Raw genomic sequence first — 60,036 nt, 5'->3', positions numbered from 1 at the left:
TTGGTAATGACAAACTTTATAAGTACATAATTGCTTCTCAAACTAATTACAAAGCAGTTTCTGAAGCAGACTGTGACAAATTGTATATTACATATGACTAGTTTTGTGTCTAACAAAGTTTCAACTTTGTAATATTACATTACGCAGATGTTATGTAATCAGATTTACGAAATATAAGGTCAAACTAAAATAATAGTCATAATTTTTTATATGTTCACAATATATCTATACTATGTAATAGTATAAAACAAAGCTCCAAATGTCTGTTCGCTTAGATCTTTTAAACTACGCAATGGATTTTAATACACTTTTCAGAAATAGAGTGATTCAAGAGCAAGGTTTATCTTTTAACTTACGCAACGGATTTTAATGCAGTTTTCAGAAATAGATAGAGATATTCAAGAACATGGATTATAGCTAAATATAGCACAGTACACCCCCATGCGAGGCCGGGCGGGCGGCTAGTTAATAATAAATAATATCTCAGGACCACCTAGTCCCAAGCAGAGCAGAGCAGAGCTTCTGTAATGGGTACAAGATAGGTGATATACATACATACATTTTATTTCTAAATACATACATAGAAAAATATCTAGACCATTTCAAACAAGCGTGCTCATGAATACAAATGTTGTACCGTGCGACGAATCGAACCTGCGACCAGCAAAAGTAAAGTGTTCTAAACCGATAAACCACCGAGGCCGTTATATAGTATATAGCAAATCGCCTCGGCTTCACAGGGACAGGTGCACATATATTATACATATAAATCTTCTTGAATCATTATCTGGAATGAACTACCTGCCGAGGTTTTCTCGAGAGACTACGGGGGTTTTTTCAAGAAGGGTATATTAAGGTTTCTTAAGGGTCGCGCATGTGACACCCCTGGTGTTTCAGGCGTCCATAGGCTACGGTAACCGTTTACCATCAGATGGGCCTGCACTATAATCCGTTGTGTTTTAGATTTAACCCAGCCGGCGGAAGCGACTCCATTTTATACTATGTACAGATATATCGTCGGTTAAATAGAAAAATGGCACTATTCAATATGTACATTTTTTACAATACAAGCATTTATAGTTTTTTTAATTTATTTAAATTATTTTTTCTTTATGAAAGGTGACTGACGTAGTGATCTATCAATGCACAGCCCTAACCACTGGACGAATCGGGCTGAAATTTGGCGTGCAGGTTGATGTTATGACGTAGGCATTCGCTAAGAAAGGATTTTGATTAATTCTATCCCCAAAGGGATAAAATAGGGGATGAAAGTTTATACGAAACTGTTAATTTTAAACCGATCGGGCTGATACTTTGCATGCATAAAGCTACTATGACTTAGGCATCCCCTAAGAAAGGATTTTGACAAATTCTACTCCTAAGGGGATAAATTAACGCGAGCGAAGCCGCGGGCAAAAGCTAGTAGGCTATAAATTTCACGCGGGTGAAATCGCGATCATAGCTAATTCATTCATATATTTGAACGTTACATTACTTGTGTAGTTTGAAAGAATTGTGTGTAACATACAATGAAAAACAATCGTAACTATGAATTATTCGGCAACAAAAATAATCTCTTTTATTGCCAAATTATTCAGTTATTTGTAATATATTTCCTCTTGCTTTTCGCAACCTATGGGACTAATTTCGTAGGAAACCGGAAATAATTGTGCTGTTTGATTTGACCAATAAGATTGGATGTACAGATGCTACCAACCTATTTTTTGAGATTGTAGTAGTCAGTTGTCAGATTTTTATTTCTAAAAAAGACTTTATTTCTAAGAGTTCAATTGCTTATTATTTGTGCTTTAAAAATGCGTATTATTTTGGTTGGACTTTATATTGTTATAATATCAAAATATTATGAAATAAATGTATGTATTCTATTGATATTAATGAATGTTGGATATAAACAGGTACAGTCAGCTTCATATAAATCATAGAGGATACCTAAAATTATCATAATATGTAGGTAGTTAGTTAAAATACTTATATTATTATTGTATAATCCAAAATGATCAAATGCATCTTAGCAACAAATAATTCAAATTATATTATGATTCAAATTATTTTATATTAAATCCATCTGTTGCCCTGTGGTTGTATACTTAATTGGTGAGTTTTAATTACAACGAGTATATTATTGGTTACTTGTTTATTAATAATATGATAATTATGTATGGTAAGGTACTGTGAAATATGAACTGCTTCCTACAATGTTATCACGACTCTTAATTTTTTGTTTATATGAAGCTAACTGTACATAACCTTTAATTTGGGAACCACTCGATGTAAAATAATTGTGCATAATTCGTTCGACGATAATAAAATCGTTTGCAATACTGTGTTGTTTATTTGAGCTATTTTTCAATACTGCTTTTAACTAACTCTTGAAGAGCGAATTGGCCTTATAGTTACAGCGACTTCTGCTTAATAAATAAATTAGATTGAATATAGGTACTTTATTTGAAGCGAAAATCTACATCCTTTATTCAAATAAAATTAAATAAGCACTTTTGAATAATCACAATTATTATTTTTAATTTACCGCTTATTCGACAAGCTGTATCATCACATAAAGGACGAGGAAGAATTTGTATGTTGCTCTTTTAAATAATTGTTGTAGCTTTATTGTTTTAAGTTGAAATGTGTGTATACATACCACCAAGTAGCACTAATTTATTAGAGTCAAAATATTAAACACACAATAAGATTAAATCAGTCGACATTTGAGTAGACCAGTTCCTCCAAGCAGCACTCGCTCACGAGTATGACAGAGCCAGCCATCACTGCGTTCGACTATATTTTAGGGAGCCCAATGACGCGGCCCACCACGCCGCCACATGTCTGGACATTTTCGTAAGCATGACTACTTAAGACTGGACCACGTCATTCATTCATAATTTAAGAGCGAGGCTGTTGTCGGCTAAACCTTCATACGACATGACTCCAATTCTGTATTTAATTTGTTTGATGTAGCTGTACCTTGGTCTTCCTCTTGCCCTCTTTTCTTCTATCCTTCCCAAGATAATAACTTTCATAAATACATCGTGCCGTATCAAGTGTCCTAACATTTTTCCACGTTGTTTTCTATAGTATAACACGTCATAGCTATTTAAAATTATATATATAGTATATTTATTATATTTCAAACCGAATGTATATACAAATTTATAAAAAGCTTTAAAGAATTTTCGTTGTCAAATTATTATTATTAAGCCAACGAAACGTTGCGTTAATTAGAATTTTAACAGGCGCTGCTGATGTTGTATAAAGCTTGCCTTTTTAGTACTAATTAGTACGCATGGTTTTTTATCCCGTAGCCTTATTTTTTTTAATTAACACTTTTTTGGGTGTATGACATAACGGTCAACCTGATTTATCACGGAAACCAGGACAATTCACAAAGCGCCAGTCCCAAGTCTAGCAAAGCTTGTATATGGCTAAACAACTTATATAAATACATAACTACATTTTTTTGTAAATACATGTTATACATAGAAAACACCCAGATCGATACAATCATACTCATGAATACAAATTTTTATACCGTGCGAGGAATCGAACCTGCCACTATCGGAAGTAAAGCGGTGTGCTAAACTGATAGACCACCGAGGCCAAGTAAAAGCTGTAAGTTGTGTAGAGAAGTCAATAAAACAAATATTATTTTAATACTATTATTATTATATAGGGACAAAGGCCGCAAAACAGGCTTATAACAATAGAAATAAATTCGTATATACAAAGCCCCTGGTTAACTTATAAGTAGAAATATCTGTGTTTTTCAACCTTTTGATTTCGTTACTATCCCCCTTATAGTAAGACAATTTTCTAGCAAAAAATAATCAGATTTAAAAAACTTATCAGGAGTAAATCGTTGTTTTTATTGTAATATACTACAGATAAAACGAACAAATGCCTGTTTTTATTATTCACGACCCTAAGAAAGCCTTCGGAACGATAAGAATGATCGCGCCCGTGTAATAAGTATCTACTTAAATAAACAAATTAAACAAATTAATTTTAAGTACAGTATTATTATTCATAGATTATTACATTCTTAGAAATTACGACTAGACAATGAAACAAAAACATACGATTTAATAGTTAAGGTAACAATATATGATATCCAACCAATACTAGTTTACGAATACTAAAAACATAGTTGTACGGAATAACATCTGGGTTATCTGTAATTTCTTTATTTTAATTATAATGGCAAAAGAGCTGATGGTCTACCCTTGGTAACCGGTAACAATCACCTATATATGTACATCAACAATATGGGCATTACATTATCATGTGAGATCCTTTTTCTAGACTGCTCTGATGCTGTTGGTCGCAGCTGGCCTTTACAGCTTCACCGGACGATAGGGGGCGAGTGCAGATAGCACTACAAACCTGCAGAAGGGCTTATGGAAAGGCGGCTGAAGGCCTCCCGCCCGATGGATACGACTTTAGTCACTAGGATTTCGAACCTAGGCTCAGGTCGTTGTAATTTCGATCCCCGTTTGAATTAGACAAGAAATTGATCGGTGTTGTGACATCCGTGATACCTTATGACTTACAATTCTAGAGGACTATTAAGATATGCCTTTTATCCAGTAATTTCTTGTGATTTCGTCATACTTATGAATGGATATTTGTAACTGGTCCATTGTAATTACGCCCAATTTATTATATTACTTACGTCTATTATAGAAACATTTACTTTATTATATAATACATAAATTTATAATTATAAATCTCATTAAAAGCTAAGTACAAATTCAAAGTTTCACCACAATAGTTTCAGAAAATTTTAACTTATGTACATATATGTATGTGTTAACTGACAAACTTGTAATAATATAAACATACAACTATATATCTAGGAGCATAACGCTTTACCTACACTCAGAGTCGACGTAATTCATATGTAGAGTTTCTCTAAATTTGCCAGAGCAAGTATTAGAACTATCAAACTTGGGGGTCTACCAAGCAATCACAAATGAAAAGATTTCTAACGTTTCGAATTCGAATTACATATTTATTTGTTATGTTCCTTCTTATCGACGTTTTAATTTGTTTGACCCAATTATGTATCGAGTTTATTATTCAAAAGCATTCATAACAAGGCATAGAAACATCGATATTATTTGTTAATTGTTCACGAAGTAATATTCAATATTTCAATTTGTCTTGTTCTGATATTTTGTCTGTAAAACTTCCTATAAGGTTCAAACTATTGGCGGCGTGGCCTGGGGTCTATGAGATGTTTTTCTCCTAATATTATTGAATGTAATGACGGCTGGCTCATCCGTCATACTCGTGAACAAATACAGCTAGTGGGGGACTGGTCTGTTACACAGGTTACGGTTACTTATGAAATTATTTCCGTTTGTCAAAAATGCAATAGTCAGTGGGCACTACGTTCTCTCTAATTTAATTCTGTAATCATAATATTTGTAATCATATATAAATTCATTCAATTAATATAATTTTTGTAATCATATATAAATTCATTTGAAAACAACAAGAGCTGAGTTTGTTGATTGATTTGGAACTGACGGTAGATTGGACTTACCAGAAGATTGTATTTGATTAAATACAGTCGCAGTGGATTTGATTAAATTTCCATATATATATATATATATATATCACAAATAATTTTACCAACAAAATTAAATAAGTTACGTTACGTACTTAAGTTTTAGTATAACGAGTATCTTACTGCATGACTGCGTTCCATTTCGCTATAACAAAACTTTGAAATAACCATTAGAAATATTGAAAGATGTGTAAATTATTGTTGAGAAATTTCGGTGTGAATGCTGTGAAACAATATGGATTTTACTTATAATTTGAGTTTAACAATGGAGTTTAATTTCAGTTGAGTATCATTTGAATAAAGAGAGTATTGTTAGTAACTGGACCAGTGGTTCAATCGTAATGTAGCAGTTCATAAACTTAGATCGACTTCCAAGCGTGCTTCATATAAACTCATGATTCCATTGAAATCGTGGTTAAGTGGACACCTGGTACAACAAACTAATAAAATACACAAGTATAAGAAACTGACAAATTTTTGATAATTGATTTCACTCTATTCTCATCCTATTAACTTCCAATGGTGCAGTTGCTGCTAACATAGTTGGGAGACAATACCGTTATTTTTCATAAAAAATTAAAGTTTGTATGAATACAATAGATTTGTATCTAATACACATAACAATAGATCATATTTTAACAAAGCAGGATATTTTACAATTACACATTAAAATTCGTGATATATTCTACTTTTCTATCATTGCACTAATAGATGAATAACATCCAGATATTAAAACTATTAAGTAAAGAATTAACACTACTAAATTCTTCCACAATATATAAGAATAGGCTCCCAGTCCTCGCTCCCATCTATGCACCGTTTCAACAAGTATTGGTATCAGTAGACCTAAGGTAGAGAAGAAAATGGCGCCAACCAGTCCTATTAGGAGTTCCAGGTCTGGAATTGCTACAGCAAGTATAACTGTAAAGAAAAACATATATTTATTGATTTATAACATAGTTGTACTACTGTTATTCTAGTTGTGGAAGTCAAGGGCTTGATTTGTGAATGTGTGTCGGGCTATATTTCACGGGAAATATGGTATCTAATATGACAGACAGCGAATCTACGACCTGTCCATCTAATAACCTTCTCTTTGATTAATTAGTTTTGTTGGTTTGGTAATTATTCCAAGCGACATTACCATCACTGAAGAGTAAGTTAAAAATATAAATTGACAGAATTCTGGCTCGTATCACATTAGTTGATTATTTGTTCTTTGTTATTTATTATAGGTACGATGGGATTATCATTTTGTGTATAAAACTCCCAAAAAAAGGGGTTTTTCCCCTTTTTTTGGGAAGGACTAGCTTTATTGGGGTCGTTGTAATTTTTAAGACAATCTTTAAACGAAAATAACACTTAACACATCTTTTATAACTAATAATTTGCAGTACTTTGTATTTTATAGTATTTCTTTTCGCTATTTGGTAATTAGCATATGGATTTAGCACACGCACTTGTCTTGTCAATTACGTTTACTTAAATAAAGACTATTATTATTAATAACTAGCCATTCGTCCCGGCTTTGCACGGATACATTACTAATTCTTGAACTTCTCGGCATGTTCTATATTATAACACGCATGTATTGTATATTTAATTATTCTTCTTGAAGCACTCTGTCTATTACTAAAACTGCATTGAAATTTATTACGTAATTTAAAAGATATAAGTAATTTTAAAACTATTTAAAGATTATATTATTTAAAGATTATGGCTCTAATAGTAGTAACGAGTTTGATCGCGTAATTTTTAGATTGATTACTGATTTAGAAATAATAATATAACAATAATAATAATCTCAGGACAATTCACACAGCGCCACCCAGACCCAAGTTAAGCTAGCTAAAGCTTGTGTTATGGGTACTAGATAACTGGTACAAATACATAGAATTTTATTTCGTAAATACATATATAATATGCATAGAAAACACCCAGACCGATACAAACGATCATACTCATGAATACAAATGTTTGTGCCGTGCGAGAAATCGAACCTGCGATGATTGGACGTAAAGCATTAAGAATTTGTTAATAGTTAAAAGATATAAGCGAACAGACAGCGTTGGCGACTTTGTTTTATACTATGTAAAGATTATGTACAATATTTGTAACTCGTCTTGACTCAACATTGAAAGCTTATGAATAATTGAAGCCAGATTATACCTACGCAGAAAATCTGTGAGGTTTGTCGTTTATCACAATAAATAAATGGAAAATACTCTAAAGTACTTTCCCCACGCTGATTACTAATTAATACGTAGGTAGGTCAAAAATAAAATCATAATGTTTATACATTTATCTCATTAATGAAATACTATCTTGTTTAGTTTATAAATAGCGTAATATTTCAAGAGGTTCGTATCTTTTGATCAATTTTTTATAGCATAGGGTCAAATGAGCTTGCGACATAATAATGGTAAGTTAAAAAAAAAAAGAAACAAAAAAAATATAAATATTTGAAAAACCTGATTAAAGTGGTTCCACGTGATCTAGTGATTTATAACACTGCTTTACTTGATACCGATGGTCGCGGGTTCCTCGCTCGGTACAAACATTTGTATTAATAAAATTATTGCTTGTATTCGTCTGCGTCATTTCTATATACATATATTATGTTTGTATTTAGAATATAAAACTACGTATGTCTATCAGTTGTCTAGTACCCATAATACAATCCCTGCTTAACTTGCAGATAGATGGCGCTGTGTGAATTGTCCAGAGTTATTATTATTATTACAGTATCGGTTAATAATATAGCTTATATAATATAGCCTGTACAATTACAGGCAGATTCACAGGAATTAGATTTTGGTTCGCAGTAACACACAATACATTGAAACAAGAAAACAATATTCATAGTTAGATATTACTCTCCTAGACTCTAATTAAATTTCATGTTAAACTTACTACGTCACCGAAGATTGCTGGTATAGAACTTTCACTGTATATATGTATGTATATATATAGTACCTGTTATTACTATATGTGATAAGTATGCTACTAGGAAAGTTTTGCGTCCAATACAAACCTCAGAGATTGGTAAAGTATGAATATTATGTTATCTGTGATACAAGGATGCTGTAGTTCCTACTATACTGTACAATGTAGTAGAGGGAACTGATAGAACAAGAGCGCTCCGGGCCAGCGGCATGTCACTCCGTGGATTGAGATACCTACAAAGAATTTACAACTCTAGTGATATTACGTCGTCGTATAAATCCTAGCTGCATTTATTACTTTATGACGCTATTCATTTTTATTATGCTAAGGCTCGAAAGACGAAATAGTGAGAAAGATTAGGAATGTAATGCTGGTTTGTATATTTAGAAGGAGAATGGAGATTCAATGACAGTAGAAATACGTAGAGGTAAGTGACGTATTGTAAAAGAGCTAAATAAAATGTAACTACGACGTACAAAAACTGACGAACTTTTACGAATAATAATAATAATTACCGTGGACAATTTACACAGCGCCATCTAGTCCGAAGCTAAGCAGAACTTGTGTTATGTGTAGTAGACAACTGATGTAAATACTTGGATTTATTATTAAAGATATACATAGAAAACACCAAGATACCAACAAACATATTCATGAATACAAATGTTTGCATTGTGCGAGGAATCGAAACCGCGACCATAGGAAGTAGAACGGTGTGCTATAAACCCCTAGTTCACCGAGGCCGTCAAATGAAAGATAAATCAAAAGAGATAGTATACGGTTACATAAAAAAATTTGCCGATTTGGCGGGAATCGCCAGATCCATACTTAGAGCGGGCTTACACAGTCATCCGTGTAATACGAGTGTTTCCGAATAAACTGAATGTAGTGACAAGCATTCAGTCACCCTTAATACTCCTCCAACGTTGCTATTTCGGAGGATTAACATGACATGCCTCTGTACTACGTAATTTTACTGACGCATTTCCCCTTCCAACTGAAACACAGCTTGCAAAGTTGTTTGGCGGTTGATAGACTTTTGTTCCTTGCAATTTATGTTTACTATAAACGGATTGGTGCGAGTGCACAAATTCTTATTTAATGAGGTCCTCTGGTGTAAATTTAGGGATTAAGAACTAGAGTGCTCGTTTCCGTCTCCAGTAAATGTGTTATTTTTAGGAATTGTCAGGGATTGTTACCGCGAAAATTCAAGAAGTGATGGATTTCCGAGTTATAAATAATTGAAGAATGGTCTTCAAGATTTTGGAACGTTGAAAAATCTCAATTGAGCTACTAGCACTTTCCCACACTTATATACTACATGTCCAAATTAGCTTGATGGTCACCTTATAAATAAGTAACTTGAAATAGATAAACGAGGATTTAGACCCACGCGTATGACATAGTACAAAGTTTAACTCTGGTGATGGTTTGTTGCAATGAACTCCAATTGGCTGCTTCATTGCCCGGAAATTGACAAAGTGGATAGAGTGTACCAACCAAATGCAATCTGACGGCTATCAGAGTACCTGTAACCTTTTTTATTTCCAGTGTAAATGTTCATATAGAATCGCCCTACAATATGATGGGGTGTGAGAGGATACTGTGGGATTCTAATATTAAAATCCCTTGGTAGTCCTCGTTCTTGCGATTAGAATCGGCTCTAGAATCGTCGGTAACTTTTGTAACCAACCTAATACTGTATCGAATCATCTCGTACTTCGACCTTTTTATACGACTACAAACTTTTTGTTTGTCCATAGCAACAGAGAAGGGGAATTATGCAAATAATGGTATACGCTGTTAAAGTTCCTGTGTGTATTTGTTTACTAGGGTTCATCTCTGTCAACAAGCAACTTTGGAATTCGTTCTGTACGGATAATAAATCGTTTTTATATCCCCATTTTACTTTCACTCGTATTCAATGTTGACTTTTAACTGACGGCCGTAGAAGTGAGAATCTAATTGTATTTTAGTGATATGGTTGCGAATATTTTCAAACTTCATGACTGTTATCCCAATTGGAATAGCCAGAGGAATTCCCATCCCATCTGTCAATGTAATAGTTGACATGTACGTATTTCTCTGTGTAGATATACCTAATTGAATTTAAATCAGGAGGCGAATTAATCACAGATTTGTTTTCGGTGTATCCATTGCCGGCGAATCAGACAGAAAATTCATTGACACTAAACATTTTTGCGATCATATTCGAACTCGCGACCTTTGTAGTAGTAAACTACTATGCTATCACATGTGTGTACGTTCAATAAATTTTGTTTATATCCAATTTCGCTTCGTTTTCTTTCGATATTGATGTTACCTGACAGTCGAAGAAGGCAGAGGATACGGAACTTTCATCCACTATAAATATACTATATAATATATATATAAATTGCATGTAACATTTACAATATTACTATGTCTATAACAGTAGAATATACAAAAAATGGTCGAGTTATTTTAGGTAGGTACGTAAGATATTAATAGTATATGAAACATAATATAAAATTAATTATTTTAAAAGAGTCTCTTCAATAAATTTATAATCGTGCTACAACTTTTTTATAATCTTATATATATAAAATGCTCGTGTCACAATTTTAGTTACCATACTCCTCCGAAACGGCTTCAACGATTTTTATGAAATTTTATATGCATATTTTGAGAATCGGCTACTGTCTATTTTTCATACCCTAAGTGATAAGTATTGTCTATCCCTAATATATATTTTTTGTAATGTGGCATAAAAAACTCTAAATATTCACCCTTCTCTCACCAACCCCTAGTTTTAATAGTGATTTTAATTTATATGGCAATCCAACGTTTATGAGGTCTGCTAGTTTTATTATTAGATAATCGGGTTATTTATTACCATTTATTAAAAAAAACAAGAATGAACGACAGATTTTAAGATATTTATAGGTAACTAGCGTAGTAAATAAAAGAGGAAAGAGATATAAAGCTACATTTACATATGTAAACTACATCCACGTTAGTAACTTAGGTTTGGTTTGCGATAAATTTACAAATTTATTTATATTTGTCTTAAGTTTGTAATATCTACAAACGTCTGTTTGTAATCTAAAATATTTTTTTTGCATAAAATATTATCGTTATCGTAACTACGCTAAGATGTAATAAGACGAAATAAGATAAAGATGCATATCTCGTCTCCACACAACTTTGTCTGTATTATATTTCCCTGTTTCTCAGACATTTTTCATGCAGCTCCGCTCCTATTAATAATAGCGTGAAGTTATATAGCCTATAGAGTTTCTCGATAAATATGCTATCCAATACTGAAAGAATTCTCCAAATCGAATCATTAGTACCGCAGTTTTCTCTGTACATCCAAACTCACACTCTTTAGCTCTTTATAATAATAGTATAGATGTAAAATGAAATCGAATTTGAGCGAGAGCATTACTTCACTGACACAATATTAGATCGGTACTTGGAATCAATCAAATCCAAGTCGTAACAGGTCGATATTCTCATCAATCTTCCTGAACGTGCTTACATATAACTCTGTCATCATAACGGATTTTCATGTATAGAGTATGTCTACAACATATACCTATAAAGTATGTCATATCTACTTTATACTGCTATCTTGTAATACTCCGTTCAGTGATGGATTTTCAGAGGCTCATCGTGTAATTTTTTACAATTTTTTGTTATATATAATGATTTCGTATCTAATTCGATGCATTGTTTTCATTTACGTTTATTTTGTATAATAATTTATATGCTGCTGTCAGAACTGTTATTGTTGTATTGTGATGTGTGAGGTAATAAATGTTATTCTATTCTAAATTAAAATTTAAATTTTAAAAAATTAATTAGTATAATTTTATATGTATAATTAGTAAAAATCACGGGATCTTACCACGTTTTATTTTTATGGAGTTTCCTCAATAAAAATAATGTAGTAAAAATTTTAGTCACTAATAAAAATTAAGTTTATTATGTTATTTTTTTCCTAACAGTTCAGAATATATATTCAATTGAAAATAACTGGCTGAAAACAAAAGTCTTTATATTTTTTCAAAGCCAATTTGTTAACATTGTTTCCTTGTTTAGGAGTTAACATTACATGAAAATCCTGTGCACGAACAACTATTGTCACGCACGTCTGTTACTTAATTAATCGTTTGCTCAGTAAATATGTTAAAATAGAAGTTTAAAATTTGTTTTATTCCAGAATATGCTAATAATATCCTAACTTATGAACCCTAATGGAGTCATGAGTTCAAACCTAGACGGCATTGAAAACTTTCTAATAAAATTAAACTTGAATAAAATATAGTAACAAGTTAGGTTTTAATTAATTTTATCGTTACCACATTTTATACTATTGAAGTCAAAGATAAAATTATTTATTAATATATTTACAGTACAGTTTATGATAGTTAGGAAGTGAAGACTGCATCTAACGTTTAATGAGGATTAATCACTATATTATACTTATACTAGCTACTGGCCCGTATTCGCCCGGTTGTACATGTATTATACATATAAAACTTCCTCTTGAATCACTCCATCATTAAAAAAAAAAAACCGCTTCAAAATCCGTTGCGTAGTTTCAAAGATGTAAGCATACATAAGGACGGACAGACAACGACAGCAACTTTGTTTTATACTATGTACTTATATAGGACATCTTTCATCACTAATACATGCAAAATTTATGTCAGTATTTTTTTACAAATATAAGTTGATACATAGTTATATTAATAAATTATAGAAATTAATATTTATTTACTGTTTTGGACGCAAAAATGTATACATGGCGAACTTAATGCCTGATGATTCTTTCTACTAGTCAAATTATTATAGTATTACATAAAATATGTCAATATATTTGTGATGGAAACGATGTGATGCAATTTTAAAAGACTAACACTGAACGGCAACAGTATCTATGCGTCATCAATTTCAGGCTGAGGCTATTCTGAGGGTCATAATTGGCAGTGCCATCTACACTAGTCCAACCCTAATACAAGAGTATTAGGGTTTTACTGTGAACTGTGTTAATTCCGCAAATACAGCAGTACATATGCACAGCAGTACATATGCACAGTAAATGGATAGATTTAAAGGAAATCGCTAATTAAAATTAATTTTAATTTGTAATTAAATCTCTATATTTTGTACATATTTACAAAAATACGTTATCTCATCTATCTCATTAATCTTAATAATAATAAAACGTGAAAGTTTGTGAGTATGGATGTTTGTTACTCTTTCACGCAAAAACTACTGAAAGGAATTTAATGAAACTTTATAATAATATAGCTTATGCATCAGAATAACAATTAGGCTATATTTTTTATTGAAATTTACCGCTGGTGAAACCGCGGGCACAGCTAGTATGTCATATTTATCATTAGCTTGCCACCCATAATACAAATATTAATGAAGTTAAAGTCATTTCAACTATACGGCGCTATGTATGTTTTTCAATACCTATTTATTTACTTTAAAAAGCATTTATAATTAGAGGTGTTTTTTATATATGTACTAGCTGTCCCGGCAAACGTTGATTTGCCATATAAATTAATAACGCTATAAAAAAGTAGGTTGAAAAATTAGGATTGTATGTATTTTTGTATGTTGTATCATAAATAAATAGAAACTAAAAATTTTGTCTAAAAAGTAAAAAAACAATTTAGGGGTGGACTACCCCTAACATTTAGGGGGATGAAAAATAGATGTTGGCCGATTCTCAGACCTACTCAATACGCTCACAAAATTTCATGAGAATCGGTCATGCCGTTTCGGAGGAGCATGGGAACGAAAACTGTGACACGAGAATTTTATATATAAGATATAAATTGTTACAATAGGATCAATTTTTCTATCAATTATCCGGTATACGTATTGCGTAGCTCAGCTTGAATTGTGATTAGTTTTCTATTCTATTTCTATTTTATTCTATATTTTATTCGGTATTCAAACAGATCGGATCTTTTTATATTTCATGCCTTCAGTGACGGCCAACTGTCTTACACGGCTGACCTATTGCCACCTATTACTCGCTCATTACTGTTTCGCAGTGAAAAACTTGCATGATTTTCTCAGAAATCTGTGAATACCATCTACGCACATATGGTTGTCACTAGCCATAAATTAAGTCGAGAAAAAATAGAACAGATATTCATTTTATGTATTCTTATAAAGGTTTATGCAAGTAAATAGTTGGTATGAAATTATTATAGGATGATTGAAGAGATTATCTTCCTTTCTTTTCCTGGCTAGTCCTACCGAAACTATATTTATAACTTTGATTATTTTATCATTCATATTGTAACTTTAGTAATACGGTCATGACATTTCAATAAACCGTAATAATACTCAATTAACATTTAACAATGAAAAATAATATACATATTCTTTTAATTCAATATGTGGGTAGGTGTAGGTTATAGAGGTCTAAATAATAAGTTGTTATTACGGAAATAATATAAACAGGAAATTGCGTTATTTTTAATCTATTCTGAATGTCAACTAAATAGAAAATTCTTTTAAAAAGTCCAGCTTATATAATCTGGTGAAGCAGCGTGTATTGCCACTACAACTTAACCGGGCCTATAAGATGTCGTTCCACAAACATATAGTCTTAGATGGGCAACGAATGCCCATAAAATAACTGTACCCATTGACCTGCAGTCCAAACTAGAGCACTGTTAAAAATGGCAGGAAAACGGTGACAGTCTCTTGCGGAATATGACGAACGTCACTCGCGAAATAGTTTATATAATAAAAGTAAATACAGGCGGTATCTTTGTCTATGAGTATTTTTCTAGCAGTTATTTATATTTTATTCTATTTAATTTTAATGTGGACAAAGCAGATCTCTGTGTCTAGTACTTGTGACATTTTTAACAACAATAACAAAAACGGCGAACGTTCATTTTCTTTTTTCATCTTTTTATTTATTTATTTAAGCTTTGCATTCCATAATTTTACAATAGATAGATAGACAGGTACATTTCAAAGTAGGTTAATTATGGACCCTGTTGGGCACAGCAAGCGGAAGAGAAGAGAGGAGGACGAGTTATTTTTTATATAATATATAATAATAATAATAAAAATAGTAATAATAATTAATAATTTGAAATGGTATATATTTAATTACTAAAATTGTGTAATATTTAATTCAATATGTCATTTTTATACTTAAAAGACTGTTACATATTTCAGAACTCTAGTGCGTATCTCGTCCGGAATAATGAGCCAATATATACCAATTATAGGTATCTGAAGTCTACCAATCAAGGAAACTATAAGTATGTTGAAGTATTTAAAAATATATATATAAAAGAAAAGTACTTAATAAAATCGTTATTTCGTGATATTTTTAAGTATCCACAATATACAGAGAATTATTTAAATTATTTAAATCTTAATAGATAAAAAAATAGTTTTATGTCATCTGTAGATATTATAGATAACCAAATCTATCTATATAATTCTAGAACATGCTTAAAATAAAATTAATACAGCTATATATGGTATTATGAAAGCAAATAACTAGATATTAAAAACATATATACTGATTTAAATTTCAAGCGGTCATTTCTAATACGTACAATTATGAAAAATCACTGGATCTTACCAGGTTTGATTTAGTTTTTATATCATCATTCAATTCAGTAGTAACAAACGTGTGCAGGTAGACGAATATCTTTGGCTATAAAAGATTTTATTTACCATTTACCCGCTGCTCTACAGTTTACCCGTGATTATGGCGGTTGAAGCTGCCGAAATATCAGGAACTCAATAAAAATAAAGAAAACGTGGTGAGATCCCGAGATTTTCCCTAATTGTACGTATAAAAAAATATAATGTTTATTTTTAACATTTACATATTCATTGCGCATTTACATATAGCATACCTGTTAAAAGCACGCTGAAAGTCCTCAATAGGAATTGTCCTGTGTTATAAAAGCGCCTGCTTATCTTCATTTGTATTCGACCCCAAATTATATCCATTGGGGCATACATTTGAAGGCAGTAAGTGAAGAACACTGCTGCGGCAATGAGAAATTTAGCCACCATTGCTAACCTGAAACAAGATTATATATATAACAAATAAATTTCATTTCAATTTCAATTTTATTATGTTTTATATAGGCTACGGTAATCGTTTACCATCAGATGGCTTATAAGCCTGTTTGCTAACTCCATAATATAAAAAAAATCATAGCCCACCGGGTGGAAAGTGGCTACTGTATTATTCCTATACATGAATAGCACTATAGACATGGGGGGAAGGGGATTGTTAGTAATGTGGATTGATAACCCCATTGCTAGCAATGTACCATGTCAGGTCGACCTCCACGCGGTTCCCCCTGGAAACCGTCGTGTTCCTGATAAATTTGTCACAATGGGCTAACTGACCTGACCTTATGCTCATCTTATCGTCCTCCACTGGTGCCCCGCCAGCGTAAACCGTTAGCGCAGGCGGGTGCACCATCCCATTATCATCCACAAAAAAAAAGCACTATAGACATCGCAACTTCATGTGACCTCCGTAGTACTGTAATACATATGTATTTTCACGACCTCGTTTGTCACACCGCCTTACTCCTGTAGCGGGTTGATCGATTGTATCGATCTGAATGTTTTCTATGTATAATATGTATGTATTTATATTCTTTGTCTAGTAACCATAACACGAGCTCTGCTTAGTTTGGGACTAGACAGCGCTGTTCGAATTGTCCTGAGCTATTGTTATTGTTATGTTATTATTCGCTATCGTCTCCTGTAATTTTGCTTCCGTATCTTTCAGTATCAAACCAAAACATAGTTTACAAAGTAAACTGCGTAGCGATAAAGTATAGTGAGTGTTTGTAATATTTTCCTTATAACAATTCATACTTTCTCCAGTATTGATGATAGGGCAGTAAATAAACTGCTATTTTATCCCAAGCTTAACATAATAAATACTTGTCAAAATGGATGGATGAATTTGTTTTCTACCAAAGACGATAAACATATAGACTATTTGTCACTCAATTGTCCCATTCCTATCGACATGTCTGATCTACCTCGTTGTCCCATCAATTTATTCTAGTCCCAGTTCCTTTGTGACCACATTTGTCGTTGAACGACTTTTTTTTCTATACTTACATATAACAAGATTGTAACTGATCACAGTCTGTAGGTGGAAAATAGATACGTATAAGAAAAACTATTATTGTTGGACTTCATCAACAAAAGAGATGATATTATATCATTTATAACTCAAAACAATGACTAGAATTTTATGGTACTAAACTACCTAATCGATTTGTTGGACGCTCCATTTAAAATATTGCGTTGTTTTTTTCTATTGGAGTACAAATAAAGATTTTATGGACTATTATCTTTCCGAATAGGAATATAATATTTTCCCAGTTACGGAGTCTCGCGGGCTGAGTCTATAAAAAAAACTGTTGTTTTCCAACCTTTGTTTTACGTCAAGAAAATCTTCATACAGTACTGTAGTAAGTTCTATATTAGAACGTGTATTTAAAGGTACACTAGCAGGTTTCTACCAAATTTGGCTCGTCAGGGAGAGCAAAACTAGTGATGATGATATGTGTTAACATATATCTGCAAATGGGCCTCTTAAACCTACACCCGGGACACAAGTCCCGGGAACTGATCGGAGTTTCCCTTTTTATTACGCGATGTTACAGGTACCGACACGGTATTTTCATGGAATGCAATTCGGCTCACCGACTAAAGGCCGATGCGGACTGCCGGATTTATATCAGCTAAAAACCTAACCGTTGTTCCTCCAATTCGAATCACCGAGATCATAGGAACCGCGTTCGAATTCGTACAAAACCTTTTTTCCAAAAATATCTTATGATCTTTTTTTACATTATATCGTTTAAATTATTTTATCTACTTTAATATTGAAACCTATATAATACAGACAACATTTCTGTATACATAAAAAATAAACACACAGTCAATTTGTCAATTGTTCCAACGATATGTCTGTTCTATCTCAATATCCCATCAATTTGTTCTAGTCGCAGTTTCTTTAAGACCATTTTTGTCTGTGAACGAATTCTTTCTAAACCTGCAACGTATCTTTTTCCATCAATATCCAGACTACTTTCAGGACTTTTTAAGCCAGCTGCGCCAGAATTAGGTTAATACTTTTTTCAGTCTCTTTTTGATGATGTAATAAATGAATTAGATTTTCTTACAAAAAACAATGAAAGCACATTGTTTTTTTATTTTACGTTTATGGCCTAGAATGGAAGACTATATTGCTCATCTGATGGCTATAATATATGTAGGCAAGGAAAAAAATATATTACAAGAACATGACATGATGCATAAGTGACTAAAATACCCTACATGAATATGTATTTTTTTAATATGAAAAGTTTATATTTTAGATTTAGATTATATTTATTTATTCTTATTGTACTATTTAAAAAGTTGTGTACAATTGGCAAGCTTAATGCCGTATGGCATTCTCTATGAGCTAACCATAGGGTAAAATAGAAAGCAGTTGAAGGCAGTGTTGTGAGAAGGTACATTTTTGGATATTTTCAGATAAAACAATATTTATGCGAAACTATGATTTCAATTATTTTCATTTTGCAATCATTGAGTTATTCCCGTGTTGATTTATTCCCAATTGAGCAGATTTGTAGTTACATTTTTTATTGTGAAATAAAATGTACTTGATCTTACAGATTGCAAAAAGAACTATCGAAATACATACGTTCTGCACGTATTGATAAATAAAAATACAATCGTATAAAAAAAATATTTTTCGAAGTCGGTATAAAAGGGTGCCGTTTATCATTTAACTAACATAACATTGTAATTTTCACATCATCGTCTATGTAAATTTGAAAGCAGGTTGGTTACTGCGAGCGTGAAACCTACCATCTTATTTATTGCCTCGTAAAATATTATTCAACCACAGATTAGGATGGCTACCTCTATCTACAGCATCCGTGTGATTTCATTCATCGTAACTTTTTATAACCCTTATAAAAATTCATCACCATCTTATTTATACATGTACTTATGTGTACACATTTATGAACATGTTTATATTTATAGGTTTATTTAATTTGGTGCTTCAGAACTGAAAGTTTCAAGAGCAAATACTTCATACTCTTTTACAACAAATAAACAAACACAATGCTTAAATGATTTTAGACATATTACTTGTACTTTATTTTAAAAAGTAGTTAGAGATCTCTATAAAAATGACTACCTTGCGACTGTATGCATTTTTAAAAGTCGATAATCATATAAAGAAAAGTTAGTAGTTTAGTTTTTAGTTAATAACTTTATCCGCTTATCTGTTTTTCGCCTCTCTCCATTCTATGCAACGTATTTTGATTAGTACCTATATCCATATTATCTTTATTTATATATATTAACATAGATAAATTTTTTAAACAGAAAGTTTGTATTTAAATAATAATATGTTTGTATCTTTTGTCTTTACTTTAATTTTCTTTTTATATTTGGAACAGCAAACAAGCATATCAGTGCTGTCATTATTAGTACCGCTTATGTATTGTTATTTTGATAGATATAGATAGATAGATGCTTTTTATGTATCTATCTAAGATAAATAAAAAGCTTTATTTTTCCAATTTTACAATCCTTACAATTATTGTCCTGCAAAATTCCCTGGGATCTCCCTCCCTGGGGTCCCTATCCCTGGGGTCTGGGAATGTCTGCTGGTATGCACTTCTCTCTTATTTACCAAGTATTTACTTAATTACATATATTATTAAGACTGCCTTTTACGCACATAAAATACAGTATTTTGCTTTTTCAATATTTATATATTAGTTCGAATAGATCGCCTTAGTGATTGCAAAAAATATGATAAGAATCTGTTCAATCTGTTCACAATTGATGAAGATTTTGCGTAAATTCAAACCTTCATGTTAGGGTTACGATTTCATTTAGTGCATTCACTGATTCATTGTGACAGCCTCGTACGAAATCTATGAGAAGATAAATCAAAAGATGGAATTTAATCACCTCAGAAAGAAATATCTTTATATTTCAATTCAAAACAGCGAATGGCTTTATTATGAAAATTTCATTTTACAACTTAAGTTCAGTTCTTCAAGTTACAACATAATTACAATCGTAAAGATTGAAAATTGCCCAGTTTATTGCTTTGAATTACGTCCATTGAGTATTATAATACATTTATTTCGTAGCCAATATTATGGTAGAAATAGAAACGAAACAGTAGTGTCTTGTCAACACAAGTCAAACGAATAGATCGATTACTATCGATTACTGTTAAGAAAATGGCTATCTTTATACGATGCGTTTTTTTATGTATGAGCAAGTGTGTTAGCGATTCAGCGCGGGCGCAGGTTGCCTGTAATCGTGAGTGATTTTACTTCATTACTAGTTGAACCCGCGGTAGATTTCATACAAAATTATTATTGCCCATGTGTTATTCTGATGCATAAGATATATTACTTTAAAGTTTCATCAAAATCCGTTCGGTAGTTTTTACGTGAAAGAGTAACAAATATTCATACTCACAAACTTTCACGTTTATAATATTATTAAGATATTTGTGTTCTCTCTTTTGCGCGTATGTTTCACGTCATACCACTTTCTTTTAAAATTTCATTTTATATTCCACAGATTGTATATTGCAAAGACACGTATAAGGTTTATAAATTACTAGCTACTCGTGTCGGCTTTGCCCGGGTGTACATATGAACCTTCTTGAATTACTCTATCTATCAAAAAAATCGCTTCAAAATCCGTTACGTAGTTTTAAAGATTTAAGCGTACATAGGGACCGACAGTATTCGTTGGGTGGCTCGTCTCCAAGGATGTTGAATTAAAATATTTTCAGCGAAATGTGGGCACGTCAAGCAGCCTTCACCACGACGTACCGTCTAGATCTAGACTCGACAGTGTCATTGATAATAACTAGATTCTAAAAACAATATTCCTTATTATTCTCAGACTAGATTCTGTTATTGTACATATAGCTAGCTATATTCATTTACTTTACTAATTAATTTACTTTTTATCTACTTTTACTTTTATCTTTTTTGTTTCATTTATTAAAAATATATAATGAAGATCGCTCTGTTTATTATAAGCTACAACTAATTAAAAAAAAAAATATTCAGTGCTCATACATCGAATATTGTGACACATTTTATGTATATTATATTTGTGTATATGTCCTAGATCTTATTTCATATTTTTTGTTATCATAAATATAATAAATTTATATGTAAACAAATATAGTTAAAAAACCGGCATGTTAGAATGGGGGCTGTCTGAAAACTAGGGACGTATAGGTGCACCTAAGTGAGGTTGTACTTACGTCAGCAATAACTGAGGCAGCTTCTGTTACCAATTTTCTATGTTATTTTTTTATTTCTTATTTAGTGTTTTATTGTAAATTGTATTATTTGTTTTATGTTGGCATTAAATCAATTATCTATCGATCTATTTTAAAAGAATGTTTGCTTCATTAGTGTATTAGGCCAAGATCAGTAAAAATAGCTATAAGAGTGGAAATAAAATAAAAAAGAAATATTTTTGTAAGAATTAATTTTCGTTTTATATAAACATGATAATATCGGCAGCACATAAAAATGGTAGTAAACATTCCGTTTAAATACTATGTATATATATATATATATATATATATATATCATTAGTAGGTCTGCAATCTATTACTAATGCAGTTAAACGGGTTTTAACATGAATAATATTATGGTAAATTAGGTATTTACGTTGTGAGTAGATTGCACTAGCTTTGTTAAAGCTAGTCGTCGAGAGAGGGAAATACCTTTATTTATTAAGAAAATATTTGTGTTAATACCCGTTTAACTATATTAATAAAAAGATATGTTCACCGTTCCACCTTTGTGAAATTTACAGTCTATATGTTATTCTGATGTATAAGTATATTACTGTAAAGTTTCATCAAAATCCGTTCAATAGTTTTTGTGTGAAAGAGTAACAAACATCCATCCATACTAACAAACATTCGTGTTTATAATATTAATAATAAAATGTGTGTTAAGACAGAGCTACCATGCTCATTATACTGATTCTAAGCTCGTAAAGTCTCCTAAATAAATAAAGATAAAAAAGAATTTGTTGTGAATTAAACGAGAAATTATTTAAATAATTTTAAATGATGATGATGATGTTTTAAGGAATTAAATATCCTCACCGTTGCTTCTCAATACATTTATGAAAATATCATCTATGCCAGGAGGAATATAGACAGTTTCAAAAGAGTTAGTGATTGCACCAATAAAAGCTTACGTAACAATAACAAACTAATTTTACCTAAATGTCGTTTGGCTAAAGTTAGTAATTCGTTTTATGGCAATTGCGTAAGGTTTTACAATAAAATACCAGAGTCTGTTATAAATCTGCCAGAAAAAAGATTTAAATGTCAAATAAAACAGTTCCTTTGCAAAAAAGCTTACTATAAAATTGAAGAATTCGTTAACGATAATAATGTTTTTATAGAAAAACTTTAAATCCATAGCACTGACTATATTATCTGATTATATTAATAATGAGTGCGTAGCGACTTATCGCATGCCTCTTACTTGTTATACTGTAATTATTTATATAAAAAAAACATCTATTAAAAAGAGCAACACACAAGTTTCTTGCTCATTCTTCTTGTGATGAATCTGCATTCCGAATGAGTGGTAGAATCAAAATATGACTATTCAAAAGTGTTTGTAATGAGTTTATTTGAATAAAGATTATTTCTATTTCTATGAATGGATGGTTGTTATCTTTCACGCGACAACGATTGAACGGATTTTGATAAAACTTTACACTAATATTGCTTATATATCAAAATCACAGGCTATAATTTTCATGGAAAATCGCAGGCACAGTCGGAGAATATACAGGAGTTTCAGTTTTAAATAGATCTTAACACAATTTGACTCTTTAAAAAAGTTTCTTACGCATTTTATATCAGTATTTTATTTCTATTCGAAACAAGATGATATATTTAAATATCAGCGTAGTTTTAAATTACTAATGTGATATAATTCCTGGTAATAGCTTGATTAGAGTCAATGAAAAGTTACTGATTTTCTTTCTTATAACATCACGAAGAATTTATTTCTGTTCGTTATTCTGTAGGAACTTTCTTATTAGTTTTATTAGTTCTAAGTCTGTGCCTAACTAAATTATGTTATAACGCAGAGAAATATGGATGTTAGGAGTTACGGAAATCGTGAATTAATATTTGGGCCACGAGATTTTGTTATACCTGATCAATGAAGAAGAAACTCTTACATGTAGATATTAAAGTACATTATTCATTACATCACGATTGAAACGGTATTTAGAGTTAGATATTTCAAGACACAGAGAGTTACTACTATGCCATACCGTATTTAATAATGGTCAGGCTTGTAATTTAAAATAATTAAGGCCGAATTTCGACCGTTGAGTGACCACTATTACAGATTCATACTTAAATATCAGGTTATTATGATATTTGATTTTGGAATACAGAAGTAGCCTATCAATAGTCTCAAGTTTAAGTTTTCCTACATTTTGTACAGAGTCGTTTGCTTGGATGCCTCGTATACCCTGCCTATGAGGCGAGGCGCGCCTTGACGTAGACTCGCCTATAGGCGGGTATTGCGCTAGGCCGCAAAATATCTTTGAAATTACTATAGATAGTGGGTGAAATTACATGGCAAGGAAAACTCGGAGTCCTCCAAAAAGGCAACGCATTAGAGGTACTAGTATTACATTATTTATTAATACATTAAGTATATTTAAATAATATTCATTGACACCTAACAAAAAGTACTTAATAAATTTGACATATGGTGTAACTTATGTGTAACACTTATTTTTTTATTAATTCCATTATAGATTATAAAACTTTGCTGAAACAATGTCGAAATATGTGTACTATTTTATTAATACTGACATTATTTTAATACTTACTTATACCATATATTAAAAGTCACATTATAGGTATAATAAAATCAGCATATAATTAGATTTCAAGCATCTTCAATAATGCACGTATGCAATAAACCAATATTGAGTTTAAACATAATTGCTACAATGTAACATTTAATCTAAGCCTGAAGCCTGTCTAGATATTTATTGGGACTTTGTTTACGCCAAAGTTAATTAAGACCTAAGCTTTGTTATGAGGATATTCTGATTGGTACATTATTTGTTGATCACAAAAGTGAAAGTGAAACAAAAGCAATAACAAGACTATATTTCTGTAAGATCTTTGACTTCTAAAATTCATTATAATGAAATCTCAGACCAATAGAAATGACAATTAAAATTAACTTTTATAGAGAATTCACAAAGAAACCGCAAAAATAAGTTCACCTCAAATCAAACTAAATAGAACTCGTCATAATTGAACTGAGGTCACCGACATAGCTCTACGAATTTCTAAGTTGAAGTGGCTGTTGGCTGGACATATCTGTCGCAGAACCGATGCTTGCTGAAGTAGACGTGTTCTAGAGAGAAGATCGCGAATTGTCATTATGATGAACAGCATAGGACGCCCCACAGCTAGGTGAAGTTACAACAAATGATCATGCCCAGTGATGTGCTGTGGGAAAGATCCATGTCCAGTAGTATATAACATCATCATCAGCCCACTGTAGTCGAGGTGATGATGATGTTATTTGCAATTAAAAGTAAAAATTAGAATCTATATACTACTCAACCTAATTAAAAAAAATACAGCTCTTCGACACCGATATTTGTAAGCCTTTGTAATTGGTGTGGGAAACAAGCTGAAGCCGACCAGATAGAAATGAGTAATCATGGCTAATATAATAAACTCAAAATTATTTATAACATATGAAATTTCGGCGTATTGTGCATGTCATATTTTTTATCAAAATCTATACCGTCCAGTTCCGCTAGCTACTTCAGTTCAGAAGAATTGGATAATAATATAAAGCCAGGACAATTCACACCGCGCTATCTAGTCCCAAGCTAAGCAGACCTTGTGTTATGGGTACTAGACAACTAATAGAAATAAAAATCAGAATCAAGTATATCACGTCATTATTTGTCGCCCTTGGTATCTATCTTACGTTGACTAAACGTATTCCAGAGTACTAAACGTATACTTAGAGAGTACATATAAAGTACTTATATAGTATACTAGTAGTGCTCGCGACTTCGTCCGCGTGTAATAGTGACCTTGGATAGCATTTTTAACTATTTAGGCTAATTATAAGAGGCCAACGAAAAATGTTTCGTTCTAACTTCAAAAATAACAAATTTTTATAGAAACTTTCATACTCTATTTTATTTTATCCTCTTAGGGGTAAAAACTTTTACGTACTTTCAAATTTTATGCTTCTAGCTTTAAAAATAATACACGCATACAACCTTTCCTCTCCCCTTTCAACCCCCTACAACACTTATTTCGCATTCAAAAGTATCTATATAGCCTATATCATTTCTCAGCGTCTAGACTTATTTGTATACTAAATTTAATTTATACCAGTTCAGTAGTTTTGGCGTGAAAGCGCGACAGAAAGACAGACACTTTAACTTTTATAATATTAGTAAGGATTTGGACTGAATCGGCTTGATGTTGGTAAGTACCACGGTATATTATCTGATCCTGTATTATAGCTAGCAAAATTTTTGTTTCCATTGTACACTAGAAGGTAAGATTAGTAATAAGATACCCCTCAAATCGAATTTACGACGGCCTGAGCTGAGGTTCGAACCCCTAGCGGTGCCCTCTGAATAAAGTCGTATCAGGCGGGAGTTGGCCTTCAGCCGCTCCATAAGTCCTTCCGCGGGTTTAGAGTGCCATCTGTACTCACTCGCTCCCTAACATTCGATGAAGCTTTAAAGGCCGGCTGCGGCCAACAGCATTGGAGTAGTCAAAAAAAAATAAGTTACGATGGGACTTGCATTATGTTAAAAGTCAAAAAAAATTAGTAAAGATTATAAAAGAATAACAAAGGTACTCACGTGTCTCCTTGCGGTAGGTTAAGCGTCACACTTCCCTGCACCTCGTTTCCATACCGCAAATAACCAAATGCACCGGTCACCCCATAGAGTATGGCGACGAAAGTCATGGTGATATTCAGTACCCCTGGACATCCTAAGAAGAGCTGTGGATGTCTCATCTCATTTTCAATGGGCATCACAATATTTATGCCTTCCATTGCAAATATCGCTGTACTGAAATTAAATTAATAATAATCATATATAGATAAAATTTACACTAAGCTATCTATCCCCAAGCTAAGAACTGCTTGTGTTATGGTTACTAGACAACTGATATAAATATGTATATAGATACATTTTTTTGTAAATAGACGAATAATATTATATGTACAGAAATCAGCGACAAACAATCGTACTCATGAGAAGAAATTAATAGTCATATTTTTTATTCTACCATTTATTCAGAACGCTGACTTATATTATAAGTAGAATAAGCAAGAGACTTATGGGTTGCTCTTTTAAATAAATGTTGTTTTCAGTCAACATTAACAAGGAGACACAAATTATTTGTACTGTGATGTTGCCAAACAAATTCTCTGTACAATTAGATAGTATTGTAAGCATTAGGAATTTTAAGACTTTTTATATAGAATGAATATATCAAATGGACATAAGTAATAAGTTTAAGTTTAAGTTGCTGTTAATCAAAATCTGTTAAATAAATTATAGAATTCTCGTGTCACAATGTTAGTTACCCTACTCCTCATTTCTTCATATTCTCTGGTTTCAGAATCGGCTACTAACTATTTTTGATATCCTAAGTGGGTGGTGGTTATGGTGGGTTGTCCACACCTAATATTTAATTTTAACACATTTAATGTGGCATTAAAAATATATGCAACCACAAATTTTCACACTACTACCCTTAAACCCTATTTTGTAATAGTAATTTTAATTTATATGGCAAAACAACGTTTGCCGGGACTAGCTGTCCCGGCGGTTACTATAAAACTCAGTCCTTTCATGTCTCAATATTCATCGTACCCATTTTCTCAAAACTGTTCTCCTGAAACTAAAGGCTACTTTGAAAGTCGCCAGCGTCCACAGAGGGGTGTATTGGCCAATTAGCTTTGAGATAGACTGGACCAAATATGTCTTAAGTTGTGAGTAGAATGTAATGACGTGCTAGAAATTGGTGAAATTATTTATCTAAATCATAATATTTTATAAAATAACTCAATCTATGAATAAAATACCGTTAGTTTAAATAATAATAATAATTATGTTTATTATAGCATCATTCGCTCATTTGTTAGTAATTTATTTTAAATCTTATGTTAGTAAAGTTCTTAGTTTATTATATTATACTACTATTATACTAACTGCGCCTGCGATTTCACCCGCTTACTAATGCATATGCTATATTATGTTTCATCAAAATCCGTACAGTAATTTTTGCATGAAAGGGTAACAAACATCCATACTCACAAATTTTAGCGTTTATAATATTATTAAGACTAAGATTTAGTAGCAATACACTAATGGTGGTTACAAGTTGTTACATCTTTCCCTAACAAGTATACTAACAAAATCTTGTGTAATTTATAGGCCAATTATTTTCAGAATACTGTTGAAGCTACAGCGTATTCTGATTAATAAAGACGCAGTTTTTTTTTCTGATCATGGCATAAAAGATCATCTGTTCATACAAGAGCGAACATGCCAGATGCACTATAGAAACAGCCATTCATTTGCAAAAACATTATGTGACAAAATAGTATAGGAAAACTGTAGGAAATAGTAACAAATTTCTGCTATTGAATCTAGATTTTTCCATAAATCTTGTAGACATGCCTGTCTAACAAGTTTCAAGATTAATTGTTTCTGTCTTTAATAAATAAAACAGACTTGTAAGATTTAACTTAGTTGCTAGCATTAAAATATTTACAAGAAATATGTCTTAAAATTATCTTGTTTCCACCTACACAGTACATAAACATTAAAACATTTTAAACAACTACATATATAGACATGTAACTATACATATATCTTTATAGTTGCAAATAAAATAATGTTGTGGTTATAGAATTGAAGTATAAAAAAATATTACGGTTGTTTTATGGCCTCGATGGTCTAGCGGTTTAGCACATCACTTTACTTCGAATGGTCGCGGGTTAAATTCCTCGCACGGTACAAACATATGTATGAGTATATTTGTTTGTATCAATCTCGGTGTTTTCTATATATACATATATGTATTTAAAAAAATCTTAATGTATTATTAATATTGTTAATAGTTAATTAAATTTAATGCCCATAACACAAGCTCACTCTGCTTGGGCGTTAAATTAATTGTCCAGGGATACTGTTATTATTTATTTTAATATCTCCGTTCACCTCGGTCCTAAAGAGCTAAAAAAAGGTCTTGAAGGTAAATTATGATAAATGTATATAGTTTCGCAGTTACATTAATTTAGTTTACAGAAAAAATAAAAACAAGTGCCTGATATCTAATAACAATAATAAGAGTAATAAATACGAAAGCAAATAAGGAAGCGTATAAAAAAAAATTACATAGGCAATATTGCCATCATAGCAGTATAAATGAAACCATTAGGCGTGTAATAAATGCTGAAGAGACTTACCTTAAAAAAAGTGGCCATTTCGTTACACCATTCACCAAAACGTAATCCACGTCATTGGGTACTTCAGAGAATGTATAATAAGAGGTTATGGCAACTGTCACTACCAAACATATATTGGCGAATATTGAGAATGGAACTAGGAATTTTAAATATCTTATTTGTGTGATTATTACTAGTGGAATTATTAGAAATCCGCAATATGCCTCAACAGAATGTTTATATTCCGGCGCGTAGTGCTCGACGATCTGAAAATGAAGATTTATTATTACTAGGGGTCGTAAATACGACTATAATTAATTTAACATTCAGGAAGATTACGAATACTCAAGACAAACAATTTGACGGCCTCAGTGGTTTTGCGGTTGAGCACACAGCTTTAGGTTCAATGGTCGCGAGTTCGATTCTTCACACGGCACAAACATTTGTATTCATTAGTATGATTGTATCGGTCTGGGTGTTTTCTATGTGTATGTATATAAAAAAAATTAAGTATTCTATCAGTTATCTAGTATCCATAACACAAGCTCTATTTAGCTTGGAACTAGATGGCGTTGTGTGTATTGTCTAGTGATATTATTATTGTTATGGTTAAAATTATAATTCGAATTGTTTATATTTCGTAAAATGCGGTTGTGAAATGAGTGATTAAAACTTTATCGTTTTACGTTCGTAAAGAATTAATTGCACGATAAAGTTATATGTTTTATCACTTTCAAAGTACCTATTATATTACTTTTCTATAAAATGCTTATTTAAAAAGCTTTCAGTTAATTCGATCCGATGTAATGGCGTCGATAGAGCTGCTATTACTATGTTGTTTTTCGCAAACTCTGATTTTCAAGTTTGGAATTTTTATTAATATTATTATACATGTGAAAGTGACTTTATGTATATTTTTCGCGCTTTCACGCCAAAACTACTGATTCCATTTAAATAAAATGTGGTACAGATATAGATCCTGAGAAAGGATATAGGCTACTTTTTAATGAGAAAAAGGGGTTGTTAGGGGTTGAAAGGGGAGATGAAAGGTTATATGGAAGTATCGTAATTTTTAAAACTAGAGGCTTGAAACAAAACCTCAACCTTTTTAGGCTGTTGAGTAAATATAAATAAATATGATATTTAAAGTTCGTAAAAAAAATCTCTTGTGAAAAATAAAATGTGGGATAAAAGTCTGTATGGAAATTAATTATACGTCGATTATTCCACGCGGACGAAGTCGCGGGCACATCTAGTGGTCTATAAACGTTATATTGTTTGTGTAACATCGTGAAGTTTTGATTAGAAAAGTTATAACAGAATTGACAGTTTCTTTATTTTTAAAAAAGTTCAATATTTGGTTATTTAATAGATAGTAGTGATTCTCCGACTCTAGTTTGAATAGTTAATCAAATATATTAGAATACTAGCTGTTGCCTGCGACTTCGTCTGCGATTCCGTCGTTTTCCGTGAAATAAGTAGCCTATGTCCCATCACTGCTCTGCTCCTATTGATCGTAGCGTGATGAAAAGTATACTATAACCTGCCCAGGAGTATGAAGAATAATTGTACCAAGTTTCGTTAAAATCCGTCGAGTAGATTTTGTTTCTATAACGAACATACAGACAGGCAGACAGATAGACAAAAATTTTACCGATTGCATTTTTGACATTAGTATCGATCACTAATCACCTCCTGATAGCTATTTTGGAAATATATTTCACAGAATTGACTTCTCTACAGATTTATTATAAGTATATAGAAGATAGATAGAAGATTATGCAGTTAAATATATCATATTTATAGACACAATGTTCAGGATTTGGTTCAAATGTGATAAGAAATTAAAATGGTTTCTACATATTTTCGAACTATGTATTTCAAAAACTTCATGAAAGAATGTTATTAGTTTTTAAACCCACACAGTATAAAAAAAAGTAAATTCCAAGAGCGTTTAAAATATTGTAAGAAATTCTTTCAGAAGATTTCAAAACATGAAACTTATTTCTCGTTTCGATATTCTTGAAAGGAAACTATAATTACTACTTGCATATCTAATATAAATCTTCTTTTGAAGAGATTTGCAATGACAAAAACATTAAACAGTATAAATACAAAAATTCTGTATTGTTGTTATATATGATTTATTTATTTCTCCTCACAAACATGATTGCAACAATACATAGTATTCTTTATACCAAAATGCTTAAATTTATTATTTGAATCGATTTGCTGTGAGAAGCTGGTGTCTGTCTGTCTGTCTGTCTGTCTACATATATATATATATATATATATATATATATATATATATATATATATATCATTCTATCTATTAAGAAAACCGCTACAAAATCCGTTGCGTAGTTTTAAAGATTTAAGCATACGCAGGGACGGACAAACAGCGACAGCGACTTTATTTTATCCTATGTAAAGGTATTGTTCTATGTAATGTTGATCAATGCCTAACTAAATTATAAGATCGCTCCTCGAAGTATGAAATTCATTAATATTTGACGGCCCCGGTAAATTAAGGACGCTGTTTCGCATTAATGAAGTCTTCGAATCAAGGTCTAGATAGGGAACAACGCGCATACATTATTTATTCACTAGTTGCTTACGATGGCTTTGCTCTAAATCCTTTATCTTATGTTTTGTCGGTAAATCCTTTCTTAGTAGTACATAAATAAGTAATATTCAAAATTACAGCTCTTTTGGTTAAGACGTGTTTTAATAAATCAATCAAGTCTTCTTAATACAAGTATATTAGAGAGTTTCCGCCTGTATTGGTTAACGTCCGAGTAGAATTTAAAAGAAAAACAATTTTCACCAAATAATAATACTGAATAGATAAAAGGTAATAAATAAGACTATATAAATTGACGACCTCAATGGCGTAGTAATTTAGAACATTGTTATACTTTCTAATGACGATAGGTTCGATCACTAAAATAAAAATATTCTCTATGGACCAATAGTACTTATCATTACAGTTGCTTACTGTGGCTTTGATCTAAATCCATTATCTTATGTTTTGTGGGTAAATCCTTTCTTAGTGGTACATAAATAAGTAACATCAAAATTACAGCTCTTTTGGTTAAGACGAGTTTTCAATCAATAAATCAATCAAGTCTTCTTAATACGAGTATATTAAAGTTTCCATCTGTATTTGTTAACTCTCCTCGTCCGTTTTTCAGTCCAAATTTGGCCGATCCTAAAAATTACGTCAGAATGATTCTTCGGTGAATAATTATTCGGAAACACCGGTAATAAACGAAATTTATCGCAGATACGATGAGACGGTAAGCTCGCTCTATGTTATATTGAATTTAAATGTACCGAGAGATATTTTGTTATAAGTGTTCATTGCGTTCACCGATTATCGAGTGTTACGTGTGATTATTGACCATTACTCTGACTATATCATATGGGATAACATTCGTAATGCTGTGTATTGTGTATGTATTTATTGTCATAAAGTTAGTGTTAATTTTTGCTTGTACCATATCATATTTCTCAGAGATTGTATATAAAGTATTTATCAATTGTATTTGATATTTTTAGGAGTGAATTAATACATTAAATCGGTCACCACTAAATATTGATACTCGTATTAACAGTATTTCATGTATGAATAATATTAATTTCACAATGTTCCGTGCCCCAGGTACGTAGTACGCAGTTGGATGGTCGAATGTCATGATTTTTATACATAAATGTTTTTATAAGTTTTTATTATCAAGATTGTAATCATAAAAATATTTCAGCCAGCCAATAGCAGTCACAAACTGTTGGCAACATAATAAAAAAGCGAACGATATATACTCTACAAATATTATAGACCGAGTTAGATTTTAATGGAAAAAAAAATCACCAATGAATCCCTAAATTTAACAAACTTTTATATTAATACATATAAATGTACGTTCGTTTTGATCTGGGTGTTTTAATAAGTATATTTATTAAAAAAAATCATAGTGCAAATCTTATTATATTATAACCGCGAAAGTTTGTGAGTATGGATGGATGTTTGTTACTCTTTCACACAAAAACTACTGAACGGATTTTGATGAAACTTTACAGTAATATATCTTATGCATCAGAATAACATATAGGCTATAAATTTCACGCGGGTGTAACCGCGGGCACAGCTAGTACTTAAATAATTTGGGACAGTCCAACATATAATGTACAATAAATCAACACACATTTTTTTGATACAATAAGCTCAAGATTTAATCTTTCAACTTCAAAATAATAATAATAAAACTATACTCGTAATATTGCTATTGGATTTCGTTATACTACTCCACTTTACTTTGCCCATTTTAATTACAAACACGAGTTTTCAAGTAAATTCTAAACGGTCTTACCATTTTATACTGTCGTAAAAAGACTTTCAATCTGATTAATTCACGGAAGTTGATGTAATAAATTCAAGTATCCGTATCTATATTTTATTAGCAGGTAATTAATGAAGAAGATTATAAGATAAATCAATTTCTTTAGTCGAACAAAATCGGTAATTGCTATATATTTGCTAATTTCCAACCTATTTGAGAGTTTTTTTTGTACAAATGTTCGTAGAATATTAATCCGCGAGCGATTAAGTTAGTTACAAGCATCGCCTATATATAAGATCAGCACACCGGAAGACGCAGCGTGGGAAGGTCTCCAGCAAGGTGGACCGACGATTTGGTCAAGATAGCTGGAAAGCATTGGATGCGAGCAGCGCAGGACCGATCGTCGTGGAGATCTTTGGGGGAGGCCTATGTCCAGCAGTGGACGTCTTCCGGGCTGCGATGATGATGATGATGACAATGGATGTCACGTCATCGTGAATCAATATCTTTGTCAAAGCAAACGGTATATATACAAATGGCAAATAAATCTATCCATAGATATAAGCATGGGATAAAACGAGAGCGCTATATATGTAGCGTCTTAGTCTTTCCTATGGCATTAATTTAGAAATTTATCAAACATCAGAATCGATAGACTATAATTAAAAAGATTGATCTTTTTAATTATAGTCTATTTGACAATTATAGTGCCTAATATTATAGAATCAAGCTATATACTTATTTAAGTATACAATATATTAGTTATTTTACTTTTATATTTTCTTACATTTATTATTGGCACTTCAGTGACCTCCAATGTGTCAGTGGAGTGTAACAGTGGGGATCTGGTCAGTTTTTGTGTCACGCTGCTTAGGTTGACTGGAAGAGATCTTGTTTACACTAAACAAGATCTCTTCCAGGAGATGAGGACTTCTCTTTTGCTAATATTTCTAATATTTATTTAAACTTTGTATTTAGAAGCGTAATAAAGAATATAGATATATTCGTTGAATCCGACAGAAGCAAGGTCGCTCGGCTAGTATACAATAAATTTTAAGAATTCAGGATCGATATGGAGATTCTAACAAGAATGTGTGGATTAAAAGCTCGTGTGAATACCGAACATTATTACAAGTAGAGCCAACGGATTCTTTACTACAAAAATCTAACTATAGATTTAGCAAAGAGAAGCCTTGTAACATGCCGAGAAGAGATGTTGGGACATATATGGTATTTTATCGAAATTTAAAGCTGGTTGGACTCGATGGTACAAGATTTAAAGTCATCAGACAGATGGAATTCTAACTGATTTAAAAAAAAGCGATCCAATTCTTAGTATTTTTGATACTGCTGTGAATTGATTAGAAAAGATCGAAGTCTGGTGGCTGAAATTAGTCGGATAGAGGACGCATGGTATTATATCAATATTTAACCTGGTCGAACGCGAGAATATAAGATTTGAACCCATCGGACGATGGAATTCCAACCGAAATTAAAAAACGAGAACCAATTTAGCTGTATTTTTTACATTGATTAGAAAAAATGGTGGCTGAAATTTGTCAGATAGAGAACGCAGATTCGACACTATGTATCTCTGTAAACATTTAAGTAAATAAGAGGCTCTTAATATTTATGTTTCAGACGATGAAATTTAATAAAAAAGTATCGCAGTCATCAATTTCAAACAAATACGCAACCGTAAATCGTACCTAGTTAGTCCATTTCATTTGTTAACGCGTCAAAAGCGAAAATAAAGTACGTTACTTTATTTTCAAGCGACATAAAAAAATTGGTTCTGAAATCGACTGTATATTTTTGTTCTTTTTCTTTTGTGTATTTTTTTTTCGGACTAATCTAATGCTGTTGGCCGCAGCTGGTCTTTACAGCTTCACCTGACGATAGGGGTCGAGTGCAGATTGCACTCTAAACCCGTGGGAGGACTTATGGAACGGCAGAAGCCCATTTTAAACTGACTTTAAAAAATAGGTTTTCAAATCGACGATATATCTTTGTTATTTTTCTTTAGTGTTCTTTTTCAGACTACTCTAATAACGTTGGCTGCAGCTGGTCTTTACAGCTTTACCGGACTATAGGGGGTAAGTGCAGATGGCACTCCAAATCTGCGGAAGGACTTATGTAGTGGCTGGAGGCCAACTCCCGCCTGACGGATACGATTTCTTTTATGTGTATATTAGTTACCTAAGAGCTTTTTTCTGTTTGACCCGATTCTTTTTTTATTTTTTTTGGAATCTGATACTTATCATATACTTCCATACAAATATTTAATATTATTAACGTAATTAATAAATAACCAATAGTTATTAGCGTTAATAATGCAGATGAAATCAGTTTTTTTCGTGCCTGTATAATTTTCACTAGGTTTACTTACATCTTTCAAAGAGGCAGCAATAAATATCACATAAACACTGGTACCACCAATACATACTCCGGCCATTGCGTAGTCCACGAAGTGCCTGCAAATGTTATTATATTATTGCGTGCCGAACAGCAATTGAAAGTCACGTGAAAAAATTGTGAATGGAGAAAACACGCTTCTCAAAGCCCATCCGCACTGCGTACTATATTTTAGCGTTATTTTTATGCACGTTATAAATGTAACCGTACCTATATATATAATACTTATTTATTTATGTATATAACTTTAATGTAGACTGTTCAAAAAGTAACACTACATTTGGCTAACTTGACACTATGCGGTATTTTCTACCAGTGAATCATAGATAGTGGAGAGAATAATTGTTGCCGTTGCAAATATAAATATAGAAAAAAATCTAGGCACAAAATGAAAATAAATCGTTAAATATAGAAATAGAGATATAATAATATGTATGTAATAATAATAATGTTATCTGTGATAACTTTATTGTTCTACAAAACTATAACTGCAGATAAATCCTTATATTATAAACTAGCTGAACCCGCAACTTTGTCTGCATCATACTTATTAGACATTTATCTTTAAAATCCTTAAAATTATAGCGTATGTATAATACTGATGTATGAGTTATATTACTACAAAGTTACATCAAAATCCGTTCAGTAGTTTTTGCGTTAAAGAGTAAGAAACATCTATCTATCTGGTACCTAAAATACAAGTTTCTACTTAGTTACCAGGGAACAATGCAAAATGTAAATATTGGATGAAAATAAATTACTATTATTACCCATACTCACAAACTTTCGCATTGAATATTAAACATATAATATTAGTAATTGGATTGGTTTACTATAGTTTTAAGCCTAAACTCTTCATCATCATCATAACGCAATGGTACTATTATCCTAGTCAAACCATGCCCTCCTCGTTATCTACTTAGTTTAAGCTTATGGTTTAAGTAATTTACTAATCTATTTTAAAGTACTTTAAAATGCATTTTAAAGTACTTTTAGTACATACATTATTATTGCTGGATTTCTCTCTACTAATATTAAAAATTGGAGATTATGCAGTAAAGTAGGTAATAAACAGATTACCTAAATGGATGATAGTAATTAAATAAAATTTGACGTGAAGATCAATCAATGTGCTTTTATCATTTGTCCTCAACTAGAGAATGAAGTCGTATTTGTGTATGCATTTGTACCAATTATATAATCATCATCATCATTTCAGCCCGGAAGACGTCCACTGCTGAATAAAGGCCCCCAAAAATCTCCACGACGATCGGTGCTGCGCTGCTCGCAACCAACGCTTTCCAGCGATGTTGACCAGATCATCGGTCCACCTCAATATACCATAGATAAATTTAAAGTATCTTCTACATTTATACACAAAATTGCAAACTGTAATTTATTATTTAATTAATAATTTTGCAAAATTATGATTTTTTTTACTGTGGATGATGTGGTGATGAATATCAAGTGAAGTATATCTATGACTAACATAGACATACTTCACTTGATATTCATCACTCAAAATGCACATAATATTGCCATTTACAACGGATTGATATTAGTAGTAGTATTCACGTTAAAAGTATTATTTATTTAGATTTCAACATTATTGTCACAATGATGTATATAGTACACAACTGATGATGGATTTATTTAATGACTTTTAGGAAATATTACATATTGTTTTTGGGAGAAGAAAATAATCTAAGATAAAGCACTGCCCAGTTTAAATGCTAACAGAACTAATATTCTTAAACTTATATATTATATTGCATAATATTAATATTTTCCGACAAAACGTACATGCGTATATGTGCGAAAGAGAAGGAAGAATTATCGTCTCTAGCGCAGATTGCTGGCGTCATGCAGCCATTAAGCTATGAATGGTGAGTAGGAACAGTGGTATGTGTCTAAGAGCCGATAATTAGGGAAACAAACAGTACAGTGTTCCTTATTAATTTTATTTTATATTATATAGAGTAAAAGTAAAAAGGCGCGTTCAAAATTCGCAGTGCGAACATAAGTTCGTGACATACGGCAACCATCAATAACTACTTGTATTAATGGTTGTTTGGCGAAGATATATCGTCCCACTCTACTGATTGACTAAATAACCGCGCTCGCCCAGTTGTGACTTTTACGAGTCTAACTGACTTACAAAAAGGAGATTAATTTATTTATGTACCTTTTAATTTATATTTCATAAGCTATGGTAACTGTTGCCGAAGGAAACATTTTTATAAAGTTTTTTATATATTTTTGAATTGTATATTTTGACGTTCTGTTTTTACGTACCGATTGTTTTCTAACGCCATATTCCTGGCCTTTTCGTTTTTGCTAGCGAGCGATACAGATATTTGACCTCACCTAGGAACGTGTCTCATTTTAAACCAGCCTTAATACAGTCCTTCCGTTACAGTAACCATTTACCATCAGATGGACCACGCTTGTTTGCCACCATCGTACAGTATAAAAAAAATCTCTAACCCTTCAAATTAAAATAGAGCTTAAAACATCTGCAGCAAATACAGAAGAGAAACAAAGGTGCAGTCATGTCGCATTTTGAACAAAGTCTGACTCGCTAAAATGCATGTCAATCAAATGAAATCAAAATATCTTTACTCATGTAGGTCTATTACAGATTCTTATGATATGTCAAGACTACCGTCAGTTAGGCTTACTTTCGAGCTAAGAAGACCTGTCAAGGAACTCGGCTCATTCTTTTCAAATGAGTTTGTACAGGATTACAAAAATACAGATTCACCTTCCAATAAGAAATAACCATCTTCTAGAGCTAAAGGACACTTGTGGAAAATTGTTCCACTTTAAGAAGAAGGACGTTTTTAATCCAGCTTTACTTTTAGCGAGAATAATGTTAACATTAACTTTTTTATTCCTAAATATTCATTCCTTAATTAACCTTCAGCTTCACAATTTAGGTCAGTTGGGTGGCCGCATTTCTTTTAACTTAGCCTGAGAGTAAAACCGCAGTATACAACTAGTATTATATATACCTGATATGTAATGAGTATCGTCTTAATTTTTGTGGACCCTGTTTAAACACTCTCTCGCAGGTATCCGCATAGTTCAGGAAAGGTGTTCGAATCTCTCGACAGAGGTCGCGAGACGTTGTTACCTAAAAAGTAAATATAAAATATTAAGATTCAAATACTAATATATACTACATATAGTCAACGCAATATTTTAAATGCTCAATTCAATAAGCAGTATCTGTAGACCATTCACACAACCCTCTTTAGTCCCAAGCTAAGCATAGGTTGTGTTATGGGTACTAGATAACTGATGTAAGTACTTAGATATATTTTTTAGGAAATAAATATATAATATGCATAGAAAACACCTAAACACCGGTCTGAATTAAACAATCATACTCATGGATACAAATGTTTATAGCATCCGAGGAATCGAATCCGCATCTATCGGAAGTAAAGCGGTGTGCTAAATTGCTAAACCACTGAGGCCTTCAACTGCGATATTTAGATCCAATATAGCCGGCGGGCAGACTTACTACCATTTCTTGTATTAATTTGGTTTGTCATTAATACTTCCATTGCCAGTCTTTAAGAAATTAGAATTGTGTGAACCAAATACGAACTCTTGATCTTTAGATTCTGTAAGTTGAGATATTAAACGAGCAGACCTCGACTCTCTCCTAAAACAACTCAACCTAATGAAATAATTTTCATAGCTTTATTATTTCAAATAGAAATTACCTCGATGATGAATGAAGTTAGAATTGGGATCCAATTTATTTAGAATTCAATTAGAGGACCATACGGCCAATCTGATGGTAAAGGGCAAGTTTATGTAATTGTTCTGTGATACAACATTATGTCAGATAAAAATATTGTGACAGCCGATTTAAGTCGCAACATGTTGATAGTAATTTATAAAGTGCGTTGAAATTGAAGATCAGTATTTTATTTTCAAGCCGATATAATTAGTGAGAAAGTTGGCAAATGGCATACTGGTTTGGATGTTATTTAATTATTGTTCAACGTGACAAAATAATGTACTTACTTTTATTTATTTATTGCAGGCTGCTAATGCTATTGAATTACTTATATAACTAATTTATATTGATTTGTTATTATGACTACTATTTTATCCTTGCTAAAAGGGAAAGTTTGTGAGTTTGTGAGGTTGTAGAGGATAATTTCTGAATTTGAAAATTCTTCTAGTTTTCCATAGTCCACTTATCGATGAATACTTTATGGTATATATTATATGTAACACACATATTATATAACATTACATTACAACCAATAGAAGCCGAACTGCAATGCAAAATGGAGGAAAATATCACATTTTCCTCGTTATCGCAACATTTTTCTTAGGAAGCAAACTCAGATGAAGTTCCGCGTATCAGTCAGTAATTAAAAAAGATACAATGTATATAATTATATACTTTTTTTAAATAATTTGTTATGTCAGATACTCTATTAATTCCAAATACATAAAAAATGTGGGTCAAACCGCGGACACTGCTAGTTAATACATAATAATACCGTATATAAATACGCTGTTAGACGCGATTAAGTCTACTTTTTAGGATAAACGATATCCTATCACAAATTTCGATATCTTTAATAAATTTTCAAGTGAAATTACATTAAGATTCATTCAGCCGTTTAGTCATGAAAAGGTAATAAATATATAGACACACTTTCGCATAATAGGATTAATATGGATTACGGATTCATTCCAATTGAACATCCCTTCTTTTGAAGTAGAATTATAATGAAAGAGAAGAAACAAATGTATAACTTTCAATACGCATTACAAGACTAATGGTGTGTAATGCGTATGGGAATATGGCGTCTTGTAATAATATAATATCCACTTATTGCTCTTATATATCGAGTAAGAAGGGCAGAAAATCTTTGATGGTGTTCGACCGTAAAATTATAGGACGTAAAAATATACCCTTGTCATAAAGAACGACGGAAATCGAGTAAACGCTATTGTTTTTGTTCTCCACTTAGAAAGTAAATGAATATTACATTATCGGGACACTGGTTTTAGTATTCATACCCTTCATACGTTAACGAGAGTATCTATGAGACTGTTTCATTATGTTATTATTCAGTTTTGTATACTTATTACATACCTAATAGCTGTACCCGCTTCGAACACGTGTAATATAACTTTATTTTTCTAAAATTAATTTTTTTTTCTAAAATAAAAGTAGCCGAAATAACTCCTTATTACATCAGCTACCTGCCAATAAAAGTCCGATCAAAATCAGTCCAGTCATTTCAGAGATTAGCCGGAACAATAGATAAAGACAGACAAAAATTGTAAAAAATGTTATTTCGGTGAAAAAATATTTTTCTGTGATGTAATGTACGCTCATTTCTATGGTACCTCTACATCATCAGATATTACCTTAAACGATTCAGCTTATTTGCCATTTCAAGTAGATAATACAAAACCCTTACCTAATTATGTTGCTAAGCAAATTTGTTACGAGCAGCATGTGGAATACAGCGTTAATGGCAATAATATTAAGGTATATGAAGAAATTATCACTTAGTCCTCAGAAATGATAAACATAATGAGTAGCAACGCGAGCGTAAAAACAAATTCTTATATATTTATATATATATATAAATAATCAATTATTGCGTTTACTCTGCTATTATTATTTTATATATATATATATATATATATATATATATATTTATTATATATCTGACGGCCTCGGTGGTCTAGCGGTGTAGGACACCGCTTTTCATCCGATGGTCTCGGGTTCGATTATTATTATTATTAGTATTCATAGTCAATATTAAATTCTTAAATAACTTAACTTAAATAACTTTCCTAATAACTTACCAAAATATGGACGCAATGTGTAGCAATTATCCCAACTAACATTGTACCAACACATCCTGGTATTAGACCAGTGTGTTTGAAGGCGGCAGGCATGGCTAGCAATCCGGACCCCAACGACGACTTCAGTAAGTGGAAAAATGAGCCTAAAGTACTGAAAAATAGAGACGGTTTTACCATACATCAAAATAATATCTGAAGGGAAAGAGGTAGTGGAAACATGTAGCTTACTGTTTTAATTGACTTTACTTGACTTATGCGCTATTCACGTTGATTTATCTGATGATGTAACTAGGGTTGCCTAACTTTTTTTGATAAACGAACATATAAATTAGTTTGGTTGAAAAAAAAAGTTTTAGTAAAAAAAAAAAATTTTCAAATTTATGTTTTTAATGGTTTAAAAACGTAGTTTTGTCAGAGCTGTGACAAATGTCACAACTCACAATTGACATCTAATATTTCGTTCAATAATTATAAATCGTTAAGTAATATGAGTATTTTGTTTTATGCATCACACTAAAGGCTGAAAATAAAGTATTTTTGCATACTTTATTTGTATGTAAAAGTATAATTACCAAAAATAAAGTAGGATACATTATTATAAAGTATGGATGGCAACCCTAGATGTAACGTACATAGTCTAAATAGTATCTATGGAATTTAGACTGATGCGGCTTATGATACTTGTAATGATATAGGATCGGATCGTAACAATCCCCAATGCGAGCCAACTTCATTTATGTGCGATCAATCAATGTTAATGATGACGGCCTCGGTGGTCTAGCAGTGTAGGACACCGTCTTGCTTCCGATTGTCGCGGGTTCGACTCCTCGCAATGTAGGATACATTTATATAAATAATTATGATTGTTTGTATCGGTCTCGGTGTTTTCTATGTATATTATGTATGTATTACAAAAAAGGATCTATGTATTTATATCATCAGTACCCATAACACAAGCTCAGCTTAACTTGGGAATATATGGCGTTATGGGAATTTTCCACGGATATTATATTATTACTATTTTTTAATGTCATTGAAATGGTATAAGTTGATGATACTCTTGATAAATAGCAATCGTTGGCTATATACGTACGAGTATATGAGCAGCATCACTAGTTCTAATAATTATAACCGCTTCTTTACTTTCGAAAGTCGCGGATTCGACTCCTTCCACGGTACAAACATTTGTCTATATGAGTATGATTGATTGTATCGGTCTGGGTGTTTATTATGTAAATATTTACAAAAAAAAAGAACTATAATCAGTTGTCTAGTACCTATAACACAGGCTCCGTTTAGCTTGGGAATAGATGGCGCTGTATGTATTGTCCAGGATTAGTTTTTATGCCTCGCACAGTAGAAACGTTTGTATTCATGAGTATGATTGTTTGTATCAGTCTTGGTGTTTTCTATGTATAACAGATGTTCTGCTTAGCATGAGATTAGATTACGCTGTTTGAGTCGCCCTGAGATATTATTATTTATAAAGAATTAAAGCGGTTTATTACCTATAAACAGAGTTGTATAAATTTAATACTTACGATGTTGGATGTGGTATTTTTCTATGCTCCAATGGGTTATATTCGTCATCGCCATCATTCTTAATAACATTGTTTAATGCAACAGTTGATTGCGACTGTGTGAATACTTCACTTGGACATATATGTATGCTGTAAAAATATGACAAAATAACATATAGCTATAACCCTTTCTAATCCATTAAGATTTTATGGGTTTTCACATTACTTTTTTATCTTGGAATGTCTAACAAGAGTACAGCCACCGTGATATATAGTAGTTAAAAATGTGGACTGATGATCTTATCGCTAGCAATGTACCACGTCAGGTTAGCTTCCATGCTCCGCGTGGAAACCATCATGATAAGTTCTTGGTGAATTTATCACTATGTATGGGCTAACTGACCTGACCTTATGCTCATCTTGTCATCCTCCACTGGTCCCCCGCCAGCGTAAACAGGCGGGTGAACCATTCTATTATCATCCATAACAAAAAAACGATGGGAAGGGGAGTTGTTAGTAACATAGACTGAGGATCTTATCGCTACCAATGTACCATGTTAGGTTAGCTTCCGCGCTCCCCCAGGAAACCATCGTGATAAATTCTTGGTGAATTTATCACAATGGGCTAAGTGACCTGACCTTATCATCTTATCATCCTCCACTGGTTCCCCGCCAGCGTAAGCCGTTAGCACATGCGGGTGCACCATCCCGTTATCATCCATAAAAAAAACCGTCACCTGACTAATACAACGTGACACCTATAATATGTTTTCATTTCTGATCTGTAAGTTATTAAGCCTCCGAACCCTGAAATTACATCCCATCTAATGGGCTTATCTAATCAATTTATCAAATGGGTTTACATAAGGGTTTATCTAATAATTTACGGTCACGATACAAAAATAAGTACCTCCTGGTAGTGATAAAAGAATTTGTCACAATGATCAAGATTTTTTTGAAGGGCCGCCCTTCAAAAATATAAGAAACGAAAAATATCGATGTAAGAGTATAAAAATTCGATATAGCAAACCATTCCTATACATCTTTTATCATATTTATATATGTTATCTTTTTTTGAACTCATCAGTATGATGAATCAATATGACGAAAATTATAAACAAAAATGGTCTCCTACCTATGTATTATATATTGTACATGTTACAGCAATAACCCGTTTGTTAAAAATTCCTCATAAACCTATTTTTATAACGCTTTGTTATAATTATTATTTCTAAGGCGTAACTAGAATTTATTGCTTCGTTGCTTCATTGCACCTTATTACATGTGAGACTGAACTTTGCTCGAGACAGATGGTTTATAGCGATAAGATGATGTTATATATATATATATAATTGAAAAGAAAATATATAATATTATATTGACAGTTTTACCCAGTTTGAAATTTGAGGGTTTACTCTTGCGCTAATTAGGATTAATGTTTTAAAAAATACTATGTTTTTTTATATTTGAAATTGATTTGAGGGACGATTTATCTATAATATTGTTTACTAATTATAATACACATACTTTCATACTAATATTTAAAAAATCTAAAAGAATGTCTGTCTATTTGTTATGTTTTCATGTGAATTTTTATACAGATGAACATAAAGATAGATTGTGTCAAATGGATGGATATAGCCAATCTTTTATTTAATAAAATCACACTAATATTACATAAAAGTACGCTGTTATATATAAAAAAGACATAACAAACCAAAATAACAAATGTGGATGAGCAATAAAATTTTTAGTTACGTGCGCACTGCAGTAACATATAAAATGGTCATTGCTCAGTTCAGTTTATTGTTTCGCCTTCAAATGACTAAAACACTACAACACTAACCTAGACAGTTTAAAACCTTAGTTTATGGCCACTTTATTTATCTCATACGTAAGCGTCAATACGTATATTTGATGTACAAGTATTATTTTTTTAATTTAGCTGACGTCATAAAACTTTTAGTTTTCTAATTTTATATTTGTGACACACAATCTTGTGTTGAAAAGAGTACTAACAAATCAAATTAATCCGACAGCCAAGGGGAAGAAGATTGATAATAAAAAGGACTAGTAACTCTATCACCGGCAATGCACTATGTCAGGTCAACATCCACGTGGTTCTCACAAGAAACTATAGTTAATTTCACGGTGGGCTAACTAACCTGATCGCATTCTCATCTTATTTGAGGTATTGAAGGAAAATCCAATGCTGCACCGCTAAGTAGATAGTTAGTCCAGGAAGGTATACCTTTCTGTTATCATCCATTGTAGCGGTTTACTTCCGATAGTCGCGGGTTCGATTTCTCTGTACAAACATTTTGTATTCATAAGTATGATTGTTTGTTTCGGTCTGGGTGTTTTCTATGTATGTTATGTATTATATTGTTAATTTAAAAAATCAAATTCAATTCAAATTCAAGTGTAGTAAGTATTTATATCAGTTGTCTACCTATAACACAAGCTCTGCTTACCTTGACAGTACCAAGGACCTTGTGTGAATTGTCCAGGAATATTATTATTATTTTTATTTAAAGGAAATGTTTCTTCCTTTCCCATTTGGGGTAATAGTCATGAATTATATTATATTATTGATGTAGATATAACGTGTCTTTATAAATAAATTCACGAATCGACTGTTATCGCACGGAATCAATCATATTTTCGAAGTGAATTTGATTTATATGTAAATTCAAAATGTATGGGTATTTGTAAAGTGGAACAAATATTTCTCTTGACAGGGGACTAAACCTGCCAGTGGTGTATACACGAAAGCCAATTAATCATAGGTAACTAGGTAATTTCCGATCGCGAAGCTGAATTATCGAAGTGCCTTGTATAATTAACTGGGTTATACTGGTTTCCAAAATTAACCCTAATAAATATTGATTTATATTTTACACTGATGTTCCCGCAACTCGACCGCGTGGAATTCATTTTTATACTTTTAAAATATAAAATAAAAGTAGCCTAAGTTACTCCCTATTACATCAGCTACCTGTTAAAAATAGTCCCGTCAAAATCAGTCCAGTCATTTCAGAGATTAGTCAGAACAAACAGACCGACAGACAGACAAAAATTATAAAAAATGTTATTTTGGTATGTGTACCGTATATATATTCATATGCATGTAATACAAACAGACACTCCAATTCTATTTATATGTATAGATGTATAGATGATTTGTATATCAAAAAAACCCATGAATGAATGGATTGAACCCCTTTAGGTTAGGTTTTGATTTAAGGTTCGAGACAAATACTGTAAAGAGAACCTGACCTACACCTAAACATATTTGTTAACTTTTTTGACAATATTTTTTTTTCATGATTACGACAATAAATTTTCAACCTTCTATCACCAAACTCTATTTTTTAATAGTGATATTAGTACTTAAATGTATACACCAAAACAATGTTAACAAACGTGAGAGGTATATGTACGCACTAGAGTATTTATTAATTATTAATAATAATAATAATCTTTATTTGTCTCAAACAAAAACTAGTACAACTGTTGCCCATACAATAGTATAATTTAAAACTAATGAATGAGACAAAACGGTTTATAACTCAGTGAGGGCAGTGAGTCCACCCTCTCTGCTATTCTGTAATATATAGCCTTTATCAGTAAAATAATACAATATGAGATCGACGACGATTAAGTAGTTTAATGCTGTAATAGATTTTATTATGAAGTAGTGTTTTCAACTATGGTAGTTATATATGAAGACAATTTGTTATAAATTGAAACGTATATTAGGTAAGGCCCAGAGCTTGTTAGTTTAATATAAAGTTGTTACTTCATTTGTATATGCAGGTTAGTGACAATTTAGATATGTGTTATAACATAATTAGTGTTCTTGTTTTAGATAAGGTGTTTTTGTTGATTTCTTAAATCGTCTGTTCTGTCTATTTGTCTGCTTATTTGTAAATTGTCATCTCTCATTAATATGTTTATATGAAAAAATTGTGGATAGTAATATTTATATTAATTTTATTTATGTTTTTGTTAAGTTTTAAATACATGCAATTTACTTCAACTATATATATAACTATCATTACTTCAACTATATAAAGTTATATTAGGAGCTGAGGTAGACTTAGACCTAAGGTTGTACTTTACTTTCAAATAATTAGTAAACCTTATAATAATTAGTCCAGTTCGAAGTCTGGGTGAGTTATTAGTCAGCGCTGGAACCTATATTTTCAATATTATACTGAGTTATTGTTGACATTGTCCGTTATAATATATATATTTTTTTGTCTTTCTTATATTAAGATGTATACACACATCTCTATGTGCGGAAGTGTACTATGTTTTTTTAAATTATTGCTTTAATTATTTATTATTGTTTGTGTGTTTTGCATTTGACAGTCAATAAAATGATATTCTAATTCTCACAGTATAACCGCACAAACTGATTCCATTTGATTGAAACATTTATCGTGCCTTACGATCCATGGTAATTATGGGAAATCTTGTGATGTTTGTAGGTAATATATTCTTATTTTTGTATTATGTAGTACATACTTCACTTTTTTATGGTATAGATTAATAGAGCGTTAGGAATGACTCCTACAATATACGATAAAATACCTAAGAGAATAAAACTTACTGATGACATTAGACAGTTAAAATTTACTTTGATAAAATATTTTTTAGATAGAATTATTATAGCATAGATGAATTTCTTGATGACGAAGATTAGTTATTTATATAATATTACAATAATATACGTATATTTTGTTTTCAATCATATTTATACGCGTAATTGCAGAAGACAGTCAAACTTACTATTTATTTCTTAAGATATTGTAATCTGTACTTCACAAATAAAGTAAATTTGAATTAAAAATACTTACTTATTATCTAAATCCATTATAAACAAGATAATTAAGAACTATTCTGTATTTAATCTCGCACATTCAATTTAATATTTTATTGCACATGTTGTAAAGATTTAATTCGTACTTGCAAGTAAACTGAATACAATGAACGTCTGTTATCAACTGGTGTAAGACTAAACTAGTTTCTATATAAATGTTAGGATACAATTATTGACACATTTTCCTATTCATGGGTTATTTATTTATCACTATCGTCCGCTAACGATATTGGTTCTGTACTTCTATTGAAGAGTGTTTAGATACCTAGGTATGGTACGTTACCATGTAATTATTTGCAGTTAGTGTTATTGTAATGAGAGCATATTAGTCTAGTTATTCACTGTTTATAATAAAATTGAATAGAAAAAAAATTCTTTATTCAAATAAACATACAAGTAATCACTTTTGAATTATAATAACTTATTATTCTACCGCTCATTCGGAAAAGCTGTCATATCACGAGAAGAACGAGCAAGAAACTTGAGTTTCACTTTTTAAAACTATAATTGTAATACTTAACAATATATTTCATAACTAAGTTGAAATGCTTTAAACAATTATTGTAATTAATAATGTATTTTATATTATTAGTATGTATTTTATAGTTAAAATTTGTGAATACAAACTACCAACTACCACTAATTCATTAGTCTAAATATTAAATAAACAATCAACTGGATGAGTAATTAAATAAGATTAAATCAGTCGTATAAAACACTACATGGTTACAAAAGTTTTATATATTGTTGTGGGTAGTATACTTATTACTATGTCGACGGTAGTACAATAGTTATACAATTAAAGCAGTTGCCATCTTGACCTCTCGTTTACTTTACACAACATGGTGACAGCGGTGTATTAATTTAAAAATAAATAGTACATTACCGTTTATATTCGCTGTGTATAGTGAATTTTGAAAGTTATTTATAAAGCAAGTATAGTAAACATAAAAAAATGGAGCATGCGAGGCCTCCGTCGGAATTGTGTCTGGATGGCAGCCCCGTCAGCAGGGCTGACGCGTGGCAACGATGGAAAACGCAGTTTAAGTTGTTTTTAAAAGCATCGGGGGTGCATAAGGAGGAGCCGGGTGTGCAAGCTAGTCTGCTCATCAATTTAATCGGTGCTGATGGTTTCGACATTTATGAAACGTTCACTTTCGAGAGCGACGAAGAACGAGATGACATCAACATAGTGCTAAAAAAGTTTGATATATATTTCGGAGTAAAAATTAATATAACGTTGGCGAGATATAACTTTTTTAGTCGTAACCAAGAACAGGGCGAGACTATTAGTCAATACGTAGTGGCGTTAAGACTACTGAGTAAAAACTGTGCTTTCGCATCGTTGGAGGAGGAATTGATTCGCGATCGCATAGTATGTGGAATTCGAAGCGGGGTCGTGCGGGACCGCCTATTAAGAGCGGAAGACCTGACCCTAGACAAAGCGATCAAGATCTGTGAAGCGGACGAGGTATCCGCCGACAGCAGTCGGTGCCTGGAGGCGCGCGGCGCCTGCGTGGCCGCGGTGGCGGTGCGCGGGGCCGGCGGCGCGGGCGGCGGGGCCGGCCGGCGGCCGCGCGGCGGTGGCTACGGTCGCGGGCGCTCGCGGGGCCGAGTGGCGCCCGCGCATATGCAAGTGCAGTGTCGCGGATGTGGTCGGAAATGCACGCCCGGGGCGTGCCCGGCGCAAAATGTACAGTGTTTTATGTGTCATAACTACGGTCATTTCGCGAGAATGTGTGAGTCAGTAAGTGTAAAAAAAATGTATGACATCGACATGTGTGATGAAGCCGCGAACGGTGAGAAGCAGGATGACTGTGAGTTGTTTTTTATTTCTATGCTAACCGATGTGTCGGTGGTTAAGAACGCGACCACTACGGCATCTCGTGACGAATGGTACGAACTTTTAAAATGTGACGGTGGTACCGAGAAATTCAAACTAGATTCGGGAGCCGATATAAATGTGTTATCATATGAACGATTTAAATCCTTAGGGTTTGTTGATTCGATCTTGGAAAATAGAAATAACATAAAATTACAATCTTATAGTGGAAATATTATACCTATAAGAGGAGTATGTAAATTAAGATGGTATCATAAAAGTTACAAATATGACTTGTTTTTTGCTATTGCTAACATACTTTGTGAAAGTGTGCTGGGCCGTCAGACGTGTATAAATCTGGGATTAATTAAGCGTTGTGATAGTGTTCGCATAAGCGATTATAATGATTTATTTGAAGGTTTGGGCTGTTTACCGGGTGAATACCATATCGTAGTGAATAGTTGTGTCCAGCCGGTGGTGAGCGCGCCACGTAAGGTACCTCTAGCGTTGCAGGATAAATTAAGGACTGAATTAGACAGAATGATAGGACTGGGGGTTATAAGAAAGGTCAGTCACCCCACACCTTGGGTAAATTCAGTAGTGATAGTGGCGAAAAAAAATGGCGATTTGAGAATTTGTTTAGATCCGCGGCCTTTAAATTGTGCTATTCAGAGGGCTCACTTTCAGTTACCAACGGTTACGGAAATAGCTACGAAATTACAAGGTGCAATTTACTTCTCAGTTCTTGATGCCAATTCTGGTTTTTGGGCGATAAAACTAGATGAACCGAGCGCTGATTTATGTACTTTTAGTTCGCCTTTCGGACGTTATCAATATACTAGATTACCGTATGGTTTAAACTGTGCGCCAGAGGTGTTCCATGCAACGGTAAAACAGCTGTTAGAAGGCTTAGACGGTGTGGATTCTTTTGTCGATGACATTATCTGTTGGGGGCGGACAAAACAAGAGCATGACGATAGGTTACAAGCATTATTAGAGAGAGCACGTAAAATAAATTTAAAATTTAATAAAAATAAGTGTAAAATATGTGTACAGGAAGTCACATACTTAGGACATATTTTTAATAAAGACGGAATGAAACCGGACTGCTCCAAGGTCACAGCGATCAAAGAGATGCCCGTCCCTACTGACAAAAAATCGTTAGAAAGATTTTTAGGAGCAGTAAACTATTTGTCCAAATTTATACCAAATTATTCGGATAGAACATTTCCATTGACCGGTCTGCTGAAGAAAGATATTGAATGGATGTGGGGGAGTAGCCATCAGCGCGCGGTTGATGAATTGAAACATTTAATTAGCGTCGCGCCCGTGCTGGCGCTGTACGACGTGCGCGCACCCGTCGTGGTGTCGGTGGACGCGAGCGCGGTGGCACTGGGCGCCGTGTTGTTACAGGCGGGCCGCCCCGTCGAGTATGCCTCGCGCACACTTACAGACACCCAGTCTCGGTATGCGCAGATCGAAAAAGAATTGCTCGCAATTGTGTTCGCTTGTGAGAAGTACCACCAGTATATTTATGGTAAGAAAAATGTAATTGTCGAAACTGACCACAAACCATTAGAAAATATATTTAAAAAACCATTGCAATCGGTCCCAGCACGCTTGCAACGTATGTTGCTACGACTTCAGGGTTACGATTTGAATGTTACTTATAAGCCGGGTAAATATATGTACCTCGCTGACACACTGTCGCGCGCGCCTCTGTCGATTCCTTATGATGATTCAGTTAGTAGAGGTAATTCATATCAAATTAACCTATTAATGAGTCAAGTCAAAATGTCACAAAATAAATTGCAACTCGTGAGGAACGAGACTGAAAAGTGTGAAGTTTTAAGTCAGCTAATGAAATACATAAATGCGGGATGGCCGTCTAATAAATATGACGTAATAGAAAATTTAAAATTCTACTGGTCTATTAAAGAAGATCTATTTATAGTTGATGGTGTAATTTTTAAAAGTAACTTAGTGATAATTCCGGATTCATTAAAAACAGAAATGTTAAAAATAATTCATGACGGCCATCTTGGAATTGATCGATGTAAGAGGCGAGCACGAGAGGTATTGTTTTGGCCGGGAATAACAAAAGATATTGAACTTTATGTGAAGAGATGTGCAGTGTGCCAGGAATATTCAAACGCGCCGGCCCGGGAACCAATGTTGCCTGTTGAGATTCCTATATTACCTTGGAATAAAGTAGGTGCAGATCTTTTCGAATTGTCAAAAAAATATTACATAATAGTTGTAGATTATTATTCCAATTTTATTGAAGTCTCAAAATTAAATAATATTTCATCTTTGTCCGTTATACAGGCTATGAAAGAGATTTTTGCTAGACATGGCATACCAGAAGTGTTAGTTAGTGACAATGGTACACAGTTCACTAGTAGAGAATTTAAAAAATTTGCCTCAGAATGGGGATTTGACCAAATCACGACTTCGCCAAATTATGCACAAGCAAATGGTAAAAGCGAACGCGCTGTACAAACAGTAAAGCATATTTTAAAGAAATCGATTACTAGTGGATCAGATTTTTATCTAAATTTGTTAAGTTACCATAATACGCCGCGTGACAGTTTGAGTTCTCCTGCACAAATGCTGATGGGACGTAGACTTAAATGTAGGTTGCCTGTGCATCCTGATGTATTAAAGCCAAAAGTGATAAGTCCAGTACAACATGATGTTTTGATAGAAAAACAAATAAAAAGTAAACAATATTATGACACTCACAGTAAAATATTGCCTAAATTAAAGTCAGGAGATAATGTAATAATAATTGATAAAAACCGTAGAATGCGTGGTCAAATATTATCTGAATCATATACTCCGCGTTCCTATTTAATAAAAAATAGAATGGGAATATATCGCCGTAATCGTAGGCATTTGCTTAAATGTAATTCTTATAATAACACAAACTATTTAAATAATACCTGTAAAAAGAATAAGCGACACAAAATAGGACTCTCAGATCAAAGTCTAGATACTGCTGACCATTTGATGGATATATATAAATCTCCTTGTAGTATAAAGAATAATAGCAGTGAGTCTACTCCTACTGAAAGTCCTGTTGTCGAATCCCACTCACCGATGATAACTACTAGAAATAAAAATATTTTCTCAAAAATTTTTGATTTTCAGCGAGATTAAATTAGTTTGTGTTTATTTTATAATAAGTTGGTTTGTTTTTTTTTACTGTATTAAAATCTAGTTTTATAAATATTTGTTGCATTAATTAGTTTAGTTATGTTAAGTTATGTTAATTAAGTTATGTTGCACTTTTTAAGTTATGTAATGTTAAAAAAAAAAAAAAAAAACTGTTTTTTTATTTTTTATTATGGGGGAAGATGTTGTGGGTAGTATACTTATTACTATGTCGACGGTAGTACAATAGTTATACAATTAAAGCAGTTGCCATCTTGACCTCTCGTTTACTTTACACAACATATATTAGTGGTGACACACATACGACATAATTCATTACAGTTTTACAAGAAAAATTATCATACTTTGTCTTTAGACAATTAGTAAATCACTTTAATGCCTTGACACGGTCAATTCTGGCGTCCGGTGACAGTTTACGAAACTGTTCACATCTATAAATCATATGATTTTGATTACAATGAAGACAAATACATTTAGAATATATATTTAATGATAAATATGTGTATTTTAATTATAACTGTTAAAATTAAAGTCAATTATCTTATTTCAGGTCCAATATTATATTATTGGACTTTCGTTGGGCACATGTTTCATTGTAATACATTATTTCACCCATTATTATCACGCAGGCCATACTGTTTACTGTAGGATTTTATTTCGAATTTTCCTCAAGCCTTGAGGTATGTAGTTTTGTTCCCTTAGTCACCTTTTACGACTTCCTTGGGATTAACACAAGGACAAAATGTATTTTCAGTTACAATGTAGTAAAACTATATATATGTATAGGTTTTATCCTTCTACCAAAAAGAGGTAGTTTGCTGCAGTATAGATATATCACAAACAGGTTAGATTTTGTATGACAAAAATAATCAAATAGCTTATCTAATCAACTACGATAATATGAGACTAGATACATATCGGGGCGTTGGCTGCATTGGATACAACGTAGTCTATTTATTATTGTCTGTCTATTATTATTATTTATACATATTTTACTGAAAAAATATTAATACGATAAGAATAATTCGCACAGTGACATATAGTTTCAAGGTATACAGATCTTAAAAACAAAATAGACTCACAATTTATACCCAAAAATTTTCAATGAAACACAATTTCGCATCGTGCTAGGATTCGAAGCCGTGACCATTGAAAGTAAAACGGTGTGCTAAACTGCTAGACTAATTAAAATAGGTTAATTTTCTTTGAGTTTATTCAATACAAACACAAAAAAAGTTTTTTCTTTCTGTGTAACATTAGTATATACAAACAAATAATCTGTATCTAATTGCTCTGTCGTCAAAACCCCTTCATTTTCAGAGTACATCACGTGATACAACAGAATACAGTTTAATTCAGAACCTCCTCGTTTCAAAAGTCGGTTGAAAAAGCCACGCATATATTCTTGAATCGATAAACTCATTAGGACCCTTTACACGACACGTTCTATCACGCGACTATTTAGCGCGGGAAAGCCCACGTGCGCAATCGTGAGGGATTACATTTTAGTAATTTTTGTGTTCACTTGACTATCTTTTAAAAAAATACTTTTTATTCCATAGATTTGTGTATGAGTTGTGTACAACTGTATATTGAGGAAGGTTACATAAATTTATGGTAGAAAGTGTATACGAGTGATGCCATCCATCACTCGTAAGAATATGTTTTAGATGAACTATGGAACGTGTCTGTCTCGTCTGTAAGCGCCCAGTCGTCATGAAAAGAGATGTCATGAATGATGTGAAATGATTATTATACAAACATATACAATACATCATTGATTTCATTTTCCAAAGACGCGTTTAAGATTTATAAATAACTAGCTGTACCCGCGGTTTCACCCGCGTGACATTTATATAAGATATATTATTGTAAAATAAAGTATAATTAAAATCCATTTAATAGTTTTTCCGTGAAATAGCAACAAACGTCTATTCATCCATACTCACAAATTTTCGCGTTTATAATATTAGTAACATTAGTAAGTCTTTATGTCTTTGTCCATACTCGTAGTACCGTGTCCGCCATTTTGAAATGATATAATTAATTAATACAAGATGGCGTTAAAGCACGCATGATTGATGAACGCAGGCGGTACGTGCGGTCTTTCTCGTTCTCTTTTCTCTCTCTCTACATATAAATGATACATTTATATGTAGTTTCTTTCCCGCGTGAAAGGCTGTGACTAGTCGAGTGTAAGGCTGTACGTGTAAAGGCAGATAACGATATCATAATGAGCTCACGCTTAACGTGCAGGTACATTATGTTGATAACATCGAGAATAAGATGTTGTGCGTCCTGTCATGTAGAAAGAGACTGTTTCAACATACTATTTGTACAAGTTCCCAGTACGTTGTACTTTATTCTATATTTTAACGGACTATCAAAAAATGTAACAGGTCTGACGTGAACAAATTTTTATGACTCCTTTTTTATTTGGATGCTATATTTCATTAAGGTCTTATAAATACTTTCAAGTTATCTTTAATAGTATAACTTTTAAGTGAAAGGTACCAGAATATAAGTAATGTATATGCTACTGCTCATGTTAGTAGTAGTACTCTAAATCTGATCTTCTTTTCTTCATTCTCACTGCTCGCCGTCGATAGGTAATTCATCCTAGCACGTTAGAATCTTAGTGGTCACGGACAGTAGACGGTTTCCTCTCATACATACTCAAATTGTGAAATGAACTACCTACTCTAGAGACACCAGAATGAGGTTTTTCAAGGAGGGTATTTTAAGGTTTTTTAAGGTTCGTCAAGGGGCCCGTTACTCTCCTTGTGTTTCAGGAGATCATCAGCTATAGTAACCATTTATCATCAGTATGCTTATTTGGTACCATAGTGAAGAAAAAATAAGTTTTAAAAAGGAATAGGCTATTATTTTATATTCACAATAATGGTAAATAAAACAATATTTATTTATATTATCATTTAGATTTATTGAACATTTGATTTTAACAGATTTAATATTAATTAAGCACAATCATTTTATTTAAAATTTTGGGCCGTTTAGATATGACCTTTTTACAATGTCCACTTCAATAAAACTTTATTAAGAAAGCTGTATGCATATTTAGAATAAAGGTGGCCAGTAATTTATTGTAAGAGTTTTCTTATACATCTATTTATTAATTAAATGAATCATAACATCGTCTCTTACAAACGGTATGAAATATGAGAATTTTGGAGGATTACAATTTCAAATATTTTTAATCAATGTTACATTAGCTTTGCCATTCTGGAGGACTATGATGTCATGTCCCGTATCTTTCAGTTTTACTACCTAATCTGCAACTTATAACTGAAATACAGCTTACAAAGCAAGATGCATGGCGGCTGAAATAGGTGAGACTGTGATACCTGCGCAGACGATTTTTTTGTAAACCTACCAATTCTTTTACCTCGGTATAGATAATGTTATGTGATTTTGATAGTGTAATACTTTCCTTAAGTGCCCACTATATATGTATTATCTACTGTCATTGCTAGATGTTACTGTACATAATTCCTAGGATGGTCAACAAATGTTCAAATCGTTATTGATATAATAAAATAGATGGCATTGTACTATGTATATGATTTTAATCACTTATTAATAATCATTATAACCTTAATGAACACCACAATAATAATAATAAATTTATTATTACAGCAAGTACATATTAACATTTATTTTCAAATTCCACTAACATCTATAAAAGGTGTAGTTTTGAGATAACTTAAGTAACGTTAAGAGTTTTAATTTCGAAGTCATGAAGCCTTTGCATATGTTTCAGTTTTGGAAAACAATTAAACAATTTTTAATACTTATGAATTAGTAATTAAAAAATCATCTAACCAACAAAAGATATAATCATGCAACAATATTCGGAAATTCATTAGATATTCTCTAATTACTTCATTACTTGCGTATTTGTAAAACAAAATATTAATTGAATTATTACAATGGACATAAATGGTTTGTAACTAAACATGGACTATGGATGAATGTAACAATTTAGTTTGACGTAAATGTAAATTATAATTTTTATCTACATAATAAATATAAACATATTTTATTGCATTTATTTATTTATGAATAAATTAATAGGTACGTATGTACGGTTACGTATGTTGCAATAAATAGATAGCCCATTTATTTAAAAATAATAGCTTAGACCAACACATTTTAACTATTAAAGTTAAGTAGTTCTATTACAGACATCTATCACAAGACAAATCTATCGTCAGTTCTGAATACAGTTTATTTACTTGTCAGAGAAAAAATGTCAAGAAACTCTCATCTTACTCTTATAAAATGAGATTTTGTAAATTTATAATAATACAGATTTAAACTTACATTTACGGTAGTAAAGAAATAACTCTGAACAATTCACACAGCGCCGTCTAGTCCCTCGGTAAGCAGAGCTTGTTATAAGTATTAGACAATAGTTGGTTTTTTGTAAATATATATATAATATACATAGAAAACAGCCAGACCGATACAAACAATCATACTCATGAATACAAATGTTCGCACCATGCGAGGAATCGAACCCACGACCATCGGAAGTAAAGCGGAGTGCTGAACCGCTAGAACACCGAGGCTGTCAAATGGTGACTAGAGAGCAACACAAGTTATTACATTAATGTCGCTAAATAAAAAAATATTTTAATGAGTATTCTGTTACAATTATCAAAATAGGAAACTGGATAAAAATAATAAAAAAATAATCATAATAATAAAAGAGTAGTTCAAAATCCGTTGCGTAGTTTTAAAGATTTAAGTATACATAGGGACGGACAAACAGCAACAGAGACTTTCATTTTATACTATGTAATGATGTTTATGTGTAGTCGTTTGACGTTTTATGAATATTGGAATAACATTATACTTATATTATAAGCAGTTTATTCACTAAAGTTTTTAAACGGCATAAAACTAAAGCAATGCTAGTTACTGATAGAATTAACTAGGAAAGTTTAAAATGAGTTAGAAGTAAATGCCACTAGAATCATAGCCAAAAATATACGGAGCCAAGAGGGTACGATAAATTTTGTCCAAAATAGTCGTAGAGTAACAATTTGTAGATACGATTTTAATAAATTTTTCCAAGTATCTTTTCATTCTATAAATGTTAATTTCTGGAATTATAATAAATTTTTAAATTAATGCAAGTACAGGAATCTATATTAGTCGATTCTCGCACAATAAACATGAAAATAGGTAGGTAGACATCCATCGACGGAATTTATCACCACACGCTGGAACCTCTCGAACAGTGCAGTTTCAGAAGATCTTCCGCGTATACTTTGATTGCGAAATGAACTACGTGCCGAGGTTTTCTCGCAAGATTACAGTATAGGGTTTTTCAAGAAGGGTATATTAAGGGTCGGCAACACGCACGTGACACCCCTGGTGTTTCAGGCGTTCATAGACTACGGTAATCATTTCCCATTAGATGCGCTGTATGCTTGTTAGCTACCAGCGTAGTATAAGAAAAAATATTGTGAAATATACGAAGCACGAAATAGATAACTTCTAGAAGATTCTTAAAGAAATGACGTTGAATGCGACGTTATACGTTTTTTATGTTTCGTATGAGTTATTGACAGAAATCAACACTGAACAATTAAATACTACTTTTAAAAGTTGACACGGCACTTATGTAAATAATATATATATAAATCAATAAAAGCTCATATTATGTTGAAATATGTTAAAAAAGTGGATATATGGTTGCTTGTAGGGACTGCTCGGTTTTTTTAAATATGACTAATATATTTTGTTACTCAAGTAGCTATTATATTTATTTACAATCAATATTGTTATTTGTCAGTTTGTATACACACAAAATCCTAAATATCTAAGGCTGAAGCGTACATATACTTACAAATTTATTTGAAAGAACAACACGCAAGTGTCTTGCTCGTACCTCTAGTCCGCTTGCTGTTTGAGTGGTGTATTAAAAGAATATTATACGACTATTCAAGAGTGTTTATATTAAGTTTATATGAATAAAGAATACTTATATTTTGATATCTTTATTTCATACAAAAATATTTTCTTCTAAAATGACTCTGACTATTAGAACTGATCAATAAGGATAACACTTATTCTAAATTTGTTACATTTGGTATTGAAACATTGTAATAGCATTGAAAATTAAACGCTTTATATAACATCTTTAAGTTCAATATTTATTAATAAGTATTTCGAATAGATTTTGGAAAGAGTAAATTGAAAACAATGTAGTTATTCTATTTTAATATTCATCATATTTCTACTATATTTATTTCATCAAACTACGAACGCATGAATATGTTAGACATATACGCTCAGTAAATGTTAAAAGGCAGATTAAAAATATTATTTATATAAATTATAATACATATACTACTTGAGTGCCATTTCTTCTGAATTAAAACATCACGTGAAGCGTATGGAGTTCAAACTAGTAATACAAAATTGATATACGTATATATGTAAATCAAAATAATTTATTCATATTATACTATTTCATATGCCCTAAATGCTTTGACTTTGACACACTAACACTTAAGCTTCACTCGTTTCCTTAACTAGAACAATTTATTCCTCACTATCTAACCTTTGCATATTTACAAGTCCCTAAAAGCTCGTTGTAACATCACGTAGTATCGTAAATTAAATTGTAATATCACTGTCGTAAAGTTCAAAGTTTATGGTCTGAACACTTCATTCATAGAGTGGCTGTGTTGGTGTTGTCCCCTTGGTGCCGGTTCTTGCCCATGTGATGCGGTATAGGAACTGGCTTCCTTCTTCGCCTGTCTCGATTACCTGAAAATAAATTCTACCTTGACTATTTTCGTTATAGAAATAATTTTATATTACACTCTCTAATTTATT

The 60,036-nt window shown here is 32.1% G+C and overlaps 2 protein-coding genes across 2 annotated transcripts; one reads left to right on the top strand and one right to left on the bottom strand.

Annotated features, from left to right (window-relative positions):
- Positions 1 to 6,275: 6,275 nt before the first annotated feature.
- LOC131853341 (proton-coupled amino acid transporter-like protein CG1139) lies at positions 6,276 to 43,867 on the bottom strand. Its single transcript, XM_059204208.1, has 9 exons — positions 43,830 to 43,867; positions 43,298 to 43,426; positions 41,757 to 41,907; positions 38,915 to 39,036; positions 35,875 to 35,959; positions 29,167 to 29,411; positions 26,543 to 26,755; positions 16,441 to 16,610; positions 6,276 to 6,511 (listed from the first exon to the last, which is right to left on the bottom strand). The coding sequence occupies exons 1-9, from the start codon at positions 43,865 to 43,867 to the stop codon at positions 6,276 to 6,278; spliced, it is 1,389 nt and encodes a 462-aa protein (XP_059060191.1).
- A 5,252-nt stretch (positions 43,868 to 49,119) lies between these two features.
- On the top strand, positions 49,120 to 53,148 carry LOC131853340 (uncharacterized protein K02A2.6-like). Its single transcript, XM_059204207.1, has 3 exons — positions 49,120 to 52,197; positions 52,315 to 52,767; positions 53,140 to 53,148. The coding sequence occupies exons 1-3, from the start codon at positions 49,120 to 49,122 to the stop codon at positions 53,146 to 53,148; spliced, it is 3,540 nt and encodes a 1,179-aa protein (XP_059060190.1).
- Positions 53,149 to 60,036: the final 6,888 nt, after the last annotated feature.

Source organism: Achroia grisella, unplaced genomic scaffold (genome assembly GCF_030625045.1).
Source record: "Achroia grisella isolate CSIRO2021 unplaced genomic scaffold, CSIRO_AGI_Agris_v1 utg900, whole genome shotgun sequence".
In the NCBI taxonomy this organism is placed as follows: domain Eukaryota; kingdom Metazoa; phylum Arthropoda; class Insecta; order Lepidoptera; family Pyralidae; genus Achroia; species Achroia grisella.
The sequence above is the reverse complement of the archived record's forward strand: the minus strand, read 5'-3'. Positions and strand labels throughout refer to the sequence as shown.

Coding starts and splice junctions, on each gene's coding strand:
- LOC131853341 (XM_059204208.1), bottom strand. CDS start 43,867: ATGGTTTCCTGGGGGAGCGCGGAAGCTAACCTAACATG. Junction 35,960..38,914: donor CGATACTCATTACATATCAG/GTATATATAATA, acceptor TAACATTTGCAG/GCACTTCGTGGACTACGCAA. Junction 26,756..29,166: donor AAATGGCCACTTTTTTTAAG/GTAAGTCTCTTC, acceptor ATTTAATTTCAG/TACAGCGATATTTGCAATGG.
- LOC131853340 (XM_059204207.1), top strand. CDS start 49,120: ATGGAGCATGCGAGGCCTCCGTCGGAATTGTGTCTGGATGGCAGCCCC. Junction 52,198..52,314: donor CTATATTACCTTGGAATAAA/GTAGGTGCAGAT, acceptor TCCGTTATACAG/GCTATGAAAGAGATTTTTGC.